This window comes from Dama dama, chromosome 19, assembly GCF_033118175.1.
Source record: "Dama dama isolate Ldn47 chromosome 19, ASM3311817v1, whole genome shotgun sequence".
In the NCBI taxonomy this organism is placed as follows: domain Eukaryota; kingdom Metazoa; phylum Chordata; class Mammalia; order Artiodactyla; family Cervidae; genus Dama; species Dama dama.
Window position 1 is genome coordinate 15,984,398 of NC_083699.1, and position 72,089 is coordinate 16,056,486.

Sequence of the window (72,089 nt, forward strand, 5' to 3'; positions counted from 1 at the left end):
GCTCTAGTGATAGTAGATACTGCATCATGAGTTGTAGGATAGGAATGAAAAGTTACTTTTGAGTCCTGAAGAGCTCTTCATTCTGTCCTGTGTAGTCTTAAAGAACTTTCTGGAGATGACATTTGCACTTCATCTTGATGGATGAATAGAGATTTGCAAAGTAGAATATTTTAGGAAATACACAGAGGAAAACAGAGTAAAGTGGTGTGAAACAAAAGGAATGGTAAAAAGAAATTAAGTTTTTATTAGAGCCATTGAGTGAGTGTAGCTGTTAGAACAAACTATGAGGGATGAAACAGGAAGGATTGTAACAAGGCATGAAGAGTCCTCTTTTTTTGTGTTAGGATGAAATGTTAATAAATGAAATCACTAATTGTAATAAACTATTTCAGCCTTGACAAGCTGCTTTAAAAAATATGTTTATACTTAGGAATTCAAGATCTGGTTATTGCTTTTAATTACTCCAATTTTGTAGCAAATTATTTTTAAATATCCTGATGATTATAATCAGTACCCTCTAAAGAATGATTTAAAATCTTCTAAGAGCCACACTTATCTCCTCTAATTTCATGTCTCACAGCTCCTCAAATATGTTCAACTGTTGGTCCAGACAAAACACCTCTGTAATGTCTCTGACAAACATTACGTTCCATTTGACTCTAACCATTTCACTTTTTGTTCTCACAGGAAATAAGCTCACTCTGCTCTCCTCTCAACTCTGTACATTTAAGATAGCCACTAAGAATAAACTTAAATACTTGTTAGTTGATAAGTCTTCCAACCTCTATTGGAAAAATTTTTATAGCACCATATTCTTGATGGCCCATCTTTATGTTTTGTACATTGTCTTTTTTCTTCTCTGATTTTATAGTTCATAAAATCAAGCTTTCAGGGGTTTATACATCATCTTCCATTTTTACAGACAAAATTAGACTAAGAAACTTCCTAAAGATCTCCTAATGACTACTTTGTGCATTTTTTGTTGTTGTTGTTGTTGTTGTTCATGTAGTTTTAAAATAATTATTGTGTCCAAAGGCACTTGCCAGGTACTGAAGATCAGAAGTGAACATGGTTCATGTTGTTCAGAAGGTGTTTAGAGTCTAAAGGAGAAGCTAGATATCGAAACAAATTTGGGGGGTTATGTATATGATAAAATCACAATGAAGGAAAATAGCAACTTATCCATTGTGGGTTGATATGGGAATTGAGATAGTAAAATTCAGCAAACACTTTATAGAAAGGAGTAATGTGTGTAGGTTTGTGAGCAATGTGGTATTTTACATTTGTATTTCTGAAGAGAAGTAGTGTACATTAAAGAGCAGAGAAGACATGCTAGGGAAATTCAGGTGCTGTGGTATAGTTGAATCTTAATGTTAGGAATAAGGGAAGCATGAGATGGGTCTAATAAGGTTGACTAGGGCCTTGAAGTCTTGCAATGCAGTTTGGCATTTATCTTGAACTTGAAGGGGCATTTGTGAAGGATATAATCAGTAATGTACCAGGGTTACATTTGTGTATTCAAAATATTACTTTTGTGGAATGGTGGAAAATGAATAGAGGACAGAAGAAATAAAAGGCACAGGATAAAGTTAGGGATCTGTTTTAGTAGTCCAAGTAAGAAGGGCCTTATGATTAGTAGTAGGAAGAGAGAAAAGGATGAAAGTGTTTTTTAGGTGTAATAGACAATATTTTGTGACTGATTGGTTACAGCAAGTAAAGGAAGAGAGGAACCAAAAGATGATTCAGGGGTCCCCCTTATCTGCTAGGGATATGTTGTAAGACACTCTGTAGACAACTGAAACCACAGAGAGTATGAAGCCCTATATGGTAAGTATGAATGAATTCCATTCAGTAAGGAATCTGACTGCAATGCAGGAGACCTGGGTTCTATTCCTGGGTTGGGAAGATACCCTGGAGAAGAAAATGGCAATTCACTCCAGTATTTTTGCCTGGAAAATCCCATGGACAGAGGAACCTGGTGGGCTACAGACCATGGGGTCACAAAGAATCAGACATGACTTAGCAACTAAACCACCACCACAGAGTGAATTCTTCGAAGTCCAGTTTATTAAGTCCAATGAAGTAACCCTAGGTATCCAACTAATATAATCAATTTTATTGTACTGTTAGGTAGTTAGACTAGGAAAAAGGAGTCCAAAATGGCAGTGGCTAAAAGACAAAGAAAGGAAAATGCCCACAAAAATGGAACAAAAGAAAATCTGAGGACCAGAGTGAGAACCTCAGGTGAAACAAACAGCCCTCCTGGCTAGCCCAATTTAATAGGGCAGGCTCGGGTGGAGGAGAAAAAACATAAGAAGAGGAGCCAAGATTGAGCCTCTCCTTTTGGGTCAGCCTGCCCTCATGCCTTAAGGATGTATTTTCCTTTGTTTGCCAAATAAAACTGAGCTGTAACCGAGCTGTAACACCAACGCCATTTCAAATCTTTGCTGCAGTGAGATAGAACCAAGGAATTACACACTCCCTGGACATATCTGGTGCCAAGTCTCAGATTTAACCTGGCTGAAACAACCTCAACTTGGCCCCAGCAAGATGGAGACCAAGAACAGCAGAAGCCCAACTTGGTGCAAGCTCACATGGTGGAAGCTGAATGCGAAGGAAACCCAGCTCAGTGGAAGTGACAAGAAGCCTAGCATTCTGGAAACTGGGACAGCAAAAACAAACTCGACAGAAATCTCACACAGCTCAGTCTCAGATTCCAGAAGATCTCCAGTTAGGGTAGGAGATGGCTGAAAGAACACATGGCTAACAAAATTTTAATTTCTTTACAATCTCTCCTTTCTTGTTTCCTTGAACAGGCAAGCAGCAGTGTGTGCAATTGAGGGACTCTGGCAGGGACTACTCCCCAATGTGTCCCAAAGGCTCCACTATCTGCCTTGCCTTAGTAGCTGTTGCCCAAGTAGCTGTTGCCCAGGTGAGGGTTCATCTGACTTTAATCTCCTTTGTGCCAAGGATCAGGCCAATGAAAATTGTGGGTACAGGTTAGGTATTTAACGTATTTTCTGGCAAGTTATGAAAGAAGCTCCTCTGTACATTTTCCCCACTGCTTTTTCCTCTTGTCCTTCAGCTCTCCTCTCCATCTATGCCACTGATTGCAAAGTATTGAGCAGGTCATCATCCTTCCATTTCTGAAAGTTGTGTTTGAAACTGTTTCCCTGATTGGGACTCAAGCCCACGTGGCAGGGACTCTGTGCTATGCTTAGTCACTCAGTCATGTCCGACTGGGACTTGAGCTCAGCCAAAACCCATGGTGTTTGGTTTTAGCACCTAATGAAGTGATGTTCTTGATGTCTCATTGCAAAATATTCAGTGAGAGACACAGTGATAGGTAAGAGGTAGATTTGTTCAGATTTAGAGAGAAGCACAGTCCGCAGAGTGTGTATGTGGTGGCCATGAGATGTGATGTGGTTAGTTTTTATGAGCTGGGTGGCTTCATATGCTAATGAGTGGGAGGATCATTCCAACAATTGGGGAACCACCGACTCCTTGATCTTTTGATAGTGTCTTGGAAGTGTCATGGTGCCTCTGGGTGTGTCATTTAGCTTGCAGATTGAGGATCAAGGTTTAGTTGAATTTGACTTGTCTGCTATTTTGGATTCATTTGATTTTAATTGGCTTGTGTTATGCCCTCAGGCGATATCATTCTTTCAAAAGTTGTGCCCTGCCCCGATCCGTCTTGTTTCATGTTCTTTTTGTGAGCCCCATCCGGGCCCACAGTGTTGCCTCTACAATCTTCTGGAGGGACAACCAGAAAATAGCTGGCCCTTGGGAGGGAAAAACTGTATAATATCCAATCCCTCTGGATACTCAGGCCTTCATCTTCCATGCTTCCTAAAACATGTGGAACAACAGCATCTTTCAGGCAACCCGCTAGGGCGGGTGACAGGCACACAATGCCTGCTAGAAGTCCATCTGTTGGTGGCATCCTTTCAAGGGCAATTGGGCTTCCAAGGATAATGTTTGCTGCTGGAGCCTGCCGGCAAACGAACTGGTCGAGAATGCAATTACCAGAGTACCTAGGAAAAATAAGACTCAGAAAGATGGGGTTGAGAGGGACGGAGTCCACTTGCATCTGACTCCGCCAACTGTATTGAAGAATACCAAGCCTATATATATGCTAACAGGAGTTACTAAGAATAGATCGAGGGTTTGCATACCTGCAGAGCTACAGATGTTTTAAATTCCCACACTTAAGATCAGTAAAGCATTAATTACTCTAGCGCCCAACATGATTAAGATCAATAGAACATTAGATAGAAAACAGGCTTCATCAATAGAACATTAACAGGTTCAAGCATGACGAGTTTATCAGCACCAGGAAAACAGGCAAAAGGTCACCGGGGTGTTTTTTCCTTGAAGGAGACAAATGCCAGTCTATACTTTAACAAGAAGGGGTGGCAGGACAAAGAGAGACCCCTTGTTCTCTCTTAGGGCCTTAAGGGGCCTGTACATTCAGGCCGGCTCCCTGCAGCTTGCCACTTTGGGAATTAGCCCTGTAGGCCGTTTGTGCCCAAACTCTTACCACCCTTCTCCTAAAGCTACAAACATATCCCCTGGATCAAATCTCTACTCCATTTTTATGGAACATCTGGTCGGTTGCCTCTTATCAATTTGTTTCTAACCACTAACTCCTACAACCAGGACCCTGCCCCCTTGTAGGCAACATCGCTCCACCCCACTTATTATTAAAATACTCTTAATGCTCCTAACAGAACAAGATAACCGAATCTTTTGTCATTACTTCTGTTATTACCTAAAATGAGTCTATGACAATGAAATGTTTACCATTATAAACACCCTAAATTGCTCTTATGGAAGACTAGGGGGAAAAATAAGTTACTTACATTCCCTCAGAGCAATAAGAGGATAAGGCAGATGGCTGTTTCACCAGATTCCCAGTCTCAGAGCACAGACTGGGATTGTTTTACATCATGGTATCTGTTCCCATCCTCAGTGGACAAACCAGCAAAGAGTTAAGATTACAACCCCTTAATCCTATCCAGCACTGGTCATGCTGGAGACCTTGGGGAAGCCCAGCTCCAGCTTGGGGGTCCTAGGAGGTCGACCTGCCTTGACCTGCCTAGTGACCCAGTCCTTGGGAGTTTGTCATGCCTCAGCCTGCTCAGGGGTCCACCAGCCCAGGACCCCAGGAGGTCAACCTGCCTCGACCTGCCTAGGGATCTGGTCCTCGGGAGATTGTCATGCCTCGACCTGCTTGGGGATCCACTAGTCCAGGGGTTCCAGGAGGTCGATATGCCTTGACCTGCCCAGGGACCAAGTTCTTGGAAGGCCGACATGCCTTAACCTGCCCAGGGGTTCAACCTCCAGGAGGTTGTCACACCTCAACCTGCACGGGGATCTGCACCCTGACCCGGGGATGCCCAGCTTTCAGGTTGCAACAGTACTGGGTAAGATAAACTTCAGAAAGATTTACCCCTAAGGAAGTCCACCCATGGAAATAGAAGGGAGCCTGTTACTTGTGGGACTGTACCTGGTCTCAGCAATGACTCAGGAGTCCATTGAGAATCCATTGCCTTTCTTAAAAGTCTAAAAGAGGCCCTCCAAGAGTTTACCAATCTGGACTTAGACTTTTATGAGGGACAGGTGATTTGAAAGGACAAATTCCTGTCCCAATATTCATCAGACGTCAGGATAAAGTTACAAGAGCTACAGCTACAGGACTCTGCTGCCTCTTTAGATGAGATGGTCCAGACAGCCACCAATACCTTTTACAACAGAGGACAGAAGAGGAAGGGCAAGGCTCAGGAAATGGAGAAAAGGAGAGACAAGCCATGCCCAGATGCTGGCCACCCTCCAGGCAAGTCCTATGGCAAACGCCAAGTCCTTGAAGGACAAGGCCTGAGACATTGGGCCAAAGAGTGTCCAAACCATGATAAGTCTCCTAAAATGGCTTGCTACAAATGCCATCAATTAGGACTTTGGGTGGCACTCTTCCCTTGGGACCCAAGAGCCTCAAGATCAAGTGCCAAACCTTCCCTCACGATGGTTCAACAGGACTGAAGTGGCCTGCTCCATCTTTCTCTCTTGTCATAGATAACCATCATAGGGCTGAAGCCAAGGGTGCAACTGGATGTGGCAGGTAGTTCTGAGAATTTCTTGGTTGACACAGGGGCTACCTACTCTGTCCTGACCTCCTACTCCAGAGACTTCTTCTCCCAAACCTGTACCGTTTTGGGTGCTATAGGTAAAACAATTACAAAAAGATTCATCTGAGCACTTCTTTGTTGCTGGGACAGACAAAAATTTTCCCTCCAGTTTCTGGTGATCCCTGAGTGTCCTACTTCCTTATTGGGAAGAGGTATATTCACTCAACTGGGGGCCACACTTGTGATGGGAAGCTTTTCAGCCCCTAGAGCTCTACCGCTTCTGGTTACCACTGAGGGATCCATGACACCCTCTTCAATAGGGAGGGACCAAAAACTATGGGAGGACAAAGTTAACCCCCAGGTGAAGTACCAGGGGACTCCTAGATGAACCCACCAAGCTGAACCAGTCATCATTGTCCTGCAAGATCCCATTTGGTTTCCAAACTGGAAACAGTACCCCCTCAAAGAGAAACTTGGGAAGGACCACAGCCTCTAATAAATAAGTTCCTTGTCTTGGGCAATTTGTCCCTACCAATTTGCCATGTTACAACATGATCCTCCCAGTAAAGAAAAAGGACAGAACTTGGTGAATGTTTCAAGATCTCTGGATCATAAATGAAGCTACAGTCCCCCTCCATCCCACAGTACCCAATCCAAGTGTAATATTGGGAGAAATCCTGCCCAGTGCCAAGTGGCTTACAGTCCTGGATCTTAAGGATGCATTCTTTTGCATACCACTGGCTAAAAAATCCTAGTATCTTTTTACCTTCGCGTGGGAGGCTCCAGGAGAAAAACACCAACAGATGACTTGGACAGTGTTACCTCAGGGGTTCAGAGATAGCCCCCATCTGTTTGGGCAGGTTCTTAGCGGGGATCTCCTAGATCTGGATGTGGGACCTAATGGGAAAATATTACAACATGTAGATGACCTACTAATCTGCTCTCCAGATGAGAAAAATGCCCAACAACTTGCAATTCTAAACTTTTTGGCAGAGAGGGGCTATAAAGTCTCCTGTGCAAATAAGGCACAGATAGTCAAGACAAAGGCCACTTACTTGGGAGTTCAGGTTACACATGGGTCCAGGAGGCTGTCCTCTGATCATGGAATCTTCAAGTTGCCCTCCCCTTTGACTGGAAAATAATTGCAAGCTTTCCTGGGGCTAATTAGGTATTGTAGAATCTGGATAGCCAACTCTGATCTAATTGCCCAGCCCTTATATGAAAGCTTGAAGGGATGGAATGATTCAATCCCACTGATGGGGGGAACTCCTCAAAAGAAGGCAGAAGGTACCCTAAAATGAGACTTAACTCAAGTACCAGCCTTGAGGTTGCCAGACCCATAAAAAGCATTCCAACTTTATGTCAAAGAAAAGCAAGGAATAGCCTTGGGAGTCTTAACTCAGAGGTTGGGACCTGAGCCCCAGCCTGTAGCTTATTTATCCAAGAGGTCCGACCACCTGCCCAAGGCTGGCCTCCCTGCCTTCAAGATCTTGCAGCTATTGCAGTCCTGACAGAAGATGCTTTAAAACTCTCTTTTGGGGGCAAACTATTTTTACCAGCCACCAATGAAGCAACTCCTGAATTGGAGAGGCCATTTATGGATGTCTGATCAAAGGATCCTCAGATATCAAGTAGAGCTGATGGAGAACCCAGGCCTGACTGTATCCTCTTGTGAGGTTCTTAACCCAGCTACCCTCTTGCCTAGCCCTGAGGACTCTCTCCCCTTTCACTCTTACCTAGAAACCTTGGACCACTGGACAAAACCCTGAGAGGGATTGTTGGAAGATCCTTTGACCAATCCAGAGGAAATCTGGTACACTGATGGAAACAGCTTTGTCTTGGATGGAAAAAGAAGAGCTGGATATATAGTAGTCTTCAATTTTGAGACCATAGAAGCTAAACCTTTGCCACGAGGTACTTTGGCCCAATTACCTAAGCTCACAGCCCTAACTCAAGCTTTAGAGCTGGGAAAAGGAAAAAGAGTAGCCATTTACACTGACTCCAAGCATGCCTATCTGGTGTTATGTGCACACACTGCTATTTGAAAAGAAAGAGGCCACTTGCTCACCCCAGGGTTCCCAGTGAAATATGGTGAGCAAATCTTTAGGCTCTTGGAGGCAGTCTATCTGCCCGCTGAGGTTTCAGTCTCCCACTGTAAAGGATACCAACAAGGGAGCACGGAAGTGGCACGAGGGGGCCAGACAGCTGATCAGACAGCTAAGAGAGCAGCGTTACAGAACAGTGACCTAATAGGGGTTGCCACCTTAGTTCCACAGACTAATTTGCCAGAAACTCCTTCATATGCTGAAGGTGGCACTTCTTAAAGTTAAGAGTGAGGGCTTTCAAGAGGATCATATGGGGTGTTTCCAAAAGGAGGGACTCCTTTTTCTGCCTGGGAACCTCCAGTGGAAGTTGGCTAACTCCTTACCTGTCATCACTCGTTTAGGGGAAAAGGCCCTCCAAAGATTACTAGAAAGGTCCTTCAGGGGAACAGGCCTCCAAACGACTATAAGGCCAGTGGTCTCTTGTTCCACTTGCCAATTAAACAACCCCCAAGGAGCTCGAAGACCCCAGCTGGCCTACCCCGTCCAATGGCATAGGACCCACCCAGGAGAGGACTGGCAGATGGACTTCACCCAGATGCCAATTTCTCAAGGGTATAAATATCTGCTAGTCATGATAGATACATTCACAGGATGGATTGACAGCTTTCCCACATAGACTGAGAAAGCCAAGGAGGTGGTAAAAAAATCTGCTTCATGAAATCATTCCAAGTTTTGGTCTTCCCAGGTCATTACAAAGTGACAATGGGACATCAGTTACTTCTAAGGTCACCCAAGCGGTCTCTAAAGCATTGGGCATTACTTATTATCTCCGTTGTGCCTGGAGGCCTCAGTCTTCAGGAAAAGTAGAAAGAGCCAACCAATTCTTAAAATCAGCAATAAAAAAGATAACCCAGGAGACCTCTCTCAGATGGAAGGTGGCTTTACCAATAGCTCTCCTCCACACCTGTATTACCCTTAAGGAACAGGTTGGTCTTAGTCCTTATGAAATGCTATATGGGGGACCTTTTGTTTATGTCAGTGATCTCTTCCTAGATCCAGAGCCTCAGACCCTCCAGTCTTATACCATGTCCATTGGGTGATTCCAACAAGATGTTTGCTTGTGGGGTGCCAACCAGGGCCCAAAAGATTCTAAAGAATCACCGCTATATGCTCCATGGACTCAAGTACTAACTGAAGTCTGGGAAGATGGGTCCCCAAAGGCTCAACTCCAGCCCACATGGAAGGGCCCCTATCCTGTAATTCTTTCTACCCCAACAGCAGTCAAGGTACCAAGACATGACTCCTGGAGTCACTACTCACGAGTCAAGCCATGGAAGAAAACCCAAGAGGACACTTAGTACACCTGTGAGCCCCTGGAAGATATCAGATACCTATTCAGAACTACAACTGAATGCCATTCTAATGAATGCCCCCCAAATTAAGTTTCTGGGGATAAGATTTCTCAGGATAGCTCTAAAGAGCCAACACAGCTTGGTAAGGGTTGTATTGGAGAGGAGATAGATCTCCTGATCCCTGAACAGGGAGGGACTTGAGCTATCTTGAATGAGACCTGTTGTTTCTGGGTAAATACCTCCAGTTAAGTTAAAGAAAGTCTCAAAGTCCTCAAAAAAAAAAAAAAAAAAAAATGAGATTCTATGGGATCTCAAAGAATGATCTTGGAGTTGACTAACGCCCCTAACTAATCCCTGTTATCACCATATTGATGCTGCTTATGATTGCTCCATGTATTATCAATTGCCTAACTCATTTGTCTCTGACCAGGTCAACAAGCTACAACATTCAGTGCCAGTTCAACAAGGATATATAAAACTATACCCAACCATGGAAAATATCACTCACCCTTAGATGGACACTGCCATAAGGACTCTGAGGCTTGAAACTAGCAAGAGCGGGAGGCCCAATGCTCCTCATGTCCCAGCTTAGCAGGAAGTAGCCAGAGAGACCTCGATTCTCCTATTTCCAAAGAATTGGGCCTCTCATCTCTTGAGGGGAGAATGTTAGGTAGTTAGAATAGGAAAAAGGAGTCCAAAATGGCAGTGGCTAAAAGACAAAGAAAGGAAAAAGCCCGCAAAAATGGAACAAAAGAAAATCCAGGGACCGGGTGTGAGAACCTCAGGTGAAACAAACAGCCCTCCTGGCTAGTCCAATTTACATAGGGCAGGCTCAGGTGGAGGAGGAAAAAAAAAAAAAAAAAAAAAAAAAAAATATATATATATATATATATATATATATAAAGAGGAGCCAAGATTGAGCCTCTCTCTTCTTTTGAGTCAGCCTACCCTCTTGCTTTGAGGATGTATTTTCCTTTGCTTGCCAAATAAAACTGAGGTGCAACAGTGGTTCACCTTTTCAACCTTTGCTGCAGCGAGACAGAACTGAGGAAATTACACATTGCCCTGACAGTACTATACATTAATAGGTTTATAATATTTTTTTCACACAAACAATAAATAAAAAATAAAGAACATTTAAAATTTTACAGTAAGTTACCTTGAAAAGTACAGTAGTATGGTACAATATCTGGCATAGAGGAGCTGGAACAAGAAAGAAGAGTTATTGACTGGAGTGGGGAGAGGAGGTAGGCAATAGTAGAATTGAAGGATCATCAGCAATAGGAGACAGAGGGCAAGCTGCAGTTGTACGTATGGTATCAACCCTGATATTGATGGCACATGTTCTCGTTTCTTGTTGGATTCAATTCAGTCTATTCTTTTGAGAAAAAAGATCCAGTGATGTCTGGGTACTAGCTTGTTTTTTTTTTTTTTCCCCAAAGATGATTCGGTAGTGCTGGATTGCATTCTGAACAGGTGCTGCAATCTTTATGTACTTTTCTATATTTGGTTCTTGTACCTTATAAACTAACAGTGTCTCCTCAAACAAAGAAAATCCCCTTTCCACTTCCTGCATCGTGAATCTCTTAGGTTCTTCAGTTCCTTCTTCCTCTTTGCTCTCTTTGTCCTTTCTCTGGGTTTCCATTTCCATCAGGTCTTCATTAGTAAGCTTCTCATGTTTCACAGGAAGGAGTTTGATGAAGTCCGCTTGCTGATCCAGCTCCAGCTTCTTGCTGAGGGTCGCTAAGTTGCTGAAGACCTCTTGGGACTCTCTATCCTCCTTCTCAAATCCAGGAAAATCATGAACAAACTGTGGGAAGAAGTTCTTCCAAACCTCATTCATGGCGATGGCCTTGACCTCACACAAGCAAAGTCAGTGTTTTGATGTTATAGTCCTTACAAAGTTGTCCTAAGGTTGTTCCCAGTTCATCACTCACCTTTGAAAGTGAAAAGTGAAAGTTGCTCAGTCGTGTCTGACTCTTTTTGACCCCATGAACTATACAGTCTATGGAATTCTCTAGGCCAGAATACTGGGGTGGATAGCCTTTCCCTTTTCTGGAAGGTCTTCCCAAGCCAGAGATCAAACCCAGGTCTCCAGCATTGCAGTCAGATTCTTTACCAGCTGAGCCACAAGGGAAGCCCTGCATAACAAAAAGTGTGACATAAGTAATATTTCTTGAAAATCATTGTAACTCCCTGGTCCATAGGTTGGATGAACAACATAGTATTCAGTGCAGATGCACTACTTCAATATTGGGATGAAAGTTGTCCATGGATAATGGGATGGCTTGGAGCACTATCAAGTAGCAGAAGAATGTTGAATGTGAAGTCCTTCTTTAAGCAATATTTCTTTACCTCTGGGATAAAGTGGTAGAAAAACCAGTTCTGGGAAATAATCTTGTGTAACCCAGGCTTTGGGGTTATCCTTCCACACAACAGGAAGAGAGCCCTTGACTATATTTCTAAGGATTTTTGGGCTCTCTATATGAGAACTCTCTAAACTAAGGGAGACTTTAGTTTCATATTGCTGGAAGCATTGCCACAGAGTTAGCCTTTCCTTTGCTGCTTTATGGCCTGACATCAACTTTTCCTCCTTTGGTGTAACTTTGGTCTGGCATCCTCTCCCAGTACAGTCCTGTCTCATCCACATTAAAAACTTGCTTGGGTAAATAATTGCCTTCATTGATAATTTATTGAAGCATTTCAGGAAATTCCTGGGCAGCTGGAATATTTGCATTTGCTGCCTCGCCACTTACGTTTATGCTGTGAAGGCTGGCTCTAGCCTTGAACCTATGAAACAAGCCATAACTGGCATTAAAAGATGTACCCTCTGATTCTTCACCAGGTTTCTTCATCAAGTCTTCCCAAACCATTTAGCTTTCTCTTCAGTCAGCGTTAAGCTGAGTGGGACTGGTGCTGATGCTGATCCTGCACCTATACAGTGAGATGTTTCTCCATCTCCACCATCACTTTTCCATGCTTCTTAGATATCATTGTGCACACCATTGGCAAATCAGACTTCACAAGGTCTGTGACTCTGTCTTTGCTCTTTAGAATTTTGTTCATGGTTGAACAATTTATAAGAATGAGTGACATCTACCATCTTTTTGCCTTGCTCCACTCTCTCAATTGTTTTTACTTTGGTTTCCACTGTTATTGTTTGGCACTTAGCAGTACCAGCCACACCACTGCTATTTTCATGCTTGTTTCTGGACATCCTAGGCTTGAAATAAATAAGCTGTGATAATGTTCTCTATATAGTACTGTACAGTATAAGCAGACAAAGCACAGCCACTTGTAGAGGACAGTATACATCAGACATGTGAACTAACATGTGATTGGCCTTGGGAATATAGCTTTATATCTTTGAAATTTCATAGCCCGAATGTTCATATGTAGGGGACTTACTGTATTTACTTTGAATTTTCCTATACAAATATACCTATGATAAAATTTATTTCATAAATTGGGCACAGTGAGAGAAGATCTGATTTGCTAGCATCACTAGTCTTGTGCTTTGAGTCCACTATTAAATAAAATGAGGGTTACTTGAAAATAGGTCCTGAGATACCCAACAGTCAATCTGATAACAGAGGCGGCTACTGAGTGACTAATAGGTGAGTGGCATATTCAGAGTGGATATGTTGGACAAAGAAATGAGTAAGCTACCTGAATCAGTAAGGGGCAGACTAAGTCCGACCAGGGAAGCAAAGCTTCAGTAGAAAGTCTGTCTTCATCCCCATGTAGAGCAGGGAGTGACACCTCCAGTGGAAAAAAGCCACAGCTATGGATGCCACTTTTTTCTCTTGTACAGATGGGAGCTAACAGTTCCAGAGCCACTCTTTTGCAATGTATTTTAAAAAACTGGGACAAGTTTGATCTCTCAAATTTAAAAGACTCATCTGAACTTCTTCTGTGATACCAAATGGTCTTGGTATCCTTTGGAAGACAGGGGACTCTGGCCTGTTGAAGGGTCACTTACTATAATACTATTTTACAACTAGACTGGTTCTGTAGAAAACAAGGGAAATGGGTAGAAGTGACATATGTGTTGCTCTTTATCTTTCTGCAAGACATACCAGACTTATGTCCTAAGGGTGCAGATTTGGTTATAAAACCTTTAGCTGCCTCCTGTCCTATTACTTTGCCCCTGTGTCTGGGGCTCCCAACTGAGAGTTGAGAGCTGAGAATCTCCCAGCTGAGAATCTCCCAGCTGAGAATCTCCCAGCTGAGAATCTCCCAGCTGAGAATCAGGGTACCCTTCCAGGAGGGGTTGCCTCAGTCTTGGTGGAAATTCAAACAGTGCCAATTGTGGTTGAGACTATCGAGAGGATCCAAAAAGTACATAGAAGCATTTACAGGGCTAACTTGACTTTATGAATTTACTTGGACAAATGTAATGTATGTCTTGGGACAGAAGCTGACTCCTGACTCTAGAGCTCAAGTTTTGGAGGAAGCTACTACTTTTGGAGATGAATGGCTTGAACGTGAGACAAGGGGAAAGAGGGGACATGAAATAGCCCTCCTCCCTTCTGTGGAGCCAAGAAGTTCCCATAACAGAGCCAATTTTCTGGATGTATTCTTGAAGGACTCAAATGAGCACATGCTAAGACTTTAGACTATGCTAAGTTGGCTGACATGGAACAGGCAGAGAAGGAAACACCAGGTAAATTCCTAGACAGACTACCGGAGGCTCTCCACAAGTTTATTAACATTGATCCCAAAAATGCAGAGGGAGAAATGACCTTAAAAGATAGATTTCTCACTCAGTTGGCTCCAGATATCCACCATAAGTTATGAAAGTAGGCATTTGGACCAAATCAGTCTTTAGAAAAACTGTTGCAGCTGATTCAGATGGTATAGTGTGGTAGAGAATATTAGGAGGAAAATAAGAGGCAAAAAAGAACCAGGCGAAGGACTGAAGCCCCAGCATGGCTGTTAGATCCATTCTGAAATGGCCTGAGAAAAAATGCCCAGAGGGACCCAGGTGAAGGGATGGGCTTGTTATTACTGTGGGAGGAGGGGCATCTCAAGGGGAATTGCCCTCAGGCATCCAAGCTGCCCCCAGCTACATGTCTGGTCTGCAGAGGACCACACTGGAGAAGAGACTGCCCTCTGAGGTGTAAGCCCCAGGGGTCAGACTCTCAGGACAATCAGGGCTGAAGATGCCTGGGGGTCCCCACACAAGTCCCTGTCCTAACAACACCTGAGGAATCCTGAGTATTAACAACCGTGGGGGCCAGTCAGCTGATTTTCTTTTGGACACTGGGACAACTTTCTCTGTGCTTACTGAAGCCCCTGACCCGCTTTCCTCCTGATTCACTACCGTAACGAGGCTGTCTGGATGAGGCAAATGCTATTATTTCAGTCATCCTTTAAACTGCAACTGGGATTCCGTACTGTTTTTCTCACGAGTTTCTAACTATGCCGGAGTCTCCCTCATCCCTTCTGGGGAGGAATATACTGAATAAGGTTCAGGCCTCTGTTTTCATGAATATGGAACCCACTCTTTAATGGAAGAAAATATAAATCCTAGTATGTGGGCTGATGGAAAACTGTGGGTCGAGCACAAAATGCTGTTCCTGTTGCTATCAAGCTCAAACATCAAAAACAGTATCAACTAAAGCCCAAGGTTAAGGAATGGGTGAAATCTTACTGCACTGACTTCTCATGATGTAAGTTGGATCTTAAACTCCAAAGTTCAGAGCAACAATGCTCTGTCTTTAAAGCTACTGAAACTCAACGGTGTAGAAAGCTCTAGGAATATAATATCACTTACATTGTTCCTAGAGACCCCAATTCTCAGGAAAGTGGAAAAGGCTAATGACATTTTTAAGAGGCATCTGTGTAAACTAACTCATGACACACAAGACAGTTGGTTTAAAGTTTTACCCATACCTTTAATGAGGACTCTAACTGCTCCCCCAAATGGGATTACTTCAATGACAGACTGTTTTTGTGCACAGATATTGTCATAGATCAGGAAGCCTTAACATTAACTATGTGACTAAGCTTTCAGCTTTTCAACCTCCTTATCAATTGAAGACTGTCCATGTTGGGTTTCTCCACCTCAAGGAAAAGACTTTCTTCAACTCTGCAAATACCTTCACTGACAACAATCATATGTGACACCTCTTTAGATCTGATGACATCTAACAATCCTAAAATGAACTGGTATAACATACTGTACCTACACTATGGACATAATGTGACTTTTAATTTTGATTATGTTTTAACTTGGTTTAATGACTATTTTGCCTTACATCTATAACTGTGTAACTGGATTTGTTTCTAACTATTTGAAAGCTTTTAAGTTACAAACCGTTGTCTAGGCTCCTAAAAGTGCCAGAGCCTCCTCCAACTATTACTTGGGGCCCCTGGATTAGAAACCCTTAATATGGAGGTTAGGAAAATATGTTGCCTCAACTATTTAGGGACGATGCCTCTCAACAGCAAGAAGTATTTATGGAATGGAAACAATGCCCCCTTTCCTTGGCAACATAATTCTCCTAAAAAGAGGGGAATGAGAGAGTCAGTTCCTAGGTAGGTTGATAAGAAGTCCGGGGTTCCCAAGGAGGAGAGAAGGGTCTGGAGTTCTCAAGGAGGAGAAAAGGACAAAATTTTTTTTTTTTTTTTTTTTTTCTTTAAGCCCAGAGCTGATGATTGCACAACAGAACAACTCATCTTGCTCAAGGATATGCTTGTCCTTAATCTCTGTACCAATGATTATATAGCAACAATGTATCCTGCTTGAGGACATGTCTCTCTTTCTTGAGAACCTTCTGACTAATTCTGTCATCTTAAAATGTATATTATGGGAGTGGGTCTGGTAAGATCTTTCTATTGTTAGTTCTAAACCTGTTATCTTAAAAAGCATATTGTGGGAGTGGGTCTGGAAGGCCTTTACAACCTTGAGATATTCTTTTGATTTATTGTTACTAAGCAATTGAAAAGTATATAACTCCCTTGCTAAAACTAGCAAGGGGAGCACGCTCCATCCCCTTACTGATGTTTATGTCAGAAACTTTCTCTGTCCCTTTTTATACTTTAATAAAACTCTGCTACATAAAAGCTCTTGAGTGATCAAGCCTGGTCCCTGGTCCCAAAGCTAAATCATCTTCTTTGGAGATCATGAATCCAACATTGTTCACCATAAACTATCAGGAGGATGTGGATTTGGTTTTTAGAATGGAAATGGATAAAATCACTCAGAAAGATGATCAAGAATGAAAAGTATAGCAGGTCAGGCACATACTCTTGAGGGACACTGTTGTCTCAGGATTCCCATTTCTTGTCAGAAGTCCATCAGTAAATATCTCTGTCTTGACCTTTGAAATACAAAACTGTTACCAAGACACGTGTATCTGACAAATCAGAGACAACTTAAGACCTGTAAAGAGGGTAGATAGTGCAGAGACCCTAGATTCTCAGTGAATCCAAATTTGCCTTTCTATAGTTCCTTCACTGGGACCTAGAAACAGATGAAGTTCAAAACAAGATTAAGATGGATTGATGTAAAGCCCCCTAATAACAGCTTTTCCCTTTAATAACTTCTCATATTTATGAAAGAAACTCATGGAGCTTGGCTAGTTTTTGCTATTCTGTCACTAGCTTCACAGCTCTTGGTAGATAACAAGTTTCAGGCCTAAAAATCCTCTACCCATAAAAGGAGAAGTGAACCCTAACTCAGGCTAAAAAGAGTAATGAAGAGGAACTTGAGACAGTGTGCCAAAACAGCTTCGCACATGTCAAAGAGCTCATGTCATGTAAGAACGGAGAGAATTCATTTGCATTCACTAGTGGGCATTACAGGAGGAGTCTTAACTTCTGTGGATCGAGGACTGAATGTGTGGGATAGAATTAGAGAGCCTGTGTGGACATGAGAGGCGGAGTGGGGGGAGTTGGAAAAAAAAAAAAAAAAGCTGTTTTTACAGATGGTGCATATGTAACTGTATTATGGAAATTAGTACTCTCACATTGGTTCCTGATCATGTTATCTTTCTACTTCTATTATACTATCCTCAGTGTAGTAATATAGCACATACTCTCTTTCTCCTTCTCTTTACCCCCTCCCTCTTTCTCTTTATTCTCCCTCCCTGCCCTTCCTTGCTTCCCTTCTTAACCTTATGTTTTTTTTAACCAAACTGAACATATCATTCTACTAATAAATACTCATAAGTTTATTTTGTAATCTATTGTATCTGAAAATATGGGGTCATATTTACAACTGAATATATAAATTCTTTTGTCTTTAACTTCGCTCCTTAGTAGTTTACATTCATATTTTATAATCTACTATTCAAATTTTATAACATCAAAACACTAATAATATATTCACTTATAAGCCATTTGAAGAGACTGAATTTCAAAAACTTTCAAAAACAAAAGATTGCATTTCTGCTACAGAAGGTATGTTGAACTGCAGAAAATTTGCTCTGCATGCTTATTTGGATTTCCACTTATTTTAAATTTATGGGAATTGGCAGCCCTCTTTTTTTATCCAGAGGCAAGGCTTCAGGCACTTTTCCTATTTTCATCATATTATAGGAAAAGATAAATGTATTTATCTTAAAAAAAAAAACAAACCTTGAAATTCCTTGTTGCCCACATTTTGATTCTAGTTTAAGGATCATCTTTATTATGTGTTCAGGTGTTAATTATTCACATATCACATCTTGTTAAGTGTTCTGAGAGTATTATTTTTGTTTCTTCTTAATAAGTCACATAAAATTGAAACTGACTCTAGAAATTGCCTTTATTATGTCCTATTATTTTAAAATTAAAAAGAGAGATTTAAATTTTATACAGTAAAAGTAAATGTGAGCATAGTAGGCTTTGGATTTGATGAGGGGGGAAAAAACTTGGTTTCTATGAGAGTTCCACCAAAACTAGATATGTGACCTACATTTTAGCTTTTTATTACTATCTAAGAAATTGTTTCAAAATGTAAGGCTTTAGACATGGAAGCAACCTAGATGCCCATTAGCAGATGAATGGCTAAGAAAGCTGTGGTACATATACACAATGGAATATTACTCAGCCATTAAAAAGAATTAATTGGATCAGTTCTAATGAGGTGGATGAAACTGGAGCCCATTATACAGAGTGAAGTAAGCCAGAAAGAAAAACACCAATACAGTATACTAATGTATATATATGGAATTTAGAAAGATGGTCACGATAGTCCTATATGCAAGACAGAACAAGATACACAGATGTATAGAACAGACTTTTGGACTCTATGGGAGAAGGTGAGGGTGGGGTGATCTGAGAGAACAGCATCAAAACATGTATATTATCAAGTGTGAAACAGATCGCCAGTCCAGGTTGGATGCATGAGACAAGTGCTCGGGGCTGGTGCACTGGGATGACCCAGAGGGATGGGATGGGGAGGGAGGTGGGAGGGGGGATCAGGATGGGGAACACATGTAAATCCATAGCCATGGATTTGTCAATAGTATTGTCATATGTCATAGCATTGTCAATGTATGGCAAAAACCACTACAATATTGTAAAGTAATTAGCCTCCAACTAATAAAAATAATTGGGAAAAAAAATGTAAGGCTTAAAGCATCAACCATTGTCTTTGCTAGCATCAGGTAAAATTTGGGTTAATTCTTTCCTGCTCTCTGTGTCATCAATTCCCAGGTATTAATAGTTGTAGCAAGATGAAGGCTGGCTCTGAGTATCTGGTATGGCTTCACTCATTTCACACCTTAATAAGGATGATCTGGAGGCTGAGCCTGTCTCTTACATTCCATATGGCTCTCTCCACATAGCTTGCCTGTGGTTCTTTACCTAGGAAGGCCCTGTGAGCAAGTCTTCTAAGTAGCAGAGGCAAAACTGCAGATCTTTTCAGTCTCAGATTCAGAAGTTGAACAGCATCATTTTGGCTGCATTCAAAACAAATCATAAGGTCAGTCCATGTCCAAAGTAGACCCTTATCCCTTGAGGGGAGACTAGCAAGACTGCTTTGTAAATGAGCATATAGGGTAGGGAAGTGTTGTGACCGTTGTTAGAAACCCAATCTACGACAACCTAGTTCTGTTCTCTCCCTTTATTGGGACTAGGCTTTCTTCATTTTGTAAAATGAGGCGGTTAATTTCATTTGTGCACTGTTGAACAAAATAGATAAAACTGTAGTCCTGTGGAAAGCTTATCTTTGAGTTGGACTAGGCAAAATTTAAGATTCCCTCTCTTAGAATATTCAGTAGTATTGAAAATGAAGCAAAGGGACAGCCAGAGATTCTTATCAGGGAATGTGATTTGTCTCAAAGAAAATTTTATTTTTCTGTTGTAGAATATATTTTTTAGATTTTTAAAAAGTAACCTGACTGCCAAAGGTACTATTATACTTCATTATTTAAATTTTTTTTCTGTCTCCATATATGCCAAATATAAAATAAAAGCTCAATCTCTGAAAAGGTAAATAAAACTTCAGTGAAGACAAATAAAACTTCAAAGAAGGAAATATGATACATTGACTGGAATTCTACAAAATAGCTACTGACTAAATCAAGGACAGTTATTTTGGAATTGAACTATCCTTTCATTTGTTAGGAGATAGATTAGAGAATAAATAACACAGAGAATAAATATTATTTTTTTGAAAAATACTAATGGATGGTAACTAAAACACAAAACAAAGTAGCTTAGCTTTTTGTTGGGACAAAAGTCTTAGGGACAAAACTATGCTGCCCAATCTGTCAACATCACCATTTTTGGTAAAATAAAATAAGCCAGCCTTGTATCATACTTTTCCTGAACCAATGTATTTAGCCTTTTCAAAATCTTATAATTGCAGTTTCAAAAGCAGAGTCAGTTACACAGACAAATGAAACTGATGAATTAACTAATTTGTATTCTCCCTAACTGTTTTGATGAAACTCCATAAACATGCTGTTAGTTCCATTCCTCTGAGTTTTGAATAATTTACTGTTTCTGATGATAAAAGCACTACAGGGAATACTTTAACATATGCCAGATTCAAACCAAGTGAAATATGACAGTTTATAATCTGTGAGACAGAAGATTGATCTTTGAAAACATTTGCATATAAAGTACCTGCTTCAACACCATAATTCCAAAAGCCCCTGTGAACTAAAATCCAGTGCTATCACTTAATATCTCCTATAGATAGTAAGCAGAGTGTATCTTTTCCTGTTTGTATATAAAAATACCTTTCCTTCTGGGACTATTTTTGTATGTTATTATTTTAATTCATGGTGTAAAGATGAGAATTGTGGAAGAGGAACCAAAATAAAATTGCAAATGCTCAGTTTGAAGGAATAAAGTATTAATTATTTTCTGAAAAATAATATATATACAAAATATATAAGCATAAAAAGACACTTAGCCTTCTACTGTTCCCCTTCAGACCTTTCCCACTTGCAGAATAGGGCAGAACAGAGAGCTTTTAATTTTTGTTTACATAAATTACTGGGACCACGTTTTCTTTACCATTTTGTTCAGTTTTTAATTTTTATATTAGCATTCAGTAAAACTGGCTCTTTAAATATGCAGTCCTATGAATTTAACATATGAATAGATTCCTATAACTACCGCCATAGAGACAGAACAGTTACATCATCCCAAGAAGTCTTCTTGTGCTACCCCTTTGTTGTCACTCCCTCCTCCCACTCTTAATCTCTGACAATCACTAACCTGCATTTCATCATTATAGTTTTATCTTTCAAAGAGTGTTATAGAAGTGTAGTCATAGCAGATGTAAATTTTCGAGTCTCATTTATTTTACTCAGCGTAATGTGTATGGTGTTAATCCAAATTGTTGCATTTATCAATAGATCATGCTTATTGTTGCATTTGTATCCCACGGTGGGGAGTTTTTATCCATTCACTCATTGAAGGACATCTGGATTATTTCCAGTGTCTAGTACTCACTAGTAGAGCAGCTGGAAGCATTCATGTATAGGTCTTGTGTTCATACGATTTCATTTCTCTAAGGTAAATTCCCAAAAGTAGACTACTGGGTTCCTGGTAGGTGTATGTTTAACTTTTTCAGAAACTGTGAAACATTTTCCAAGGTGGCTAAATCATTTAGCATTTCCAAAAGCAAGACTTTAGAGTCTAGTTGCTCCATGTTCTTGCTAAGACTTAACCATTGTCAGTATTTTTTATCTTAGTCTTTCTAAAAGGCATGTTGAGGAATCTCCTTGCTATTTACCTAGTATTGAATGGTGTTGAACATCTCTTCATGTACTTATTATGGACATCAGTATATCTTTGGTGAAATACCTATTTAAGTATTTTTGCTCATTTTAAATGGGTTATTTGTTTCTTTTCTTGCTGTTGATTTGTGAGAGTTCTTTGTATACACTGGGGGCAGATACTTTGTTGGATATATAATATGCAAATATTTTTCCTAGTCTTTACCTTGTCTTCATTCTCTTAGAAGTTATTTGCACAGCAAAGTATTTTTAAAAATTTTGATAAAGTGTCATTTATCATTTTATATTTTATACATTATGATTTTAGTGTTATGTCTCAGAATATTCTGCCTAATGCCAAGATATAAGTATTTCCTTTTACATTTGATTCTAAAACTTTAAAATTTTTCATTTGCACTAATTTTTGCATATGCTTTATATATGATTCTTGTATGTGAAGTGTAAGGTTCATTTTTACATGTAAATGTCCAAATTTTCCTCCAACTTTTGTTGAATTGTTTCTCTATTGAATGGTTTTTATAATCTCTCCAAAAATTAAATGTTCATCTATTTCATAGGTCAATTTCTAGACCCTCTATACTCTTCAATTAATTTATTTATGTAGTCTTATCAATACCAAACTGTCTTCATGGATGGAACTTTGTAAGTTTTACAACTGGGTAGTAAAGTGTCTCCAACTTTATTATTAATTTTCAAATTGTATTTTTCTCAAGTTTAAAAAATACTTTTCATTAAAAATAGCATTAAATATGCATTAAAAAACTCATTAGAAAAAAAATCCTACTTGGAATACACTGTGTGAAGCTTTTCTAAATTGAAATGTAAAAAAGTTTGGACTTGAGGCAGCTTAATTTTTGATTCCATCTTTCTGTTTATTAATAGGAGATTAAGTGAACTATACCACATCCAACTAATGGAGCACTATGTGGCTATAAAAAAGGATGAGTAGGAACTCTAGTTCTCACTGGTGCATTGTACATGAAAAAATATAGGTACAAAGATTATATACAGTATACTAATATTTGTATAAAAGGGGGGAATAAATTATACTTATCTGTTTATATTTGCAAAAATTAATAATGAAATATGGAAAGAACAAACCAGAAACTAATGAATTAGTTGTAGGAGAAAATGAGATTGGGAAAAGAAATAGAAGAAAAACAATGTTTCTGTGAGTATAAGTTCTTACATAGTTTTGACCTTACAAAAGTGTTGATGATTTATAATACAGAAAGATAACTAAAAATAGCAAAGATGGAGAAATTATAACTAAGATTGAATACAAGCAAAAGCAAACATATCAAACTTTTAGCATAACTTCACAGAGGAAAAATTAATCAGACTAACTTCACACGCTCTGATGGATATTTTCAGAAAACAAACATACAAACAAGTAAGAACTGTAGGAAATTTTAAACTTCACCAAGTTATTCTTGACTTTTGATTATCATAGAATGGATAGGAGTCACAATGTTTAAAATCACATAAAAATGTACATGTCAGGCATTATTTTAAGAATTTTATTAGTTTTTAAGTTACTGTATGTTATATTTGGATACCTGTACACTAATCCATATATATTTAATATAGAAATCATCTTAGGCATAATATTTTACAATCATTTATTTTCCACTTTGCAAATATGTGAATGAGGGCAAGTCTTACATGGAAATGTCATATTAGGACTTTCTTGAAAAGTTTTTCTTTCATAATTTTTTCATTAACATTTTATCAATCTTATGTAGTGTGAAGCATTTCTTTCCCACAGGATTTTATTTTATTGATAATCATTTTTTATAATCCCTACCATCATAAATTGAAATCATAAGCCATTGCATAACTAAAGAAATGATCAAGAAAATCAACATGTATTCAACAATGGATATATCTATATGTATGGCTGAGTCCTTTTGCTTCCACCTGAAGCTATCATAATGTTGTTAATTGGCTATACTCTAACACCAAATTAAAAGTTATAAAACTCAACAGAGAAACAAAAATTCCCCACATTCCAGACATTATTTAAACTGGGACTGATATTTGATAGCAGTGTACTCACTTTTTGATAAACTTTTGTGTCCCTTTTTCTTTCCAAATATGTTAATGGGTAGATTTATCCAAAATTTATACCTCATATGAGATACTATATATCTATGTTTTTCTTGATATTAAATCTTAGTAATATTGAGTTACATTTGACATTGTTTCCAGGCATGCAGAGCTTGGAGGTGTGCTGTGTGTAATTGCTCTCTGACATTGACCCAGTGGCTTTTGCCAAACAGGCACTTACATTCACATTTTAGGTCATTTTCCTCACTGGGATTTTGTTTCCTGAATAATTTATTTTTCTAATAAGATCATTCTCTGTAAAAATATTCTCTGACTATAGCACAAGCAATTGGGACTGTTTACCTATAAAATCTTTATAATAATATTAAAACAAATTGTCTGTTTCTAATATTTAATGATGTACTATAATAATTATGGTATTATCTGTGATATTGAGGTTACAGCTTTGATTTTTTTTTTTTAATTGACTTTCTTTTTTTTTCTTTCTTTTTTTTTTTTTTTTATTAGTTGGAGGCTAATTACTTCACAACATTTCAGTGGGTTTTGTCATACATTGATATGAATCAGCCATAGATTTACACGTATTCCCCATCCCGATCCCCCCTCCCACCTCCCTCTCCACCCGATTCCCCCGGGTCCTCCCAGTGCACCAGGCCCGAGCACTTGTCTCATGCATCCCACCTGGGCTGGTGATCTGTTTCACCATAGATAGTATACATGCTGTTCTTTTGAAATATCCCACCCTCACCTTCTCCCACAGAGTTCAAAAGTCTGTTCTGTATTTCTGTGTCTCTTTTTCTGTTTTGCATATAGGGTTATCATTACCATCTTTCTAAATTCCATATATATGTGTTAGTATGCTGTAATGTTCTTTATCTTTCTGGCTTACTTCACTCTGTATAAGGGGCTCCAGTTTCATCCATCTCATTAGGACTGGTTCAAATGAATTCTTTTTAACGGCTGAGTAATATTCCATGGTGTATATGTACCACAGCTTTGACTTTTTTAGAGCTTCTTGGGGTAAAACATTACTCATAACAAATTTTAAGAACTGGATTTTGTTTATTTTATTTTGCAGATATTTGTGAAATCTTTTCATTTATATGTCTCCAATTTACTTAAAATTTTGTCACAATAAAGACATTCAGATATATTAAAGTCAGTGGGTTAGAATTCTTTATGATATTAACATTTAGTGACTCAAAATTATTTTAACTGTTGATATGAGACAATCAAACCTGCCTCTGAATCTGTTTCTAAAAGTGTAGTTGAATAGTGGGAGGTATTAGTGAAATAATGTGGACTAAGTGTGACTCAATAATTTTTATTGAAACTTTAATAAGTAAAAATGTAACATGGGCTAATCTAAAAGTTTGACTTTAAAAATAGGTCTAATCTAAAAGCATTTCAAAGTGCTTAATGAATATATTTTATCTTTTGTTACAATTGATTTTTGAAGTATAATTATAATGATTTTTATATAAAATTGAAGATGCAATATATAACTTTGTTTTCTAAAATTAATTCTTTTTTATAATTCCTTCTAACGGTTCTCTGGTCTGTATCACAAATTTCAACATACTTGAAATTTCTTTTGTCTTTTAGTTAGTATAATGTGTTCAGCATGAAAATAATGGAATTGTAGAGTTGTGTATTGACATTTCCTTTGTTCTCTGTCACTAATAGTATTGCTAGTTATCCATGTAAAAGCAATTGGAAACCTTCTAGACTTCCCTTTTCTTCCCATATTAAATTATCCTGGTTCTTTTTTAGATTCAATCTTCTAATTATCATTTGAAATCATACTTTTTCTGCCCCTGTCTGATATAAATGCTCATTATTTCCCATTTGGACACTAGTGATAGCCTGCTAACCAATATCACTACTTTTGGCCTATTTCTCCTAACAGTCCTTCAAATTTCTAACAATATTATCATTCTAAAGTAGAAATCTAGAATGTTGTAACAGTCTTCTGATTTTTTTTTTTTAACCTCAAGATAAAGCCTAAATTCCTTAATTTGTCATTTAAGATTCTTATGATTCGATCACATCTTACCTGTATAGCATCCAGGGACAGCTATTGCAGATATTCTGGAATCTTCATTATTTTAAGTAAATCCCATGATGGTTCAAACTTTGTTATCTTTGTAGCCCTTTTGAATATCAGTCTGCTCATCTCCAATATTTAAGGGATAGATTTATTTAAATTCCCTTCTCTATAAAACTTGAGTGGTTACTCAGAAGTAAATTTCCTCCCTCTTTGGCTCTTTGAGATCTCTGGAGAATATACATAAATTTATCCTTGTAACTGTAATACATTTACTGACATACACTCAATAATATGCATTTCACTTTATATGTGTTGAATGATAGAATGAGTGATTAGATTTTATAGATTAGGAAACTGAGGCATCAGTGGTGAAGTAATAAAAGTTAACAAAGGAACAGGGTGCACTTAAAACAGGGATACAATTATGAATATGGTGGCTTTTTCACAAAAGCCAAAGAATCACACTAAAGTACAGGTGTTGCTAAGTTAAATTGTGCATACGTGCTAAGTCGCTTCAGTTGTGTCTGACTGTGCAACCCTATAGACTGTAGCCCCCCTGTCTCCTCTGTCCATTGGATCCTCCAGGCAAGAATACTGGAGTGGGTTGCCATGCCCTCCTCCAGGGAATCTTCCCAACTCAGGAATCGAACCCACGTCTCTTAAGTCTCATGCGTTGGCAAGCAGTTTCTTTACCACTAGTACCACCTTAAATTAGTTCATCTAAATGCTTGACTTAATGGTAATTATGCTTAGGAAAAGTTTTGACTGACCATTATCTTTTGAGGTGAGGGTGGGGCCAACTGAGAAAGTAGCATTGACATATATACACTATCATGTGTAAAATAGATAGTGGGAAGTTGCTAAATAACACAGGAAGCCCAATCTGGTGCTTTGTGATGACCTAGAGGAGTGGAATGGGGGGAGGGGAGGGAGGCTGAAGAGGGAGGAGATATTTATATATGCACAGACATACATATTTATGGCTGATTTGCATTGTTGTGTGGGAGAAACCAACCCAAAATTGTAGAACTATTTTTCAGCAATTAAAAAATTTTAAAAAGGAAAAAATAAATACAAGATTTAAATCAGTCTTTTAAGGTTTCTTGCTTTCTTTGGTATGGTAAGATACTCAGATGTGGAAATGACTATTATAAAAGAAGAAGGTTATTATACTTGGATAGTTCCCTAGAAACTGGAACCACGGCATAAGAGAACCACACAAGCAGATTTCAAAATGAGTCAGGAGGCAGAGGGAGTGAGAAGAATTGTGGACAGGAGCCTTATTGTAGTTTCCTTAGAAGGAAACAGCAAGGCAGGATGAGCAGTTTTAGGAATGACTAGTTGGAATAGTTTCAGCAAACCCTGGGGCTTAGGAGCTGCTTGTCTGTTTCCTGACTCTGGGATGATTAGAGCAGGTAGATAATGGCTTGGAGCAAGAGACCCTAATAAAGGAAGGCACTTAGGTTATGGGACCCTAGGTTGACTAGTTTAAATAAAAAAGGTATGCTTACAAGTCAATAGTTCTAAAAATTAGTAAATTTTAAGCCCTGGAGGGACAGTCTCTTCTGGGTCAGCAAGGCCCCAAGATGTCAAAATCTCAGAATACAGAAAATGAAAAGCATGGTGAATATGACTTAAGAGGATAGAGCTGTGTGAAATGAACCTCAAACAATAATGAAGTGACTAATAAGAGATGTTCATCACCTCATCCTTGCTTTCGGCAAGAAAAAAATCCAAAAGTATTTGCAACCAATTGGCCCTGTGAACTTACAAAGTTAGTCGGTTAGTACCAGCAGTGGTGAGAAACACCTCTGAAAGCAGAGGCTTTGTTTGCAAACTCAGATAGCAAGACCTTGTGATGGAAAACTGGAAGTTCTCTCTAAAGTATAGCAGAGCCAGAAGCTCCAGCAGCGAGTGGCAGAGCCAGCACACCACATCCACGGTGAATGACTGTTGTGCGTTAATCAACTGTTTTCATGGCAAAGATCCTTACAACCCAGAGAGGATGGAGGAATGGCAGGGTCTGTATGATGTTTGTTTCCAAACCTTTTGTAATCTGGATCATCCTTTGTATTACCAAATTACTGTCTATTCTGTGGTGAACTCACTTTTATTTTCCTAATGATAAAGAGTGATGATTTAAAACTTTGAAGGAAGGTAGGGCGAAAGACAGAAGAGTATTTTTCAGACACTCCAGTTCAGAGCTATTCATAAGTACTGCCTGTTGGCCTGTTGGCCCACCCATCATCCTCTTGTGTGATTCCTCAATCCACTTTTGTTCATGAATAAGTTATTACCTTCCATTTACACTCCACTGAGGTGTTAGTGCCAGAGATACATGGGGTTGGCCAGTGGATTTCTTCGTGTTGATGCCCAAAGGAGGGACATGAATGAATGGAACTGCAGGAAGCCAAACTTTCTTAGCCTGAATGACACCATCTTAAATACTTAGGGGGTCAAGATGATAGGTGGGGGGAAGTATTCCCTTATTTAAAAGATGACTCACTAGCTCAGGAGTCCTGTTTCAGTTAAAAATCTCATTTGTGTGTACTTTTAGTCTGCATAGAAAATTAAATAGAAATTTGTGGTCAAATTACTTTCTCAACTGAGACAGAGAGCTACATAAAAACCACTACCATGAACCTTAATATAAAACAGGACTTGGTTAGTAATTGAATTGTGAAGGATTTTGGACCATGTTAGTTTTTCTTTTCATTTCTGGCCTGTTCTGAAAATGCATCCAGCACAGATGACAATCCTACTCCTCTGCCCGAGAGAGCAATAATTCTATGTTCTAGCTGCCTCCTGATTCACTGTCTTTCCTGCAGACTTAATAAAGCAAGTGAGAAGACCACAGCTAGTGCTACACAACTGAGGAAAGCACTTTAAAAATGGTGTCCCCTGGGGAACAAAGGTACTATAGAATAAAATGATTTTGTTTGTCAATCCAATCAGATAATTTAGGATTCAACTACGAAGAGATTTGGGAGTACATGACTGCACTATAAGCTCTCAGTAAAAAGCCTTCTTTGTGTGAATTAAAGAATGACTCAAATTTTCTATCAGGGATACTGAAGATGAAGAAGAAGATGAGGAACAAGATAGACTAGGCAAGCAAACCATGATCTCTGTCACAAAATAGAAGGCTCAAACGCAATAGTGCTTTATGTAGCCCACTCTGGGCATCTTAGGGAATGATCCCTGCATTTTTAAAAAGTGAACCAGTGCAATGACCAGTTGCAAAGAAGAGTTTACACTCAGCCTTGAGAACCAATAAAACACTTGAACTCAGAATCTCACTAGATTTTTTGTATTTCTGCTTCTTTGTCCTTATTCTGATCCTTTCAAGTCCTACTTGGAGACACCAGCTGAAAGTGTGCTGCCTTCCCAGGCAAACAAATAAATACAGATCTGTTTCAGATTAAAATACATTTTTGATGCGTTCTTTAAATCTTCAAGAGTAAATAAATGTGTGTGTAGATGATCTTATTCAAGTTTGAGACATACTTGAGTATCTTTGAAAAGAGAAAAAGAATCTTAACTTCTAAGAGTTAGAGTGGTGATAAAATCAAGCAAACACACAAACACAAGACTTAGAGGTCCTCTCTGAAATTCTTTTAACAGGAACCCCATCCTACTCTGTACTTGTCCAGATATAATTACATGAAAATTTCTAAAGTAATTTTGGGAAGTTATGAAATTCATCAAAGTGAGTTTTCAATGGTTGTCAACAGATCAATCTTTTTTTTTTTTTTTTTTTTATAATTTATGGCTTTCATAATGTGACTTCTAGAATGTAGGAAAGGTGAGTTAAAGGGATAAGAAGCAGTATGCATGCTTTCAGTGGAAGAAAGAAATCCTAAAATAAAGCCCTCTTCCCAGCCCTCTTTAAATGCTGTAGCTATTTCTCTTTTTTGATTAATTATATTTATTTTTTGGTTGTTCTGGGTCTTCATTGCTGTGTGTAGGCTTTCTCTAGTTGTGTCAAGCCAGGGCTACTCTCTGGTTGTGGTGCATGGGCTTCTCATTAGCTTCTCCTGTTGCAGAGCATGGGCCCCAGAGCGTGTGGGTTCAGTAGTTATGGCACACAGGCTTACTTACTCCATAGCAAATGAGATCTTCCCAGACCAGAGATCGAGCTGTGTCCCCTGCATTGTCAGGCAGATTCTTCACCACTGGACCACCAAGGGACGTCCTGTGTAGTTACTTCTGTGTGAATACCTTCTATGTGAAATGCATAGAGCAGGGCCAAGCATGAAGATTTACATGGAGTAGTCTGACTTTGAAGCTGTTTAGAGTTTCATGGTGCAGAGGAAAATAAATAGATAACTACCATGCCAGAGAACGGTGAAAATGCCAGATGATTTCTATATACCTCATAATAGGATATGCAGCCAAATGGTGCAAAATGTTATTCTAGGTATAGAATCTACTGAACTACATGTTGTCCCAGTAACCCAACTGAGGTGACCCATTTAGTGAAATCTCCACTAAACTAGGTGTATTGAAGTGAATAACCTCACTTTTTTTTTTGTTTAATGTCTCTGGTGCCACTCAGGACTTAAGAGCAATAAGCTGAATACATTACTTTTGGAATTAAAACTAGAAGCTGTTTGCTCTTAAGAGAGCCCTAGCAATTACATCTATTTCCTAATCTGTTCTTAATATTAGATTGACTCACAGCTGATAACTGATATTGAGATGTGCAGTTTGTAATTATTTCTCTCTTATAGTTTTTTTTTTTAAATTCTTATCTAAAACTAAATAATTTTATTGACTCCACAGCCTATACGCTGAGGTCATTGATTGAGGTATTTTTATTTGCTTATTTATCATTTTTAAGGGTATTGTTTAGTAAAATTTATAGTTTTTCTTTTGGTATACAGTTCTATGAATTTTAACATGTTGATATTTGAGTAACACAACCACAATCAGGATGTAGAACAATTCGGTCACTGCAAGAAATTCTCTTATACTTGCTTCCTCCTCCCCATAACCCTTGACAACCACTGACTTCTCCATAATAGTGGTATTTGAGGATGTCAGTTAAATAGCATATATAATATGTAACCTCTGAGACTGCTTTCTTTTACTCAGCATAATGTCTTTGGGAGTCATTGAAATTGTGTGTTTAACACTAATTCACTAATTCATTCTTTTGTTTTTATTTCTGAGTAATATTTCATTGACTGCCTACACCAATTTGTATACTCTCATTTGCCCATGAAGGACATGTGAGTTGTTCCAGTTTGTGGTGTTGATTAAAGAGCTACTGTAAACATTCATACACATATTTTTGTGTGAACATACTCTTTCATTTTTCTGGGGTAAACACTCAGGAATCAGGTTGCTCAACTCCTCCCCATAAAGGCCCTCAAAAAGGGACTACCTTCAGCTTTGTGAACTATGGCTTGAGATACTTAAGAGAAAATCTGTGACCACCTACATACACTTGACCTCTGCCCTTCAATCCTTGACTTATTTCTAGTGGTGACTTACACTTGAAATTCCATTGAAAAGAAGCCATTACATATGTAAATAAGTAGCCACAGCAAATATCAGTTGTAGAAAAATGTGAATAATATTAATAATCATTTAAATATTACATTTTAATTTTTGGAGTAGTTACATTAAGCTGGGAAGATTTAAAAATTTTTTTCTCCTCACACTTTCATTTAAAGCTCCCAAACCAATTTTCCCCTAAATGAATATTCAAAATTTATCATAAGTGTTAAATGTACTTAGGAATGTCCCCTACCATTTTCTTACATTCATATTCTTTGGTCACACTCCAGTGATTGCTTTTTAAGATAAGATAAAGCTATCTGAGAAAATTTAATTAAAAGATGAAGACCCCCAAATTTATGATAAATAATTATGTGTTTACAAATTTGTTTTTGTGATCCACACAGGAATTTAATTATGTGTGGAAGGAGATGAATTAGGAAAAATAAAGCTCTAAATATAACTTACTATGAGGCGTTAAAGTGCTTTTTTAGTATATATTAGCAGTTCATATTCAAGTTCATTTATTTTTATGTGAACTTGTAGAGAAAAATATGAAATGTCCTAGCACTAATCCAAAACTAGCATTTTCTCCTGTCCCATCTATGGCATCATATTCATAGAAAACAAAATAGATAAAAGAGGAATTTTGTAAGTGAATTGATTTTTGTGGACATTTTCCTTTGGCATTTGATCAGAGTAGGAGCATGAATAAACATGACCTTTTTTATTAGTTAATTTGAAGAATTTTAGAAGAAGCCTCACAATGCCATTTTCATCAACTGCTTGTCAAAATATCTGTAGTTATTTTAGTTTTCTAACTGGAATTCCAGTGTCTTTACAGAGGCAATGGCTTTTCAAGCATGATTAGCAATGCTTTTATTCAACAGAAGAACAAGGGATGGATTATATTGCTCTGTGCTTTATGGATCATGAATTTAACTGAACTAAGTAGTCAAAAGATGTGTGAAAAATACTGCTGTAGCAGGCTATTGACCACATTTGCTTCTATATTTCACTAATGCTATTTTTCATTTTAGCCACATCAGCTTTTCCTAGAATTGACATCTATCCCTAAACACCTATGTATCACCACAAAACAGTGAAAAGAGCAACTACTCCATTTATCTCAGCTCATTGAACAATATTGTACTTACCTTTATGTTTCAAATATGTATATGCATTATAAGGCTAATTCAGCAAAAACTGAGAAACAGATGATTGATTTATTAAAAAAATATATAAACTATCCACTTTAAAATGTTGAAAACGATGAAAAGACAGTATGGCTGGTCATATTAGTAGCTGGAGGGAGGGACACATCGTTTTTGTTTTTTTTTTTTTTTCAATTATACTTCCTGACAGCATTCCAGAGTGTGCTTCTTAATGAGATGAATTGGGTGGTCTGGCTAGTTCAGCTACAGTCCATTACTTTTGCAGTATATACATCTTTTTATTTCACAAAGGCCATGTGTTGACTGCTTATAACCTCATTAATTCCAATAGCCTTCAATGCAATAGATGTTTCAAAACATGGAGCTACACATCCAAGGTTGAAAAAGCTAAAGGAAATTTTTTTAGCTGTGAGTTAAACTAACTCAAGGAGACTTTATTCATGGGACCTTCCCACCTAAAACCTCTTAGGCTTTAGCCCCACCCATAGTGTATGTGTATTTTAATCCTACCAACATGTTTTTTTTTTTTTTTTAATGTATTTATGAAGTGGAAGATTTTACACACAGAGCATCCAATGATAAATGGTTACTTCAAGTGTCCCACTGGGTTGATGGCTGTAGGTCAAATCACTGGGTCTGTTGAAGTTCCTAGTAGATGATATTCTGGCACTCAATGAGTTCTTACTTCCTTTGTCTACTTGTATCTCATCTAATGTCTAGAGACTAAAATATCTCAATTCTAATTTGTTAACTGAGAATGCTTTAAACCATGAATCATAAGTAGGTGCAACAATGCTCATTTAGTTGTGGTTCCTTGGGAAGCTGAGCTTAACACAGCTTTGGAGGGCACATTTGTTGTTGAGGGACAGGGTGTTGAAATAATGGTCATTCCACAGGGAGTTGACATTGTCATGGGAAACTTTTGGAAAGAAAAACGTGCTTTTGGGATTTACAGACATGTATACAAAGTTAAGTTTTTTCATTTTTTGCTTGTTTTTAATGGAGTGATGACATTACGTTTACAGGGATGCCTAGAGACTCTGCAGAAAGAAAACCCTACCTTTCCTCTCAAAACTGCTCAGTGATAAACTCTCCCTTTCCTCATTTATTTTAGTTGTATATAAATATGTATATATGTATATTGCCTTCTCATACTGTTCATGGGGTTCTCAAGGCAAGAATACTGAAGTGGTTTGCCATTCCCTTCTCCAGTGGACCACAGTCTGTCAGACCTCTCCACCATGACCCGCCCAACTTGGGTGGCCCCACACGGCATGGCTTAGTTTCACTGAGTTAGACAAGACTGTGGTCCTGTGATCAGATTGGCTAGTTGTCTGTGATTATGGTTTTAGTGTGTCTGCCCTCTGATGCCCTCTCGCAACACCTACCATCTTATTTGGGTTTCTCTTACCCTGGACGTTGGATATCTCTTCACGGCTGCTCCAGCAAAGGGCAGTGCTGCTCCGTACCTTGGATGAGGGGTATCTTCTCACGGCCGCCCCTCCTGACCTTGAACGTGTAGTAGCTCCTCTCGGCCCTCCTGTGCCTGCACAGCAACCGCTCCTTGGAGGTGGGGTTGTTCCTCTCGGCCACGGCCCCTGACCTCGGGCATGGGGTAAGCAAGGTCCGATGCTGTAAAGAGCAATATTGCATAGGAACCTGGAATGTTAGGTCTATGAATCAAGGCAAATTGGAAGTGGTCAAACAGGAGATGGCAAGAGTGAATGTGGACATTCTAGGAATCAGCAAACTAAAATGGACTGGAAGGGGTGAATTTCACTCAGATGACAATTATATCTACTACTGTGGGCAGGAATCCCTTAGAAGAAATGGAGTAGCCATCATAGTCACCAAAAGAGTCCAAAATGCAGTACTTGGTTGCAATCTCAAAAATGAAAGAATGATCTCTGTTTCTTTCCAAGGCAAACCATTCAATATCATGGAAATCCAAGCTTATGCCCCAACTAGTAACGCTGAAGAAGCTGAATGGTTCTATGAAGACCTACAAGACCTTTTAAAACTAACACCCAAAAAAGATGTCCTTTTCATTATAGGGGACTGGAATGCAAAATTTGAAGTCAAGAAACACCTGGAGTAATAGGCAAATTTGGCCTTGGAGTACGGAATGAAGCAGGGCAAAGGCTAATAGAGTTTTGCCAAGAGAATGCACTGGTCATAACAAACAGCCTCTTCCAACAACACAAGAGAAGACTCTATACATGGACATCACCAGATGGTCAACACCAAAATCAGATTGATTATATTCTTTGCAGCCAAAGATGAAGAAGCTCTATACAGTCAGCAAAAACAAGACCTGGAGCTGACTGTGGCTCAGATCATGAACCCCTTATTGCCAAATTCAGACTTAAACTGAAGAAAGTAGGGATAACCACTAGACCATTCAGGTATGATGTAAATCAAATTCCTTATGACTATAGAGTAGAAGTGAGAAACATATTTAAGGGACTAGATCTGACAGAGAGCCTGATGAACTATGGACGGAGGTTTGTGACATTGTACAGGAGACAGGGATCAAGACCATCCCTAAGGAAAAGAAATGCAAAAAGGCAAAATGGTTGTCGAAGGAGGCCTTACAAATAGCTGTGAAATGAAGAGAAGCGAAAAGCAAAGGAGAAAAGGAAAGATATTCCCATTTGAATGCAGAGTTCCAAAGAATAGCAAGAAATAGCAAGAAAGAATAAGAAAGCCTTCCTCAGTGATCAATGCAAAGAAATAGAGGAAAAGAACAGAATGGGAAAGACTAGAGATCTCTTCAAGAAAATTAGAGATACCAAGGGAACATTTCATGCAAAAATGGGCTCAATAAAGGACAGAAATGATATGGACCTAACAGAAGCAGAAGATATTAAGAAGAGGTGGCAAGAATACACAGAAGAACTGTACAAAAGAGATCTTCATGAGCCAGATAATCACTATGGTGTGATCACTCACCTAGAGCCAGACATCCTGGAATGTGAAGTCAAGTGGGCCTTAGGAAGCATCACTACAAAGAAAGCTAGTGGATGTGATGGAACTCCAGTTGAGCTATTTTAAATCCTGAAAGATGATGCTGTGAAAGTGCTGCACTCAATATGCCAGAAAATTTGGGAAACTCAGCAGTGGCCACAGGACTGGAAAAGGTCAGTTTTCATTCCAATCCTTCAGAAAGGCAATGACAAAGAATGCTCAAACTACCGCACAATTGCACTCATCTCACATGCTAGTAAAGTAATGCTCAAAATTCTCCAAGCCAGGTTTCAGCAATACATGAACCGAGAACTTCCAGATGTTCAAGCTGGTTTTAGAAAAGGCAGAGGAACCAGAGATCAAATTGCCAATATCCGCTGGATCATCAAAAAAGCAAGAGAGTTCCAGAAAAACATCTATTTCTGCTTTATTGACTACGCCAAAGCCTTCGACTGTGTGGATCACAATTAACTGTGGAAAATTCTGAAAGAGATGAGAATACCAGACCACCTGACATGCGTCTTGAGAAACCTGTATGCAGGTCAGGAAGCAACAGTTAAAACTGGACATGGAACAACAGACTGGTTCCAATAGGAAAAGGAGTATGTCAAGGATGTATATTGTTACCCTGCTTATTTAACTTATATGCAGAGCACATCATGAGAAACGCTGAGCTGGAAGAAGCACAACCTGGAATCAAAATTGCCGGGAGAAATATCAATAACCTCAGATATGCAGATGGCACCACCCTTATGGCAGAGAGTGAAGAGGAACTAAAAAGCCTCCTGATGAAAGTGAAAGAGGAGAATGAAAAAGTTGGCTTAAAGCTCAACGTTCAGAAAACTAAGATCATGGCATCTGGTCCCATCACCGCTTGGGAAATAGATGGGGAGACACTGGAAACTGTGTCAGACTTTATTTTTCTGGGCTCCAAAATCACTGCAGATGGTGACTGCAGCCATGAAATTGAAAGATGCTTACTCCTTGGAAGGAAAGTTATGACCAACCTAGATAGCATATTAAAAAGCAGAGACATTACTTTGTCAACAAAGGTCCATCTAGTCAAGGCTATGGTTTTTCCATTGGTCATGTATGGATGTGAGAGTTGGACTGTGACGAAAGCTGGGTGCCAAAAAATTGATGCTTTTGAACTGTGGTGTTGGAGAAGACTCTTGAGAGTCCCTTGGACTGCAAGGAGATCCAACCAGTCCATCCTGAAGGAGATCAGTCCCGGGTATTCACTGGGAGGACTGATGCTGAAGCTGAAACTCCAATACTTTGGCCACATCATGTGAAGAGTTGACTCATTGGAAAAGACCCTGATGCTGGGAGGGAGTGGGGGCAGGAGGAGAAGGGGACGATAGAGGATGAGATGGTTGGATGGCATCACCGACTCGATGGGCCTGAGTTTGAGTAAACTCCAGGAGTTTGTGATGGACAGGGAGGCCTGGCGTGCTGTGATTCATAGGGCCGCAAAGAGTCGGACACGACTGACAGACTGAACTGAACTATGTATATGTATATATGTATATGTTTATAGATGATTTCTCACTGTTCAGGAATCTTCTATGATGACTCATACAGAAGGCTTTGAATTCACTTATTTTCACCTGTATCAATTTAGAAATTGGAATGTTGTGGTTCTTCAGTGTTAGGTCTGGGGAAGAAGAAACTTCAGGTCTAAGAAATAGAAAAGAATTTGGTAAATTAAGTGACTTTCACTTTACAGTTCTTTAAAAACTCCGGTACATTAATACTTGGACTTCCCAGGTGGTACTGTGGTCAGCAATCTTCCTGCTGATGCTAGAGATACTAATTTGATCCCTGGGTCAGGAAGATTCTCCTGCTGCATGAAATGGCAACTCACTCCAGTATTCTTCACTGGAAAATTCCATGGACAGTGGAGCCAGGAGGGTTATGGTCCACAGGGTCACAAAAAGTCGGACGTGACTGACCATGAACATTCATGCACCTTAATACTTAACATCTTGATTTCTAGAAGTCTGCTTAATGACATAATTACTTTCCCTTGGGTATAAATGATTGTGCTTAGCAATTTTCATTGAAAAACTTTACTTTAAAAATACCATGTGCTCTCTTTTGTTTTTCAAGTAATGAGCAGTTTCCACAAACATGAAAATGTCTCACGATTAAATGCTCAGAGGTCCCGTTCAAAATCTGATATCAAAATCATACTATTGTAATTTAACATAATTGGTTTTTATTCATCTATTTAAAAATCTCTTTACTGGATCTCTTTACATCTATTTAAAAACCTCTTTAAAGGAGAAGACGGTGGCACGGGATGAGATGGTTAGATAGCATCAGTGACTAAATGCACATGAGCTTGGGCAAACTCTGGGAGACAGAGAAGGACAGGGAAGCCTAGCCTGCTCAGTTCATGGGGTCACAAAGAGTTGGACGTGACATAACAACTGAACAACAAGTGTTTAAAACAATTCTTAAGTGTCCTACAATTTTCAAAAAACAAGTGGTTTCAAATTATAATCCTAATTTAATAAAACTTATGTACATACTCCATTAGTTCTTCAATGACTTAAGCAATGTCTTTGCTGAATCAGTTGATAGTTTCAGAGTACTGCAAGTCTATTCCTTGACTGTTTGTGCTCTTCACAATGTGACTATAAGCATGCCTACTTTTAATTTTAATCTGCATTAAAATAACATTTTCTTCATCACTTTCTGAAGTCTAGACCATAAGGAAAATAATAAATTGAGTCCTGACCTGATTTGCAGTATTTGACAGTTTCCATAGTGTTTAGACTTCCACAGTGGCCAGTGTTATATAGTATTTCCACCCTGTGCATATAATAGCAGAAATAAGCTGAAGAGCATAGATGATAGCAAAATGAAGTGAAATTATTAGAAAATTTTATATATGTATACCTTTGCTTATTCATTTAACTTAGCAAAGGGTCACGAAATTCCTGACATTTTAACAATAATGTGGCCCCAGCACACCACTGATTGATATTTAACAATAAACTATTCTAGAAAATTCACCACTACATACCTCGGTTTCTACTATTCTATAAATTTCTATAATTTTACGATTTTATGACTAGTGATATTCTTAGAGTTATTTAGGAAATAGGAGATGTGCTCATAGGTACTTGAAGAACAATATGAAGCAGTTTGGTATATAGGCCCAGGATTTTGGTAGCAGGTTTTTTTGTTTTGCCTTCAGATTCTCATGATGCTTAAGACTTCTTGGCTGGCAAAACTCACTTTCACTGTGGTCATTTATATTTGAAACTTAGTCATTCTGATGATGCAGATGCTGTGTACATTCAACATAGCCTGGAGTATGTACTTCAAAAGTTGCCACAATTATTTAAATGCTACTTTTTCTAATACATTTTTTTCACATCCAGGTAAAACGGATGGTTCTTTCCATTGTGTCCTCATTACATCCTGTGTGAATATGTAACTGCTTCTTTGAAGGTGTTCATTTCCTGTTTCGTGTTGTTGACTATAAAATCCATTTGGGAAGAGTTTTGGGCTTCTCTGATAGCTCAGTTGGTAAAGAATCCACCTGGAATGCAGGAGATCCCAGTTTGATTCCTAGGTCAGGAAAATCCACTGGAGAAAGGATAGGGTACCCACTCCAGCATGCTTGGGCTTCCCTTGTGGCTCAGCTGGTAAAGAATCTGCCTGCAATGCAGGAGACCTGGGCTTGATCCCTGGGTTGGGAAGATCCCCTGGAGAAGAGAAAGGCTACCCACTCCAGTATTCTGGCCTGGAGAATTCTGTGGACTGTGTAATCCATGGGGTCATAAAGAGTCAGACATGACTGAGTGACTTTCATACTTGGACTCTATATGTATTTCAGAAACTAGTTATCACTCAAGAAAAAAGTTATCAAATAAATATGTGAAATGGATGCAAAATAATTGTCTATCCTTATCTGGTAGATGTCCTAGCAAAGAACATATTCTGTGTGACTGAAATTTTCATATGCATTGGAACTATAAACCCAAGTTGAATGTTTCTGTCTAATCTTCATTATTTGAAAGTAAGTTGATCACATCGTATGGCCATTTTGTATAAAGTAGTTCCAATGTGAAATATTTTCAGTCCAAGCATCATTTCTTTTGAATATTTCTCAAGAAGATCCTATAATTGTTTGTGATTATTGGTATTTGTATAATCAAACACTGGTGAAGTCTACTCATATGCCCTAATAATCATCCAGTGTGTTGAGCACATATTAAGTAGGAAATGGAAGACCAAGCATGGGAGTCACAAACATGAATAAGATACGGTCAATATATTTTAAGGACTGGACAGCCTGATTATGGGGGAGTTCAAAGGGCACATTGATAAATTATAAAACATATTAATAGTAACTGCTATTATAGAATTGCAGAGTGTTCAAAGAACAAACTTTGAAGCAACAGATTTTATTATTAGGTTATCCCCAATTTACAAAGAAATTATGACTGGAGAAAAGGGTTAGCAAGGTAAATACTTCCTGAAATGTTTTATGACACCATTTTTCAGATTCTGAAGAAGTTAATTTTTTTGTTTTTGTTTTGTACACAAACTTGCTATTAAGTTATTCAAGGCTAATTTTTATATTCATTTTTAGTACTTTGATTCCTATGGCATATTTATCTTCAATTCTATTTCTTTTTCTTTTTTAAATTTTTATTGGAGTACAGTTGATTTACAATGTTGTTGAAAGTGAAAAGTGAAAGAGTTAGTCACTCAGTTGTATCCAACTCTTTGCAGCCCATGGACTGTAGCCCACTAGGCTCCTCTGTCCATGGAAATTTCCAGGGAAGAATACTGGAATGGGTAGCCATTCCCTTTTCCAGGAGATCTTTCCAACCCAGGGATCAAACCCAGGTCTCCTGCATTGCAGGTGGATTCTTTATCACCTAAGCCACTAGGGAAGCCTAACTAACCGTGTTGTTAGACTCTTCTATAAAGCAAAGTGAATCAGTTATACATATAGCCACTCTTTTTTTAGATTCTTTTCCCATATAGGTCATTACAGAGTATTGAGTAAAGTTCCCTGTGCTCAAGTCTATTTTTAAAGTTAAAAATAATACTATTTGTAATTTTCTCAAAGAGTCGAGAGTCCTATGAATAAAGAAGTGTCACTTTTTTGAGTGACTAGGACTTCAAACTGTTTTTCAGGTGCTCATGGGCTACTACTAAAGGGAGGTTGTACACAGAGTAATTAATGTATAAAGGAAGGAAATGAGGAAAGGAGAAAGGGACATAGAGATTTCCCACACTGAATTTCATTTTCTATAGTTGAAGGAATAATATATGAAATCGTATCTATTTAAATTTCAAAGTGCAGAGCCAATATAATTAGGCAATTAATACCATATATTAATATTGCCCAAACTGGAAACTGAAATAGGTTTGTAAACTGTATGTTCTATTTTCTTGGGTATACATAACAAGTTTCCACATTAAGCATTTTAGTTTGGGGGCAAATTTTAAATATATCATTATCATTTTTATTAAATTGGCCTTTTTTTTTTTTAAATTCTCAGAGCCATTTCTTCATAAAATTGCAGTCACCTTTTAACTGAAATGTTAACATAAACTATATCATCAGTGTATCAACCTCTCTCTCTCCCCTCATCCATCCATCCATCCATGCATTTTATCTACCTACTTACTTACCTAGTAATACACCTACTAATGCCCTGTTATCTATCACTGTTTCTATTTCACTCTCTTCTATCTGTATCTGTTTCTTTCCTCCTTTTCTGGCTATAACTGTTCTAAAACATATTTTTCTTATTGACCTCATTTATAGGGCTTCCCTCATAACTGAATTGATAAAGAATCTGCAGGCTACCCACTCCAGTATCCTTGGGCTTCACTTGTGGCTCAGCTGGTAAAGAGTCTGCCCGCAATGTGGGAGACCTGAGTTTAATCCCTGGGTTGGGAAGATCCCCTGGAGAAGGAAAAGGTTACCCACTCCAGTATTATGGCATGGAGAATTCCATGGATTATACAGTCCATGGGGTTGCAAATAGTTGGACATGACTGAGCGACTTTCATTTTCACTTTCATAGGAAGGGGAAAATAAATGCCTATCAGTTGAATGAATGAGATTGTATTGTAAATGAGAAAATAAAAAAACCTCATACTGTGCTGAAATATAGTCTGGGAAATTTATTAAGTCTCTTAAGAACCTAATTAACCCACTCTCTCAAATTAGACCCCCAGCCAGCATTAGAGTTGGCATCCGCAAAGTTAAAATTCACTGAATTCACTTAGAATGTGCCACGTACTCTGCTAGGTGTTATCATATTTAATTCTCAAAATACAAACTGATGAGGTCCTTACTGTTACAGTCTAAAAGGTGCAAACCCAGAAAGGGTGAATAACTTGCCTGAAGTCACAAGGGCAAGTGGAGGAGCCAGAATTCAAACCCAGACAATCTGATTCCAGGGTCATCACATTTTATTAAAATTGGAGGCTGCTTAGTCTCTGGAGTACATGAAATATCATGTTTGGCCTCAGTAGCTGTTTTTCTAGTTTAATAGAATGTTTTATTTTTTACATGTGTAATTTAAGTAAAATGTGCAAGTAATTTTTTTTTTTTTGCCCTAACTTTTAAAGGATACACAATTTGTATATATCTATGGAATTTGTTGAACCAGAGATTGCTTGAAACTGAAATGTTAGCAATGTACAATATGCAATTTGCTTGTCACATGTGTGGAATGGTTTACTTAAGTCATGAATCAAAAAAGGATACATAAATGTTAGTGTAGATGATACAGCTACAGAGATCTATTGGTTAAGTGAAGTAACATCACAAACATCATTGCCAAATTGGCCCTTTAAGGTTAAAACAATTAAAGTTAAACAAAAAGATAAAATTGAGTTGATTCTGGAAAATTTCTTTTGGTCCTCTATTATGATTTTAACTCAGAACATTTCTAGTTTTAGAGCAATTTTTGCTCAGAATTAACACACACACACACAAATGGGTACTTCAGCAAGAATTTAAATTGCTACAGGCTATGAATCACTGCATCCCTTGGGAATTGCTGAAATTATAAATGTTAAATCCATGAATGTAAAGGTTCTTGAATAATCTCCATTATACCACAAACATCATCAAAATCAGGGAGTAATTTTGTGACATGAGAAAATATTAATAAATTATATTTTCTAGTAACTAATCCCAATGTGAATACAAGCCCATTATGTCTTATTTGTTTAAAGTATTGAGCTGTGATTCTTTATTACCCCCAAAATGTAAGTTTTTATTATCTATCACTTATAGACATGTTTTGTTAGAATAATTAAATTTTATTATATTAATCAAGCTTAGGACTTACTCCAAAAAAAAAAAAGAGAGAGAATTTTTTAAAGATCCAGAAAATGAAGATAGTAGTGCCTGAGGCCCTCCCAGGTAAATGATTATATATATCTACTGAAAAAAAAAATCTTAAGAAAAGAAAACTGACACAAGTTTAAAGCTGTTGAAATGACATTTCTTATGGCCTATTTCAACATAAAATAAATTTTCTTCATCTTTTAAAAATTGTTTTTAATTATAGTATAATATGTTAGTTTCTGCTGTACAATGAAGTGAATCAGCTCTATGTATACATATATTGCTTCTTTCCCACACCCGCATCTCCCCCTTATAGGTTATCACAGAGAACTCAGTTGAGCTCTCTATCTATATAGCAACTTCCCACTAGCTATCTATTTTACACATAGTAGTGTATATATGTCAGTGGTACTCTCAATTCATCTCGCCCCCTTCCCTCTCTTTGTCCACAAATTCATTCTCTACATTTGCATCTCTATTTGTGCCCTGCAAATAGACTCATTAATACCAGTTTTCTAGATTCCATTTATATGCATAATATATAATATCTATTTCCCCTTCTGACTTCCTTCACTCTATATGACAGATTCTAGGCTCATCCATAACACTACAGATGACCTAGTTTTGTTCTTTATCTTCATCTTAATCTCAGCTTTTAAAATGTATAGCTTGTATTATATTCTGTTTCTCTGTCCTATTTCATCATCTAGCATGTACATCTTTTTCTGACTTTCTATTCTTTATAGCTATGAAATATGTTATTTATAAAGCACTACTTTGGGAGCTGTTTAGCTCTTAGTGTTGGAACTATTGGCATCTGCATTTCTGTAAGCATTTTTCACAGTGTCAATGTACAAAATGCAAGACTTCTCAAAAGTCAAAACAATTCTCATGAGTAACAAATATATGAGCCAAGTGTGGAGATATTGAATTTAGGTACTCTGTGCTATACAAAATAGGGTCTGTTGACCCTAATAATTATTTTCCTATCCTTCCCCTGGTCTCTTTCTTATTTCATTTTGGATTCTGTGTGTGTGTGTGTATGTATGTGTGTGTATATATATATACACACACATATATATGGGCTTCCCTGGTGGCTCAGTGGTAAAGAATTCACCTGCAATGCAGGAGCCATAGGAAATGTGGGTTTGATCCCTGGGTTGGGAAGATCTCCTGGAGGAAGACATGGCAACCCACTCCAGTATTCTTGCCTAGAGAATTCCATGGACAGAGGATCCTGGCAGGCTACAATCCATATGTTCACAAAGAGTTGGACATGACTGAAGCGACAGCATGCACACATGAATGCAGGTACACACACACACACACACACACACACACACACACACACACATAGACACACAGACAGACAGACAGACAGACAGACACACACACACACACACACACACACACTCTCCAGCCAAGAAACTTCATTGTTGAAAGTGGTTTCTGCAGCTGTTTTTAAAAGTGAGTGTCTGAATTACATGTTTTCTTCCTGGAAATTTTATTGCAGAAAATCTCTGATTTTAATTAAATGTGTTTTTCTAGTCTTACTTATAATTTGCTTTTCAAAGGAAGGAATTGCAATTATTTTGTCTGTGCAAGGAACTTCTTCCTGAATTGTAAATTTTGTATGTTGAAAAAAATTCAGATGTGGTATGTTTTTCTGGACATAACTATTTCATGTGTTATATTTCACTCATTCTTACATGAGGAAAATCTAATTAAACTTATATCACTATTGCCTTGAAATAAACATAGGTGATAGCTCATCATTCCTTCACTCAGTTCCATAAGAAGCCAGGATACATTGGGTAATGTTTGTTTTAAATTTCATGCACTTAGGAAAAAAATGTATTTAAAAGCAAGACAGTTTAGGAGAACCAAGAATAACAGAGCTACTCTTAATATCTTTCCTTCTTATTTCACCTCCAGTTGAAGGAAGGTATCATTTGAAAGTATTCAAATTTTTGTAAGTGATCGATCTGCTTGAAATGTTTTGACTAAATTGTCTAGGACAATAAAGCAAATCAGTTAACCTAAGTGATTGATAGAATACTTAACCATCATATTTTTAGATATAGCCTTATTTCTAGGAATATTTCTAGACTTATGTTTTATAGTATATACTACTATTAATACCAATATAATTAGAAAAGCTTTGATACCATTGAAACTCTAATTATATCACTTGGATTTAGGGGCTCATTCTTATGTTTTCTGACTTCTCCAATATGTTATTTCTTGTGTTTTTTCTTCCTTTCAGAGAAAATTCCCTTTTTTTTCTCTCTGTTTGACTTGATTTATTCTTTTCTCTTTCTTGGCTTTATGCTCTTGTTCTTCAAAGTCCTCTTTTATTTCATCGGCACATTTTCGATTACAGATTTTCTGCATACGTTCTAAGAACTTGTGTGAGTGTCATTCAATTTCTTTGTTCAGATTTGCAATATAGCACAACAGGCAATAAAAGACTTTGATGCATCTATTATTAATAGATAAAAACTAAAAGATGCCAAGGAAACCCAAAAGCATGAGCTTCTGTGGCAGTTTGTATCAAATAAGGAGTCAGGAAGGTTAAAAACCAATAATAGATGTTACAGGAATAAGGTGAGTCTGTCAACTCAAGAAATATAGATCTAAACACTTGCATGCAAAGAGAGCATTACAGAGGTGTTTCTATTGCACTAACAAAGCATAGCATTATTTATGCACATATTAGAATGCAAAACGTTTTTATTTCAATTAACTGATTGTACCCCAAAATCCAATATTCATTTCTTCTACCATAACAGAGCCCTCCAACTTTAGATAGGCACATGATTGCCCCAAATATAAACAATATTATCCCTTTTAGGGAAGCAGAATCAAGTCTCCATCCATGACATATAATGAAATTTAAGAGAAACTGGTTTAGGTAACTTTTGAAAGACATACTTACAGAGATGTGTCTTCCTGTTGTCTGGCTATGGACTAGTTTGTTTGAACCATGAAATGAAAGTCATGGTTTATGGTACAAGACAGAAGAAGCTATGATCCTGGGTGATTGTGGAATTGCTAAACCAGGAGAAGACTGTTCTGGTTATACAGGAAGTAAATACATTTCTATATTGTTTAAGTTTTCCTCATTTTTAGTTTTCTGTAGCTTTCAGATAAACTTAATTCTAACAAATATAAGCCGTTACTTTTCACAACAAAAACTGACATTTTTAAACTATTTTGCTTTGGAATATTTTGTGTAGGTAAGTTCCAGTTTTCATGCTGTTCATGGGGTTCTCAAGACAAGAATACTGAAGTGGTTTGCCATTCCCTTCTCCAGTCAAAGCTATGGTTTTTCCTGTAGTCAGGTATGGATGTGAGAGTTGGACTAGAAAGAAAGTTGAGTCCGAAGAATTGATGCTTTTGAACTGTGGTATTGGTAAAGACTCTTGAGAGTCCCTTGGACTGCAAGGAGATCCAACCAGTCAATCCTAAAGGAAATCAGCCCTGAATATTCATTGGAAGGTCTGATGCTGAAGCTGAAATTCCAATGCTTTGGCCACCTGATGGGAAAAACTGACTCATTTGAAAAGACCCTGATGCTGGGAAAGATTGAAGGCGGGAGGAGAAGGGGTTGACAGAGGGTGAGATGGTTGGATGGCATCACCAACTCGATAGACATGGGTTTGAGTAAGCTCCAGGAGTTGGTGATGGACAGGAAAGCCTGACGTGCTGCAGTCCATGGAGTCACAAAGAGTCAGACACGGCTGAGCAACTGAACTGAAGTGAAGTTCCACTTCTTCAGTTTGTCTTTGCATGTCCATACTGCGAGGCACATCCCTGTGAGAATACTACAGTAGGTAACAGCTCAGAAAGGCCTCCTTTAGTTTCCAGCAACGGAGCACAAGACAAGTGGGCTTTGTCCCTTTGTTCATTTCGTAGGCCCTTCCCTCAATCTGCTATAACTCTATTCTTTTCTTTCTATTCTTATTTTGCATGCCCCCCAGCTGCACATGACCTAAACCTGGAGCCAGTTCTAGAAATCTTCACATCCCTTAATTACACCTTCCCATATGTAATCCACTGCTATCAGTTCTCCCTGCAAAGCACGAGTCCTTTGTGTCCCTGACTCCCCATCGCTATTTTCACATTTGCCCTCCCCAGCAACAGTGCCCCCGCTTTGTAGTCAGAGCCTTTTCCTCTCCACCTTGCATTGCTGTTGTCATCACCTTGAAGAGATTGAGCACGCCTGTTGTCGTGATGCTTTCCTACTCAGAATTCCTCTGATTTCTCATCATTCCCAGCAGTGATTACATACTATGTTGGTATTTGCCATGGGGTCCACAGAAGTGTCTCCACTGTCCTTGGTGTTGATTCCATTATAGACGAGGCAGGGCTCTGGCCACCCTGTGCTTCTTCCACCACGCACACAGTTGCCCAGGGTCTACTCCCCGGGAATGTATTCTGCAGCAGCATGTATGGTCATGTATCTGTTGGGGTTTTTTCTTTCACCTTGAAGAACCATCATTTCCATGCAAAATATTTTGTTAGAAGATGAGCCATTTCTTTTAGTATTTCAACATTATTTTCTCTGAGTTTTACATCAAATTTTCTCATAATATTATTTTAATGTACAACTTTTATTCTTTTGCCATTAATCACTCTTTTCAGAAAGTATCCATTTTATTCATTAAACAAAACAAAACAAAACACCTCAGAGGTGGCTCAGATGGTAAAGAATCTACCTGCAATGCGGGAGACCTGGGTTCAATCACTGGGTTGAGAAGATCCCCTGGAAAAGGGAATGGCTACCCACTCCAGTAATTTTGCCTGGAGGATTCCTTGGATGGGGAAGCCTACCAGGCTACAGTCCATGGGGTCACAGAGAGTTGGACATGACTGAGCAACTAACAGTTTCACACTTTCAAACTTAGGTTTTAGTAACATCTCCCTCTTTTAGTTATTTTTTTCTTTTTAAAAAAAATTCTCACTTTATTTAAAATTTTTATTCCAGTCTTTTTATGGGGTGTAATTTTTTTTCTTATCCTACTTCTTTACTTTAAGTGAATCTAATTAACTGTCTTCCTCCTTTCCTCCTTCTCTCTCTCTCTCTTCTTTTCATCTTTTTCCACTTTCAATAATTATATCATTTATGTCTATAGATTTTCCTTGTAGCTTATGTTACATAACATAGATTTCAGTATGAATCTGCTTTTAATTATTTTGTGTATGGTTGTAAATTTCATTTTTATTTTAATCTTGATCCAGGAATTATTTAGGGAACATACGGATTTCTAAGTATTAAAATTTTATTGGTTATAAACTCAAGAATGTAGTCAGTAAAAGTATCTCTTTATTTTGGATACTTCATTTCCCTAATGTCCTTGTAATCTTTAATGGTGTCTCTCTTTTTGAACCAGAAAGGAAATAGTTGTGTTATAACAGAGGGGTTTAGCCCCTTTAGGTTTTTTGAAAACTGATTATTTTTCAATTGTGTTATTTTATGCATTTCAAAGAAATGCATAACTGTTGTTTTCTTTCCTGTATTGTTCTTTCTTGATTTTAAAAAGGTACAAAGGAAATGCTACTATTAGTACTTCTCAACCGATGGGTTTTTAGCACTGCAGGAATTTTTTCTTTGGATTTAGAGGTAGAAGCATGTATTGAATAGTTTTTGTTCTCTGCATTCCTTCTCCTTTTCTCTCGTGTTCTCCCTCCCTTTCTATCTGTGTCTGTACCTCTATTTCTGTCTCTTAACTAACTCTCTCTCTCTCTCTTAGCTGTGGGCCATAATGAATATAATATCCACAACACTTTAATACTATTTTTAACTCAACATCTTGGTTACAAGTAATGAAGTTGGTTGGAAAGAAGTGGGTAACTTAACCAATCTGTGGTAGTGCAGGGGTACCCAGTGCAGATAATGAGCATGAGCCAGAACAGTCTTTGTAGCCAAGAAACAACTGTTATGATGCTCTTGTTGCTGCCTCTACTACAGGACACTTGTTACTCCTTACTTTCACTACAGGAATAAAGCTTTCTCGTTGCTATACTGTGGACTTTTTAGTTGTCATCATGATTAATATCAGGCTGTGCATTGCATCCTCAAGGGAAGATTCTAGATCATGTTTCCATATCCTGGAAACCTGGAGGGCATAGAGAAACCATTCGCTTTCTTGAATTCCTGCCTATCATCAATCATACAAAGGGATGGAGGTTCAACTATTTGGAAGGTTGTTTGGATGCTGAGTGAACACATAGCAACAAGTTTCTATTGCATTTACACCTTTTGCCCTGCCCAATATGTTCTAAAAACCTGCACATATGTGTGTGTGTATATATACTTGCCCTACATTTTTACCTAAAAAAAAAAAAAAAAAAAAAACACAGAAAAACTTCTATATAACATTCTGCAACTTTTCTTTGTATAATTAAAATTTGCTGAAACCATTTCTAAAGGGAACCAATTTAAATTATGAATGTTTTCTGTGAATATCTCTAAGTTTAGGATTTCTGAGTAATGTCCATTTATATTCTAGTTTAAGTTTGTCCCACTAACTGTACTTTTCAGCCATATATTAATTAAATTTCAGAGTTAACTACTACTAGCACTATTAGAAGAAAAAGGAAAGAAAATATTAATCAGTTGTATGTCATATGCATGTAGTTTTGCACTTTCTTAGAGAATTTTTCACTGTTGTGTACTGCAATCACTATGTCTGAGTAGGGAAAAGCTTTTTTTAATTGAATGAATCATCAGATTTGCATAATGAGTTGGAGAAAACTTGATTCATGAGTTTAGGGCTTCCATTTTTGTGTAAAAATAGTACCATGTATAAGTTGTATTCTCAGATTGTATGTCACATGGTATCAATAGTTGTCTTTGTAACTGATTTTCCTCAGCTTATAAACTGTTGTATGTCTGTGTAAATGGACTGTCAAAGAAAGAAGCAGTACTCTGCATGATAACATAGCACTAGTGAGTTGAGAGAGGATATTGTGTATAGGTGCATAATGAGTAAGAGCAGGAAATCCAAATCCTGGCTAAGTCTATATTCCAAAGAGGAAAAGAAAAGTGTGTGTGTGTATGTGTGTGTGTGTGTGTATATATATATATATATATATATGTATTTGACTAGGGAGGGATGATATGTAACCCGTCAGTTCAGTACAGTCCCTCAGTTGTGTCCGACGCTTTGAGATCCAATGGACTGTAGCATGCCAGGCCTCCCTATCAATCACCAACTCCAGGAATTTACACAAATTCATGTCCATCCAGTCGGTGATGCCATCCAACCATCTCATCCTCTGTCATCCCCTTTACCTCCCGATTTCAATCTTTCCCAGCATCAGGGTCTTTTCAAATGAGTCAATTCTTCACATCAGGTGGCCAAAGTATTGGAGTTTCAGCTTCAACATCAGTCCTTCCAATGAATATTCAGGACTGATCTCCTTTAGGATGGACTAGTTGGATCTCCTTGCCGTCCAAGGGACCCTCAAGAGTCTTCTCCAACACCACATTTCAGAAGCATCAATTCTTTGGCTTTCAGCTTCTTCATAGTCCAGCTCTCACATTCATACATGACCACTGGAAAACCATAGCTTTGACTAGATGGACCGTTGTTGGTGAAGTAATGTCTCTGTTTTTTAATATGCTGTAGAGGTTGGTCATATTTTTTTCTTCCAAGGAGTAAGTGTCTTTTAACTTCATGGCTGCAATCACCATCTGCAGTGATTTTAGAGCCCCCCAAATTAAGCCTGTCACTGTTTCCACTGTTTCCTCATCTATTCGCCATGAAGTGATGGGGCCAGATGCCATGATCTTAGTTTTCTGAATGTTGAGTTTTAAGCCAACTTTTAACTCTCCTCTTTCACTTTCATCAAGAGGCTATTTAGTCCTTCAGTTTCTGCCATAAGGGTGCTGTCATCTGCATATCTGAGATTATTGATATTTCTCCTGGCAATCTTGATTCCAACTTGTGCTTCATCCAGCCAGCACTTCTCATGATGTATTCTGCATGTAAGTTAAATAAACAGGGTGAAAATATAGCCTTGATGTACTCCTTTCCCTTTTTGGAACCAGTTGTTTTTCCATGTCCAGTTCTAACTGTTGCTTCCTGACCTGCATACAGGATTCTCAAGGGGCAGGTCAGGTGGTCTGGTGTTCCCTTCTCTTTCAGAATTTTCCACAGTTTGTTGTGATCCACACAGTCAAAAGCTTTTGCATAGTCACTAAAGCAGAAATAGATGTTTTTCTGGTACTCTCTTGCTTTTTCAATGATCCAGCGGATGTTGGCAATTTAATCTCTGGTTCCTTTGCCTTTTCTAACGCCAGCTTGAACATCTGACAGTTCATGTTCATGAACTGTTGAAGCCTGGATTGGAGAATTTTGAGCATTACTTTACTAATGTGTGAGATGAGTGCAATTGTGCAGTTGTTTGAGCATTCTTTGAGAGTGCCTTTCTTAGGGATTGGAATGAAAACTGAACTTTTCCAGTCCTGTGGCCACTGCTGAGTTTTCCAAATTTGCTGACATATTGTGTGCAGCAATTTCACAGCATCATCTAAGGATTTGAAATAGCTCAACTGAATCCCATCACCTCCACTAGCTTTGTTTGTAGTGATGCTTCCTAAGGCCCACTTAGCTTCACCTTCCAGGATGTCTGGCTCTAGGTGAGTGGTCATACCATCATGTTATCTGGATCATAAAGATCATTTTTGTACAGTTCTTCTGTGTAGTCTTGCCACCTCTTCTTAATCTTCTGCTTCTGTTAGGCCCATATCATTTCTCTCCTTTCTTGTGCCCATCTCTGCATGAAATATTTCCTTGGTATCTCTAATTTTCTTGAAGAGATCTCTAGTCTTTCCCATTCTATTCTTTTGCTCTATTTCTTTGCACTGTTCACTGAGGAAAGCTTTCTTCTCTCTCCTTACTAGTCTTTGGAACTCTGCATTCAAATGGGCATATCTTTCCTTTTCTCCTTTGCTTTTCACTTCTCTCCTATTCACAGATATTTGTGAGGCCTCCTCAGATAGCCATTTTGCTTTTTTTGCATTTGTTTTTCTTAGGGATGATCTTGATCCCTGTCTCCGTACATGAACCTCTGTCATAATTCTTCAGGTACTCTGTCAGATCTAATCTCTTGAATCCATTTCTCACTTCCATTGTATAATTGTAAGGGGTTTGATTTAGGTTTTATACCTTAATGGTCTACTGGTTTTCCCTACATTCTTCCATTTAAGTCTGAATTTGGCAATACGGAGTTTATGGTCTGAGCCACAGTCAGCTCCCAGTTGTTTTTGCTGACTCTATAGAACTTCTTCATCTTTGGCTGCAAAGAATATAATCAATCTGATTTTGGTGTTGACCATCTGGTGATGTCCATGTGTAGAGTCTTCTCTTGTGTTGTTGGAAGAGGGTGTTTGCTATGACCAGGGTGTTCTCTTGGCAAAACTCTATTAGCCTTTGCCCTGCTTCATTCCGTACTCCTAGGCCAAATTTGCCTGTTACTCCAGGTATCTCTTGACTTGCTACTTTTGCATTCCAGTCCCCTATCATTAAAAGGACATGTCTTTTGGGTGTTAGTTCTAGAAGGTCTTGTAGGTCTTCATAGAACCATTCAACTTTAGCTTCTTCAACATTACTAGTTGGGGAATAGACTTGGTTTACTGTGATATTGAATGGTTTGCCTTGAGAATGAACAGAGATCATTCTGTTGTTTTTGAGATTGCATCCAAGTACTGCTTTTAGGACTCTTTTGTTGACCATGATGGCTACTCCATTTTTTCAAAGGGATTCCTGCCCACAGTAGTAGATATAATGGTTATCTGAGTTAAATTCACCCATTCCAGTCCATTTTAGATTGCTGATTCCTAAAATGTTGATGTTCACTCTTACCATCTCCCGTTTGACCACTTCCAATTTGTCTTGATTCATGGACCTAACATTCCAGGTTCCTATGAAATACTGCTCTTTACAGCATCGGACTTTCCTTCTATCACTATTCACATGCACAGCTGGGTGTTGTCTTTGCTTTGGCTCCATCTCTTCATTCTTTCTGGAGTTAGTTCTCCACTGATTTCCAATAGCATACTGGGCACCTGCCGACCTGGGGAGTTCATCTTTCAGTGTCCTATCTTTTTCCCTTTTCATAGTGTTCATGGGGTTCTCAAAGCAAGAATACTGAAGTGGTTTGCCATTCCATTCTCCAGTGCACCACGTTTTGTCAGAACTCTCTACCATATATCACCCATCTTGGGTTGCCCTATAGGACATGGCTCATGGTTTCATTGAGTTAGATAAGGCTGTGGTCCATGTGATCAGATTGGTTAGTTTTCTGTGATTGTGGTTTTCAGTCTGTCTGCCCTCTGATGGAGAAGGATGAGAGGTTTATGGAAGCTTCCTGATGGGAGAGACTAATTGAGAGGTAACTGGGTCTTGTTTTGATGAGTGGGACCATGCTCAATAAATCTTTAATCCAATTTTCTGTTGATGGGTGGACCTGTGTTCCCTCCCTGTTATTGATCTGGGGCCAAACTATCCTGGAGGTAATGAAGATAATGGCGACCTCCCTCAAAAGGCCCCATGGATGTACTGCTACACTCAGTGCCCCTAACCGTGCAGCAGGCCGCCACTGACCCACGCGTCTGCCAGAGACTCCTGGACACTCCCATGTCAGTCTCTTATGGGGTCACTGCTCCTTTCTCCTGGGTCCTGGTGTATAGAAGGTTCTGTTTGTGCCCAGCAAGAGTCTATTTCCCAGTCCTATGTAAGTTCTGGCAGCTCAGTGGTGGGGTTAATGGCCACTTCCTCCAAGAGGGCTTATGTCACACCCAAGTCTGTTGGACCCAGAGCCCCTGCCCCTGGGGGCAGTCCACTGCTGACCCGTACCTCACAGGAGATGCTCAAACACAGTTCTGTCTCAGTCTCTGTGGGGTCTCTGGGTCCCGGTGCACACAAGGTTAGTTTGAGCTCTCTGAACGTCTCTGGCGGGAATGGGGTTTAGTTCTAAATGTGAATTCGCCCCTCCTACCATCTTGCTGGGTCTTCCCCTTTGCCTTTGGGTGTGGGGTATCTCCTCACGGCCACGCCAGCGCTGTTCAGCCACCACTCAAGCGCCTGACCTCTTGCTGGGACTTCTCTGTCCTTGGGCTTCGGGCATCTCTCACAGTCGCTCCAGTGCTGTGCAGCCGCAGATGTAACCCATATGTCGCCAAAATGTCTAGCCAGTGCCTAAAATATGGTGACCCGAAGTACGATAACTTTACTGGCAAAATAGACTGACAGTAGTGGTTGCCGACCAAGTCAGACTTGGTCTGGTTAATTCATGTTTCTAAGCCCAGGCATGGCCTCCATGTCTTGGAGAACATAGACCTTCTGCTCTTGAGTCCACTGAATAAGCCCTGTGTTAGCTGTGGGGGAGGCTGCCTAAAACCGGAAATGTGCCTTAGTAAGAGATATCTTCATCAGGGGCTTTCAATAAATATTTACATGGCAAATAGTTCATATGGAAATTAACTTTATAATATTTGTTGGGCTTAGGAAATGCTATATAACTTGTTGGAAATTATAGAATTAATCATTATATGTACTAAGAACAGATTAGAAATATTTTTCCATGCAAGAGAAAAGGACGAAAAACAAAAATAGAGATGATTAAATGAAATATTTAATAAAAACATATAAAACAATTAAAATTAGAAAAATTAAGAAGTAAATATAATTGAGTCCAAAATTATCTGGTAAATTAAGATTTACACTTGGATATAAAATTAAGCCAAGCAATATATAGTTCCATTAAACTAAGTTGGTTAAATATATAGATGGATTCATATTAGGAGCTTTATATAATTCAACATATGAAAAGATCAAATAAAAAATCTGTGTGTTCCTGCCATAGATGTTGAAAAGTCATTATATACAATTTTATATTCATGTCTAATAGTAATAATAGGTCTCTTAATCAAATAGGAATGATATATTAACCTTAACATAGTGAAACTATGTACTCAATCACAGTCACAATCAAGTTAGTTTTGAAAGGCAGGAGGAATTCTCACTATAATCAGTAATTAGCAGGAGGAATCCTACTGCTTTCTTTATTTAGCATTCTTCTTGAAGTACTAGTCAATGAAGTTAGGAAATAAGAAACACGATTTAAAATTTTATATGAAATAGCAGCAAATACTATAACAGATTACATAATTCTTTACCTTAACACTCAAAAATTTGTGACCACAATAAGAAAAATCCATAAGGTAATGGCTGTGGAAATAAAACAAACAAAAGTTTTCCTAGCTATTATTAGCCAGACCATACAATCGTATACAATACAAATTATACAGTAAGAAAAATAAGCCAGTTTGCGACAGAGCTGCAAAAGTGAAATACCTCGAAATAAACTGAACAAGACATCAACCAAATCTATGAGATTGTAAAGATAAAATTTTACTGAAGGATAATAAAATAACTTGAACATATAGAAGTAAAGCTTTATTCTTTTACTGGAGGGTGCTGTATTTTTAACTTATCAATTAATCTTGAGAATCATTGTGATACCTGTGAAAGTAACAATAGTATTCTAAAGCTCATATGCATAAATAAATGTATGCAATTATATAAGAAGAGAAGGATAGGGAGACTGGTTTTACCAAATGTTAAAATATGTTACGTGAAATACACACATATTGATCTCTCTCCTCATTTCTTGGTGCAGAGCTCCTAAAACTTGCATAATTTCCTAAGAGATAAGAGCACTAGGAACTAGGAGCCGCTTTTGTTTTCATATTTAATCTTTGACCCCAGTTCCTGACACATACTTACTAAATTCTATGAGATTTCTGGGGTCACAGGAGCATCTTTTGTTCTAATGAGACAGTTCCTAAACAGCTCCTGTGGAAGTCTTAGTCATGTCCCACTCTTTACGACCCCATGGGCTGTACAGTCCATGGAATTCTTCAGGCCAGAATACTGGAGTGGGTAGCCTATCCCTTCTCTAAGAGGGTCTTCCTGACCCAGGAATCAAACCAGGATCTCCTGCATTGCAGGTAGATTCTTTATCAGCTGAGCTACCAGGAAAACCCTAAATAGCTCCTAAAATACCAGAAATATCAAGTCATGACTAGAAGCCTGGAACTTTCAGCCCTACTCTTCATCCTCCAGGAAGAGAGAGAGGCTAGAAATGGAGTTAATGATCAAGTATGCCTGTGTGATGAAGCCTCCATAGAAATCCCCAAAGTATAGGATTTGGAGAGCTTCTGCATTGCTGAACACATGGAAGTACTGAGTGTGGGCTGTCTGCTGAGAGCAGGAAACCTCTGTGTCCCTTCTCCCATGCTTCGTGCTCTGCATCTTTCCTCTTTGGATGGTCATCTGTATCCTTAATCACATACTTTTATAACAAACTGATAAATATTTGTTTTTCCTTGAATTCCTTGAGCCATTCTGCCAAATTATCAAACTCAAGGGAGACTGTCATGGGAATCTTGATTTACAGCTAATCTGGCACAAGTATAGGTGACAACCTGGGCCTTGCAATTGGTATCTGAAGTAAGGGAGGGGCAGTTTGTGCAACTGTACCAGAATTGCGTTAAATCATGCAACAGGCAACTGATGTCACAGAGAAATTCTAGATGTGGGAAAATTTCAACACATTTGATGAGATATTGTGAGCATATAAGTAAAGGAGAACATGCATGGGTGTATTTTTCCTGTACAGTTACCATCTTTAATACAAGTGTGTTACACAGTGTCATTTGAACAAAATCTATAGTAGATGAAGTTTGAAACCTTGTACATATCTTGGAGGAGGGGAGTCCCAAGTGGAAAATAAAAAAGGGCAAATGCAAAGCCCCAAGCCCAAGGCAGAATTGTGCTTGGCATATTTGAGAAGCTGTAAACACGATCTTGGACTTAGAGCAGAATGAGAAGGAAGATGAGGAAATAAGCTGAGAATGGGAAAAGAGGTGGAAAAGGAGGTGATAGAGCATATGAGCCTAATAAGTCATTAAAAAAGTTTGAACAAAGAAGTGAAATGATTTGATTGACATTTTAGTGACCTCACTCTGGTGCTGTATTAAGAATAGATGGAGATGGACCAGGACAGAGGAATAGAAACCATGACGAAGGTCTGCAAAAGTCTGGACAAGAGATACTGTCTTGAATAAGATTTGCAGCAGCAGAAGGAAGGCCACAGAGTCTAATTCTGGATATATTGTAAAGATAGATTCAAGAGGACATGTTGTTAAATTTAATGTAGAGTTTGAAAAAAAGGAAAACAAGGATGACTCTGAGGATTTTAGTTTGAAAAACTAGATAAATGGTGTTGCTACTTACCTAGATGATGAAGTTGAGTGATGCTAGGAAATAAGATATTGACTGATTGGAGAGAATAGGTGTGAAGTTTAACATTATTAGAAATGAGGGTGTTTTGCCCTATGGTGGTATCTTTTGAATTTAGAACAACAACCCAGGATAGTTTAGCAGCACTGAATATTTATACTTACTAGGAATGTTTTGTGAGACTACCAAATTTTGGGAGAGGGGGTGTATTTGATAAAATCCACAGGCGGAATTTCTTATGATATTTCCAGTGCTTCTGTGCTTTATTCAATGAGATATGTAGCATCTATTATAAAAAAACACAAAATATTTATTTCAACTAATGACATTCTTCATTTACCATACAGATTATTTAATATTTTACTTCGCTATGAATAAGATATAAACATATTTAAAATTGTGATGAAAAGTTTTAGATGCAATCTTGAAAATATTTGAGTAGGACAGTTTATTTTTTGAAAACATCTTTAGAATTTTAAAAAATTAAAAAAGAAGGCCATTGGTCTAGAAAAGAAGAATTTGGGAGTAAAAGTGGCTGTAGTAAGAAGTCCAATGGAATTATTGATAACATTGAAGGACCATTTGAAGCAAGCGATCAGGATCTAAAAGCATCATTGCTGTGGTGTTTATCTCCAGCAGTGATCAGATGCTTGGGTGCACCAACATTTAACCACACCACGAATGTGCACACCACATTTAACCCATGGTTCTTATTTAAGTGAGTATAGAGAAGCAAAAGAGGAGAAAATGAGTTGAAGATATATTTTAAGGAGTGATTGTAATACTTCTTCCTCAAGGAATTTAAGGTTTTATAAGGAGAGCACAGTTGACCATGGAACAGCATAGATTTGAACTGTACAGGTCCACTTATATGAAGATTTAAAACAAAACAAAAAAGTATTAGTAATGACAATGCATAGGGTATGGCCATGAATGTGAGTGGCAAAGGTGAAGTGGAGATCAAGATAAATTGAAAGAAAAGACATCAAGGAACTGTTAAATCATTACATTAGAAGGATCATTTATGTGTACATTGTATGTGTATATATTGTATAAATTATTTTTATACTAGTGTGCAAGAAATGTGTGTTAGTTTTATATTACTAAATAACAAATTACCACAAATGTGATGCTGATATCAATACCTACTTATTTTCTCAGTTTTTTAAGTCACAAATTTGGAATGATGTGAATGAATTTTCTCTTTGGGGTCTCATGAAGCTTCAGTGTTGGCTAGGCTGGACTTTTTTCTGGTGGCTGTAAAAAAGAATCCACTGCTAAACCTGTTTAGCTCATTAGAAAGTTAAGTTGTTTGTAGTCGTAGGACTGAAGTCTCTATTTCTTTGCTGGCTTTCACCAGGGGTCTCTTTGTTTCTCTTGGCTTTTAACCCTTACACTTGGACCCCTCAGCTTCAAAGTCAGCAGGAATGGATTGCAAGTTTCTCATGCCCCAATCTCTCTGAGTTCCCCTTTTGCCTTCCTCTTCTGGTTATCTTTTTTTCTTTTTTGTAAGGCTTAGGTTTTTTAGAGCAGTTTTATGTTCAAAACAAAATTGAAAGGAAAGCACAGAGATTTTCAATATATTTCCTGCCCTAGTATTACCTCTAGTAATATCAACATTTCTCACCAGCATGGTACATTTTTATTTTTATTTTTTACTAAGAATAAATCTGCATTGACACATCATAATCACCCAAAGTCCATAGTTTACTTTAGGATTCATTATTGATGCTGTACATTTTATGGGTTTTGACAAATGTATAATGACACATATTCATCTTTGTAATATTATACAAAATATTTTTATTGCCCTTAAAATCCTTCTGCCTATTTATCCATACTCCCTCATGCCAACCCCTGGCAACCACTGGTCTTTTTATCATCTCCATGGTTTTGCCTTTCCCAGGATGTCATATAACTGGAATAATACAGTAAGTAGCATTTTCAGATTGGGTTCTTTCACTTGGCAATATGCATTTAAGGTTCCTCTACATTTTTGCATGGCTTGATAGTACATTACTTTTTAGCACTGAAATCATTCCATTGTCTGAAAGTACTACAGCTTAGCCTTCACCTACTGAGAGACCTCTTTGTTGTTGTTCAATAGCCAAGTCGTGTCCAACTCTTTGTGACCCCATTGACTGCAGCATGCCAGGATTCCCTGTCCTTCATTGTCTCCCAGAATATGCCCAAACTCATGTCCATTGAATCGGTGATGCCATCTGACCATCTCATTCTCTGTTGTCCCCTTCTTCTCCTACCTTAAATCTTTTCCAGCATCAGGGTCTTCTCCAGTGAGTCAGTTCTTTGCATCAAGTGGCCAAAGTATTGGAGCTTCAGCTTCAACATCAGTCCTTCCAATGAATATACAGGGTTGATTTCCTTCAGGATTGACTGATTTGATCTCCTTACTGTCCAAGGGACTCTCAAGAGTCTTCTACAACACCACAGTTCAAAAGCATCAATTCTTCTGTGTTCAGTCTTCTTTATGGTCCAACTCTCATGGCCGTACATGACTACTGGAAAAACCATAACTTTGACTCTACGGATCTTTGTTGGCAAAGTGATTGATATCTCTGCTTTTGAATACACTGTCTAGGTTTGTCTTTCAAGGAGCAAGTGATTTTTAACTTCATGGTCACACTCACCATCCACAGTGATTTTGGAGCCCAAGAAAATAAAGTCTGCCACTATTTCCATTCATTCCCCATCTATTTTCTATGAAGTGATAGGACCAGATACCATGATCTTTGTTTTTTAAATGTTGAGTTTTAAGCCAGCTTTTTCACTCTCCTCTTTCACTTTCTTTTTCTTTTTCATTTATTTTTATTAGTTGGAGGCTAATTACTTTACAATATTGTCAAGAGGCTCCTCAGTTCCTCTTTGCTTTCTGCTGTAAGGGTGGTGTCATCTGCGTATGTGAGGTTAATGCTATTTCTACCAGCAATCTTGATTCCAGCTTGAGCTTCATCTAGCCTAGCATTTCACCTGATTTACTCTTCATAGAAGTTAAGGAAGTAGGGTGACAATATACAGCCTTGACATCTCCTTTCACAATTTTGAACCAGTACATTGTTCCAGTCCATTGACCTCTTGTGTGCTTTCAAATTTTAACATAAAGTGGCTACAAACTTACATGTACAACTTTTTATATGGACATAAGTTTTCAATTCCTTTGGGTAAATAGTGAGGAGCATGATTTCTGGTTCATGCGGCAAGATTATATTTAATTTTTGTAGGAAACTGCCAAACTATCTTCCAAGTGGCTGTACCATTTTACATTCCCAACAGCCATGAATGAGAATCTTATTGCTCCATACCTCTGTCAACATTTTGTGTTATTAGTACTCTGAATTTTGGCCATTCATATTAGGTATGTAGTGGTATTTCTACACTACATACCTATTACATTGTTTTTGTTTTAATTTACATTTCCCTGATGAATTGTGGTGTGCAACATCTGCTTGTAAGCTTATTTGCTATCTGTGTATCTTCTTAGTCAAGGTATCTGTTGAGGTCTTAGGCCTATTATTTAATTGGGTTGTTTGATTTCTTATTGTTGAGTTTTAAGAGTTTTATAATATGCTTTAGATAACAGTCTTTTTCATGTATGTCTTTTGTAAATATTTTCTTCCAGTCTATGTTTTTTACTTCTAATTCTCTCAATATTGTCTTTTGCAGACGCTCTTAGTTTTAATTAAGTTAAGCTTGTCAGTTTTTTTCTGTCATAGGGCATGTGTTTGATGTTGTGTCTAAAAAGGCATCCCCATACTTAGTCACTTAGATTGTCTCCTGTGTTGTCCTCTAGGAATTTTACAGTTTTGCATTTTACATTTAGGTCTGTGATCTATTTTAAGTTAAATTTTGTGAAGGATGTAACATCTGTGTCTCCTTAAGACCACTTTGGGGAAGGCAGTGTCTCTATCCATTCACTTCCTCTCCAATTTATTGTAGTTGCATAGCTCTGTCTCTAGTTTCTAGCCACCTGTTGCCAAGAACCGACTCATTGGAAAAGACCCTTATGCTGGGAGAGATTTAAGGTGGGAGGAGAAGGGGATCATAGAGGCTGAGATGGTTGGATGGCATCACCGACGCGACAGACGTGAGTTTGAGTAGGCTGCGGGAGTTGGTGACTGACAGGGAAGCCTGGTGTGTTGCAATCCATGGAGTCGCAAAGAGTGGGACACGACTGAGCGACTGAACTGACTGACTGATCTCTACTTTCACTTTGGTTATTCCATTTTAATGCTGAAGAGCTTGGTTTTTCTTGTGGAGGGTTGTTGGAAACGTTAAACATTAATCTTTAATCTCCCATTTATGTTCAAAAGAGCCTATTTATCTATGTGGTAGATAAATAGGAGTAAGGTCTTGGCCATGGCAGTGAGAAAAGAGGATTGAAAACTATAAACTTCTCAAGACATCATTTCACCACATTATTTAACATAGAATGCATGGAAGTCAAGAGGTATAAGGTAATAAATTTTATTACATACAATGAAAATCCTTCTGCATAGCAAAAACATTCAATAAGAAATAAAAAGGAATAATTAAATACAATTTGTATTGATTATGTAAAAGACTAATTTGCCAAAATAATTCTTACAAATCAGTAATGTAAATACTAAATCCCTGAAAAGGAAGGAGGGAGAAGGAGTGGGAGAAGAAAGAAAAGAAAGAAAGGCACATATAGCCTGCCAAAACATGGAATGAAAAATACTAAGGGCTTATAAGTAGACCAAAAAATGTTCAGAGTCACCCATACTGAGCTATTTCATATTTTAAATAGTGAAAATTAAGACAGTAATGAAATAATATTTCCCACTTTTCAGCTTGTCATCAATAAAATATTTTTGATCAAGTATAATGCTAGAAAGGCTGTAGGAAGATCATTTTTTCTTTCTTTTTTAAATACCTTTTTTGTCAAAATATACTCTGGTACAACAAATATGTTTGTTTTTTTCAAGATTTATGAAAATTTCCCTGGCATCTATTTTGTGATGCTCACAGATGTATGCATGTACATTTTCATTAAAACTTTGCTGATATAGCAAAATCTGGATATACCCAACGTGATAATCAATAGGCACTGTAGCCATAGAGTGTAAGACTTCACAGTGAGTTAGAGCTCCAGAATATATGGCTAACCATTATATGGGGTAAGCACACACACACACAAAAAAATGGAATAGAAAAGCCTTAAGGTGATTCAATACATATAAGAACTTATATATATATTTTGATAATTTCATGTGTGTTTGGAAAAAAAACAAAAGAAGGATTCATAAGACTCTGTTGATGACTGTTGCCTCTCTCAAGTAGGAAAATATTCTGAAGTGAAAGACATTTTTCATTGTGTATCTTCTCCTGTTTGAATTTTTATCACACTTTTGTAATTTTGTACATAGTAGAATTATTAGAAAATGAAACTTAAAAACTCTTTAATTTAAAAACCTATTAGATGAGGTCTCTTTTCCATTCATTGTTTTAGAATGTTGTTTCATCTCTAGTTGAAAACTGGCAATTGATGGCACAAGCCTGAAGATGGTTGAGAGTTCAGAGAAGTTAAAGATACTCTGTATCATTTTCATTAGTGTAGTATTTTCAGTAATTCAAAATAAGACTTTATGAATAGTGAGCAACAATTTCATTAGTTCTTTATTCTTATATATTGGATTTGCCAAAAACGTTGTTCAAGTTTTTTCCTTAGATCTTATGGAAAAACCAAATGAAATTTTTTGCCAACCCAATATTTGCATATTATAAATAATAAATATTGTGATTGTCCTAATAAATTAGCTGTACATTTATAATACAAACTCTAATTATTCTGTAGAAAACCTGCACTGAACTGCAAATGAGTTTGCAGTATTCTGACAGCAAGAACATATGAGTGTTTTCTTAAAATTATTTCATATTCATCGATCCTTGTTCTATACTAGATACTTGGATAGTGTGAGGACTATGCTTATTTATCATTATCATTTCTTCCATCATTTCTTAATTCATCATTATTTATTGCTTCCAATATTTTGGGAACCTTTCTAAGTCTTTCAGTTTTCATAAGGATCTCAACTATACCTTTTTTTTTTCCTTTTCTAGTTTTATTTAAGTGTAATTGTATAAGCACTGTATAAGCTTAAGGTGTACAGCATAATGACTTGGCTTTCATAAACTGTGAAATGATATCACAAGAAATTTAGTTAACACCTATCGTCTCATATAGATACAAAAAAAAAAAAAAGAAAAGAAAAGAAAATTTCTTCCCCTTGTGATGAGAACTCTTGGGATTTACTCTCTTCACACACCACATATTTAAAGTGTACTGTACAGCAGTGCTGTAGCTTTTATTTCATTAGTGAGGAGGAGAGATAAACAAGTAAGCCAAAAAAAAAAAAAAAGAGAGAGTAAGAGAAAAAGCAATAGTAATATAACTTTGATAGGTAATAACTTATAAAAAGGAATTGATTTGTATAACAGACACTGATGGAGAGGGAATTAGCTAGGATTAGAGGTGAGTTGTGGTGTCTTACAGTTCATAACAGTTAAAGGGAAGAATACCATATGATGAGATAAAGGTTCACAGCATTGAGTGGGTTTATTTTTTATATTTACTTCTCAGTTCATTTTAGCATCTTTTTTTGGGGGGGGGTGGAGGAGTGAGTGGGTGGATTTATTTATAGATGCAAGATTGCCATTATCACAGAAAAATTAGTGATATAAGGGACTTTGCACTTTGCTTGAAGACTATCTGTTCCAAGTTAAAGCAAATCATAGATTTAATCTTATCAAAGACAACAATAGTTTCATGAAGAACAAACTTTTATTTTGGACCATTTATTTTCTTATTCATTCATATAAAAACACTCTTGAAATGTCTGTTTTCTGTCCAGCTAATTAATATTAGATTCTCACTGATTTTATCTTCTGTGGTTATAGACATTTGTTTTTGCATAATATCACTGGGGATTCCCTGGTGGTTTAGACAAAAAGAATCCCCCCCAATGCAGGAGACCTGGGTTCCATCCCTGGATCTGGAAAATCCCCTGGAGGAGGAAATGGCAACCCACTCTAGTATTCTTGCCTGGAGAATTCCATGAACAGAGGAGCCTGGCGGTCTACAGTCCTTGGTGTCACAAAGAGTTGGATACTCTGAGCGACTAACACACACTGAATTTTCATATATTCTAAAAATTATATTTATTTGAATCTACTTACAAGTATCAGGAACCACTATTTAAGATGTGTCACACAAATATGCTATTTATCTATTTCTTATTTATGTATATGTGCTCAGTCGTGTTCCACTCCTTGTGACCCTATGGACTGTAGTCCACCAGGCTCCTCTGTCTATCCAATTTTCCAGCAAGAATACTGGAGTGAGTTGCCATTTCTTCCCAGGGATTCGAACCCACATCTCCAGCATTGTAAGCAGAATCTTTAGCACTAAGCCAGCGTGGATAGCCCATTTATTTTTTCTAGTAGGAAAACTTCAGGGAGGTTGGTTGGTTGCTGGCATTGTTAAATAGCTTAAGGATTCATCTTTCTGGCTTCCTATTACGTCATCATCATAGGCTGCCATTTTGTTTCACGCCTCAAGATGGCTGTTCCATCTCCAGGCATGAGGAGAAAAGTCAGTCTCAGAGCTGTTCCTACCATTTAGCAGGAAAGAGAAACGTTTCTAGAAATCTCTTGTCAGACTTCTGCTTTAGTCTTATTGCCTAAAACGGAGTCTCCTGGGTACCCAAGCAGCAGGTAATTGTAAAATAGCAGGAAAAAGAAGTGTGGATGTCTCAAAGTAATCTTTACATTTTTTGGAGCTTGATACATTGTTTTCAGTAAAATCAAGGAATATGGATAACAGTGGTTAAAAGATAGTCACCTCTGAGTAATTTGCCACATATGCTACTTATAAATTATTGAAAAAAAAAAACTATTTTATCCAATTTATTTGAAAAAAATTGTTCGGAGTTTGAATATATGTTTTTACTGGTTGCAAACAAGTTTAATGATACCATCTGCTTTAGTCGTGGAACTACATCATGTTTGGATTTGAAATCATTGTCCTATCATAATTGTAATATTATAATATTGTTGTAATAAAGATCAGTTGTACTATTTATCTTTGCTATCTCTTAAGTTATTATCATTGCTATTGTAAGAAGGATATATCTCTCACCACAACACTTCATTTAAATCTATGTGGCACATTATCTAAATATAGAATTTGAGGTTTATTTAAATTTATTTTCAAAAGTAAAGTTTGCTATAACTTTTAACCTACCTTATATTAAAATTATTTAAAATTTGAGAAATTCACTTCAGTATTTGTATATCATTTCATTTTCTTTATATGTCTATTTTCAGTTATATATAAAGGATCTAAGAAATCTAGGTACTTTTAGATACCACATTTTCTGAACACTGAAGAATTATAGTCATATAAAGAGAAAAATGACTGGCTCCTGTTTATTAGAGTACAATTAAAATTATGTCTGAATTAGGACTTTTTAAAGAAATAAAATATGGAATTTTCAATCTAGGGAAAATCTTTTAAAAATAATTTAGAAATGCTGTTTGATATACCAGATAATAGTTATATTTATTTACTTATTTATGTGTTTTACGTAATACTAAATTATGTAATTCCTCATATAGAGTACTTAATAAATTATATCAAAAATGAATAAACTTTAAAAACTATAAATGTACTCTCCTTGGCAAAGAATTTAAAGTACTAATATCAATAGTGCTATTGAAAGACTACTCAGAAAATAAGATTACTTATCATGTTTATAGCAATATTAAAATGTTTAACATTTACAATACAAATGCTTTATTTCTTTGCTTTACCCCCTTTTGCAGTTTTTTACACAATTTGCACACTTTGTATGCTCTTTTTCAAAAATTATATAATAATAATTTTACTCTGAAAAATTGAAATTTGGAGGAGTCTTTAATGTGCCAGAATTCTGTTATCTGTTTTCCTGAGGTCATTCGTAACCCTTGTAAAAGTATGATGTAATTTATATTGTAAAGAAGGTTGGCAAATGCATTAAAGTGAAAACAGTGCAAAATATACCAAAAAAGTTTTATAGTCCTATACTGCCATTTAGTGACGCATGTATTCTCTGGTCCATGGAATGGAGAAAGTTAATAATCCGTTTCTTGTAAATGAGTCACAGATAATACAGACAAGTCGAGAAATCTACATTGAACTGGCCAACCTCAGAATAGATCCACCGGATTGAATCTTACTATATTTAATGGGAAAAGTCAGTGCAACCAAAGGAACCAATCCTGCTTTAACATAATGAAGGGGTGATGACAGGGGAAAATAGTCTTGAGAAGGTTATAATAGTACTTCTCAAGTTGTACCATGAAAACTTAAAAAGAAATTTTTAATAAAATGATGAAACAGATGGAGTAAATTATGTGAAGCACATTTGTCTAAGAAGGATAAGTCTCTGGATTCAGGAATAGATATTTGCTCTGGAGGACTCTCATATTACTTTTAAATACATAGTTATTTTAAAGCACCAGGAATTTAGGGATGAGAGGCACTAAAGAGGTAGAAAAGGATAATCATGGATTCTATTTAAAGAAGAATTTCATAAACTCCTAAATGTTTTCATCTTATTTATACCTGCTAGTAAAGCAAATAATATCTCTCTTAAATACTTCATTTTGCTTTTAAGTGCATTGGCTCCTAAAGTGTATAAGTGTCATTATGGGAAGTATAATGTGTCTCAGTATCACAAATCACAATCATGAAGATTTTCATGGGCAACTTTTGGAGATGCTGTTGCAGCTTTTCTTTTACCCTATTTAGCCTTAACATTTTGTCTACATTGACATTTGCTTTTTAGTTGGTCACTTTCTCAACAATCAACACATTTTTTTCTTAAAGATTTTGTTGCTTCTAATTTAAAGTGTTCTAGCATAAGACATAATTTTACTTTACAAAAATATACCTGACCTTGAAGTTTGGAAAGAAATGCTCTACATTAGTAAATAGACTGATTCATTCTGTTATTGAAGATATGCAGAAGCAATGTGCATAGAATATCAGGTTGTCATTTCTACTACATTTTTGGTTGTTCTTTTCTTTTAACTAGGAACATTTTGTAAAACATCTTTGAAAAACAACAATCTTGAAACATTTTCCTTGTAACTGTCAAGCCTATATTCAAGTTCCAGAGAACAGTAAAAGATAACACAAAGCCAAATTAAAAAGCAAATCATTGTCATAAGAATACTCTATTGTTATTATTTAAATATTGAATACATGTTTATAAAACTGATCTAATTTTATCATTGTTTTTCTTTTAGATTAGTATTTTATTTAATTCAACAAATGCTAATAATATAATTTAATTACTCTTTATCTTTTTTATTTTTAAAAAGAAAATGTCATCAAGACATTAAACTGCATTTATTATCAAATACCTTAAGATAAATTGAGGAATAGACTATTTCAGAATGTTAAGTTTCTCAAGTTACATAAGTTGCAGAAATGTAAGTAAAGTTTTTAAAGTTAATATGACTAATATGTGGTTCTTGCAGAAAAAAAAAAAACCAAAAAACACACAAGTGGTTAGCTTAAAAAAACCCAAAAAACTATAAGGTCTTATGTCTTGAAAATTGTCCTCTAGTTGTAATTAATTTGAGGGATAGGAAACCAAACATTCTTTTGAAGAAAATAATATTGTCCAACACTTAAAGTGTAAGTTGAATCTCCATAAAAGACAGTGCAAGAATTCTTTCAAGTTCAAGGCTGTAATATAAATGTGAAATGAAATAGTAATAAACTAAAAAGTATGTGTGTTCCCATTGTAAAACAGACTTCAAGGACTAGCGAGAAGGCTATAGAGACATGTTTAAAAGACCAATTTTATATCAACCAGCTGCTCTTTTACCATTAACAATCTTGGCTGTAGCAATGTTTATGTCAACTTAGTTACAAATGAAATACTGAAAAATTCAAGGAATCAATGATAGTAGAAGTAACTTGTAATTAGCAAGTGTAGATTTCAGTGAATTGGAAGATTGATCTACTGTTGTAAGACAAGCTTTTGCTTTAGCTGTTGATAGACCTTAATTTTTGTTGTTAGTAGAATTTCTCCTAAAAAATTAAGAAAGCAGGAAGTGAAAAGCTTTCTGAGTAATAATAAAGATCCTTCTAACTTAAAACTGAGCTCTAAATGATTATTTTGATGCTGCATTTCACAGAGCCTCTAAATATAGTAGCTAGTATAAGAACATCACCTGAGAATAATCAAAGGGTTACTGCAAAAGGCACTTGAAGTGAAAGTTAAAAGTTACTTGCTCAGTGGTATCAAATTCTTTGTGATCCCATGGACTGTAGCCTCCCAGTTGCTCTGTCCATGGGACTCTCCAGGCAAGAATACTGGAGTGGGTAGCCATTTCCTTCTCTAGAGAATCTTTCCCACCCAGGAATTGAACCTGAGTCTCCCACATTGCAGACAGATTCTTTACTGTCTGAGCCACGAGGGAAGCAAAAGGTACTTAGAATTGTAGATATATTCTGTTTTTGTCAAGTTGTGCAGTAGCAACAGAATGAGAAATATAGTGGAAATTAGCAGTGATTTTTAAACTAGTAAAGGAGGAAAATATTTGTATTTTATTGATTTAACTTTCAGTAGAAGTAGAAAAAGACACAATTTTTTCACTAGACTATTTTCTTATAGAAATAAGTAAATTGATATTGGAATACATGAAGTTTATATATAACATATATAACTTTTCTCTTAAAATGGGTTACATTTCACAATAAAAGTATGAAAATACATACACCTGTTCTTTCCAGATCCCAATTCCAAGATTCTGTTATGTCTTTAAAAAGCAGTGAGTATAGACTATATTTGTGCTTTTTGAGGAATCTCTCAGGGAAAGAATCTATCTCATTTTATGGATATGGTTCACTAACTATGATAAAACTCTTGGTAAATGAAATTCAGCTGTTTCAGTTCCTCATGTTGATAGTTAATATCTTTTCCAAATGTAACACCTTGCGTTTCTTCTGATATTTGTGTTTTCTGGTCACAGATATCATCAAACCTGAACACTTGACTGTTAGCTAGTATCGTCCAATGTAAGCTATTAATACAATTGTGAATGAAAAGTCTTAATAGGAAGCAAGGATATCGATGTTGATAATGAGGCTTTATATTTGCATGATATTTCGGTGGGCAATTAAAGTCTGCAGAGGAGTTATTATGGTGCTATTTATTTTAAAAATAGCACATTTCTGTTACAGAATGCACTTATTTGGCAGAGTATGTATTAATCTGCAAAAACCCAGAAGTAATGAAGAAAAGAAAATAATCAGGGCTAGACATATGAGTCAGCAAGAACACAAACTACATCAGATTGAAGTATCTGCAAGCAATTTTCACACAAAAATTGTATTGACTTTTTAGTCAATCAATAGTCTATATTGAACAGTTTTTTCTGTGTTAGGTGCTATGAATAAAAATTTGCATAAGATGGAGTTGCTCCCTGCTCTCAAGAAGCTTAGACTCTGGAAGAAAAAGTCAGTAAAACTAAACATGCAAAGTGCAGAAAGGAGTATGAGAGATGAAGTATCCAAGTCATCAATTTACATCTTATAGGAATGATGGAATCAGGTAAGGAAAACTTACTGAGGAAAAGTATGTCAAAATTAAGTGAATATTTAGAGAATCAGCAAGCAAATTATCCAGGAGAAAGAGAAAGTAGAAATTTATGAGGTAGAGGGACTGGCATCTTCAGAAACCTTAAAATAAGACATAACATAGGCCATGCAAGTAATTGAAAGAAGTCTAACATAATCGGAAAAAATAGCTTAGTTAGGGAAAGAAAAGAGCAGTAGATCTGGTGTACCTCCGCTAGAAGTTTATCTCTTGCCACCAGCCATGCCCTTGATGTGGGCTAATTATCTCCTACATGCCTGTATCAGTAATGTGGGCTCTCTGGTCTTTTTTCCACTGCTCCTAATCGTCTACCTGAGCACCCAATGGAAATCCAAGGAAAAGATCTTACAAGTGTGTAAAATTCCCCTTGTGTCTTGGTCTCCAGGGTATTCTAGACTGACAAGCTAATTCACTTTTGATCATTAGCAGATTGTTAAATTTCTTCTTAGCCTCTTGTATGTTAACTTTCCTCATTGTCCCATTTCTCCTTAGAGGGTTCTTTCCCTTTAAAATTCAGATTACCTAGTTGTCTTATGATCTCAGTTGCCTGATGGACACAACGAAGTTATAATCTTGTGGTTTATCCAATTTTTCTCACTGTTACTGTGGAAATAACATTCTTTGCTGCTTTATACATCATAAGGAGATGGAGAAGGCTGGTAATGTTTTTTATAATGTTAGTCCAGTGTGGTGAGGGAAGTGAAACGTCATGACAAATACAAAATCAGGGCAAGAAATTATTTGTGTAAGCTGTAAAAGAGGTAGAAGATTATGATAGTCTAGAGCAAATAATACTATTAAGGGTGGGGAAAACGTGCATAAATTCAAGAGAGATGTAGAAGAGAGATTAATCAGGGAGAGGAAAAAAGGGAAAATTTAGGGAAGATTTCCAGATTTCTTGTTATAAATGAAGGGGAATTTTGAGTTGCTAAATCCTGTCTAGCTTTATATTCTGGATTTTTATATTTTATAATGCTAACTGCTGTTATTATTATTTAAATTAATATGTCAGGACCAAAGAAAATCTTGTCAGTTCAGTCAGAAACACTTATACCTATGCTGTCAATGCAAATGGATAGCCACAGTTTTTTTTTGTTGTTGTTGTTGTTTTCTGATTGTATGAATACTTATGCCAGACTCTTGTAGCCACTTCCTTTGTTCAGACAGAAGGGTTCAAGTTGTTTAGGAATATTTTTTCATGTGTGTATATATTTATTTTATATATATATATTTTCTTGTGTATATATATATATATATATATATATATAGAAAACTAGAGATACCAAGAGAATATTTCATACAAAGATGTGCACAATAAAGGACAGATATGGTATGAAACTAACAGAAAAGAAGATATTAAGAAGAGGTGGCAAGAATATATAGAACTGTACAAAAAGGATCTTCATGACCCATATATCCACAGTGGTGTGCTCCCTCACCTAGAGCCGGACATCCTGGAAGGCAAAGTCAAGTCGGCCTTAGGAAGCATCGCTACAAACAAAGCTAGTGAAGGGAATGGAATTCCAGTTGAGTTATTTCAAATCCTAAAAGATGATGCTATAAAAGTGTTGCACTCAATATGTCAGAAAATTTGGAAAACTGAGTAGTGGCCACAGGACTAGAAAAGGTCAGTTTTCATTCCAGTCCCAGAGAAAGGCAATGCAAGGAAATTCAGACTACCACACAATTGCTCTCATCTCACCCGCTAGCAAAGTAATACTCAAAATTCTCCAAGCCAGGCTTCAACAGTTCGTGAACCATGAACTTCCAGTTATTCAAGCTAGATTTAGAAAAGGCAGAGGAACCAGAGGCCAAATTGCCAACATCTGTTGGATCAACAAAAAAGCAAGAGGATACCAGAAAAACATCTAATTCTGCATTATTGATTATACCAAAGCCTTTGACTGTGTAGATCACAAAAAACTGTGGAAAATTCTTCAAGAGATGGGTATACCAGACCACCTGACCTGCCTCCTGAGAAATCTGTATGCAGGTGAAGAAGCAACAGTCAGAACCAGACATGGAACAGCAGAGTGGCTTCAAACTGGGAAAGGAGTATCTCAGGGCTGTATATTGTCACCCTGCTTATTTAACTTATATGTAGAGTACATCATACGAAATGCTGGGCTTGGTGAAACACAAGCTGGACTCAAGATTGCTGGGAAAACTATCAATAACCTCAGATATACAGATGACACCACCCTTATAGCAGAAAGTGAAGAAGAACTAAAGAGCCTCTTGATGAAAGTGAAAAGGAGAG